Genomic DNA, 57877 nt, shown 5'->3' on the forward strand with positions numbered 1-57877 from the left:
CAAACCCTAAGAATAACCAAAGTAAAACAATTGAAATTTCCACATTCAAAATCGAGTAAACGGAATGTACAAGTGAGGCTCGACTACTAGTCGTATGCCTATACAAATGACTACAATTACAAAGAGATAAAGGTGTGGTTTCGGAATAAAATGATAGAGGTTGGTTCTACAACATGAACAACCCCCAAAACCCAATATTTCTATCAAATTTAACTTACACTTGAAGAAACCAAACGACTTAACAATTGGACAGCACCTCCCCTTAAATTCTTTATTTTTCCATCCTACAATCAACACCAATTCATCTCAAATCAAACACATACAAATCATAGGCTATAAAACACACCTTTCGGCATAATAACAACAACTGAAGCTACATTTATCGGGTTGAGACGATTCTTATGGCGTTTCGAAGCCAATACATATACCTATAGTTCTTATGAAGACGTCCACAGCCAAATCATGCATTTTCATAGTCAAAAATCGAAATCTCAGAGAGGACAGAAAACTGTCCGTGAAACAAGGCTTGTGGGCAGTCAAGGGTATTTCGGTCATTTCACAAGCTACAGTACTCAGATTGAGCTGTAATTTTACCAGTAGCTGGCTAACTCAATTACCAACAACTTTCATGTTTTGGACAAGGGCTGTTTTGGCCTCTCTCAAGGACGAACATTCAGTGCAAAAACAGGGCAGGTTTGAAACCGAAAAACTGAAATTTTGCTCTATACGTTGGAATTTTTCACAACAAACCACAATTAGCACATAAAAGTTCCATCTTACCCAATACAAGACTATCATTCCATGGCCAACAATAATTTACCATATGAAAACAGGAAAATCACCAATAAATCCAAAATTGGTTAAGCTTTACCCTAAACCATGAAATCATCCACAAAATAGCATATTTAACCTCTACAAATCACTAATTTATGATTATGAGGAACAAAGAGAGGATTTCTTGGCAACTTACCTTACAAACACAAGAAACAAGGTAGCTTAGTGCTTCCCCTTCACCAAAGACTCCACCAATACCCTTCACCTAACTTATCAAGTCACTTTTATGGAGGAATTTGGAATTTTAGTAGTTGAATCACAAGATTGAGTAAGAAATGAAGTAGAAGAAGAAGCTTTCTCTCTTTGTTTTCTCCTCTCTAATGGTCGGCCAACCAAGAAGAAAAATAAGGGGATTTTGGTCAAAATTTTGATTTAGTAAAGGTGAGAAGAAATTGGTCAATGTCCACCTTCAAATAGGAACACGACACGTGGCACCTCTAATGGTTATCTCATTCTATTAATACCCAATACTAATTAATCTAACTAACCTCTAATTAACTCATAACACCAAGTAATATAATCTCGGTACGCAAAACTTCACCCAACTGCCACGTCACAATTCGGCCGGATTCCTGACCGGATGGGAGGCAGTAGCACAACTCAAAATTTTTCAAATTCCCCTGTAAATCCGACCAGATATCCGGCCAAGAACTGGCCGGATATTCGGCCGGATTCGGTGAACAGTTCTCGGCAAAAATTTTCTTCTTTTTTCGTTTAATTTCCGCACTCGTCCAAAGCCCAACCAAATACAAATAAACTTTAACTAACATTAGAGAGTATACAATTCCACGTAAATGTACCATGTAAACAAGAGAAAATACTTTAATATATACACGTTAGGAAGTTTACAAATCAAAAGGGAACATTGGATTGATACATTTAGGTTTCCAATTGTCGAGGAGCTATACAAAAGAACAAAAGAATATCTAACTAGCTCAACTCGCTTCTCAAAAGCATGGTTCCAAAAGTTATTCCTCTAAGGAAAACAAAGATAACGAGGAGGGGTGAACTTACGCTCAATGAGGTACCAAACATATAGCAAAAAATCATGGCATTTCACGTTTAACCAATCAGATATACATGCCGGATATAAAGTAAAGCAGTTAGACACAGTGATTCAAATAGGAAGGATGCGGATGGCTCTCAGGAGCCAGATTTTCATTGTAGTACTTGATCCAAACCCGTTGACTCTCTGCCAGCGTATATAGAACCATCATGTCCGTAGACCCCACTTTACGCCAAATTCCGTACACCAAACATACCCCTTACCGGGCCCGAACACCTCAACAAAAGCAGAAGTGGTAATACTCAAGTATACCGGAATCAAGAGTCTCAATACCCAAAGATTCCCAGAAACAGATTACCGTAGTTCGTTATCTAATCGACCTGGCCCTTGCCCGCTCGACTCGAGTAACTAGCCAAAGGTTTTGAGCTCAAAGGTCATAGAAAGATCGTTGGATACAAATCTCCAACCGACGTCCGATTAAGCACAGATAACAGAGTCAAATGTACACAGTAAATCGGCAAACAGATAAGAGATCGAGTGTGATAAAGTACACTCTCGTCTCTGACAGAATAAACAGGTAGTACAGTCACTCAAATCACAGATTGTATGTACAAAAACCAAGTTAAGCAACAATGAGGGGAGTGGTACACTCACCAGTTCTAACAAACCACTTCAACGTTTTCACTCCCAAGTAGGGCTTTGATCCCCGTGAAACCCTAAGAATAACCAAAGTAAAACAATTGAAATTTCTACATCCAAAATCGAGTAAACGGAATGCACAAGTGAGACTCGACTACTAGTTGTATGCCTATACAAATGTCTACAATTACAAAGAGATAAAGGTGTGGTTTCGGAGTAAAATGTTAGAGGTTGGTTCTACAACATGAACAACCCCCAAAACCCTACATTTCTATCAAATTTAACTTACACTTGAAGAAACCAAACGACTTAACAATTGGACAGCACCTCCCCTTAAATTCTTTATTTTTCCATCCTACAATCAACACCAATTCATCTCAAATCAAACACATACAAATCATAGGCTATAAAACACACCTTTCGGCATAATAACAACAACTGAAACTACACTTATCGGGTTGAGACGATTCTTATGGCGTTTCGAAGCCAATACATATACCTATAGTTCTTATGAAGACGTCCACAGCCAAATCATGCATTTTCATAGTCAAAAATCGAAATCTCAGAGAGGACAGAAAACTGTCCGTGAAACAAGGCTTGTGGGCAGTCAAGGGTATTTCAGTCATTTCACAAGCTATAGTGCTCCGATTGAGCTAAAATTTTACCAGTAGCTAGCTAACTCAATTACCAACAACTTTCATGTTTTGGGAAAGGGCTGATTTGGCCTCCCTCAAGGACGAACATGCATTGTAAAAATAGGGCAGATTTGAAACCTAAAAACTGAAATTTTGCTCTATAGAAGCTGGAATTTTTCACAACAAACCACAATTAGCACATAAAAGCTCCATCTTACCCAATACAAGACTATCATTCCATGGCCAACCATAATTTACCATATCAAAACAGGAAAATCACCAATAAATCCAAAATTGGTTAAGCTTTACCATAAACCATGAAATCATCCACAAAATAGCCTATTTAACCTCTACAAACCACTAATTTATGATTATGAGGAACAAAGAGAGGATTTCTTGGAAACTTACCTTACAAACACAAGAAACAAGGTAGCTTAGTGCTTTCCCTTCACCAAAGACTCCACCAATACCCTTCACCTAACTTATCAAGTCACTTTTATGGAGGAATTTGGAATTTTAGTGGTTGAATCACAAGATTGAGTAAGAAATGAAGTAGAAGAAAAAGCTTTCTCTCTTTGTTTTCTCCTCTCTAATGGTCGGCCAACCAAGAAGAAAAATAAGTGGATTTTGGTCAAAATTTTGATTTAGTAAAGGTGAGAAGAAATTGGTCAGAGTCCACCTTCAAATAGGAACACGACACGTGGCACCTCTAATGGTAATCTCATTCTATTAATTCCCAATACTAATTAATCTAGCTAACATCTAATTAACTCATAACACCAAGTAATATAATCTCGGTACGTAAAACTTCACCCAACTGCCCACATCTACCGCACTTAACGCACTAGCGGGTCTCACGTCCAATACGCACTCCTAATGTCTCATGAACTAACTTATACTACGAAAATGATTTAAAAACTATACACACTTATAAAAATCTCTGGAAAATCAATATAATAAAGTATAATGAAGAAAATGCATGCAAAAAAATAAAATAAAATGAAGAAAATTTACGGGTCCTCATATATATACCAAGATCCAACTGTATCCAGTTAATGTACAAATTATAAGTTCTATTATTTACTTACATAAGTTGTTGTTCTCATATAATAAGTTTGATATAAAAAAAAGATAAGTAATTAAAAAAATATGCCAATTAAAAATAACCAAACAAGTGGGAATTTTGCAATTACTCCGATTTGACTTATAGATGAATATGCAAGCATACGTTTCATGCTTGTTTGAATATAGCAATGAGATTTCTTTGTATCATGCTAAGAGTAGATAGGATTTTCAAAAGAAGATGCCATCTGTTTGATGAGAAAAAAAAAAGAATATCAAAAAATTGAGTGGCTAAAGTTGAAGCAGCTATTTTCGAAGTAACAGAAAGAAAAGCAATGACCGGAGTGGGAGAGTTAGAGTCAAAATCATCACTTCTTTTTCTCATTCAAAACCGTGCATGAGGTTTTCAACTCACACAACTCCTAAGTAATAAAAGAAGAAGAACTCATCTTCTTTCTTTTTTGATTACCTTCCTCGCATATGTATAAGATCGAATCCATTTGATTTCTAAATTTCTAAACTGCACCACCTAATTTAGGTACTTTTTATGATAGATGTATGCACCAAGACAATAATGTACAGGAATAAAATTTTGTCACTCGTTATAAGTAATCCCTCGTAATCAATATTAAATTCAAATTAAACCTATATAAACTATCAATATTTTTGTACGATTTCGCCTATATGAGCCAGCCATAGCACGATGCAAATGCTCCTGCTGCCGGCAAAGCATAATTTCTAGTCCTTCATCTGCTATAAGTAGTCCAGCTTGCTTCATCATTTTAGTCATCTGCTACCGTATAGCTTCTTTCAGTTTTTAGTACCAAGGAGGAACCAATGGAGACCTTGGTCCAATACCTTTTGCCTCTTGTGCTGTTCCCTCTATCTATCGGTCTCGTCTTCTTCCTTCGCAAGCGCAGTTCTGGTAGGGTGAATCTTCCCCCTGGATCATCCGGATGGCCAATGTTGGGAGAAAATATACCGTTTGCCTTGTTAGGTAGTCAGAAATTCGTAAAAGACAGAATGGAGAAGCACTCACCAGAGGTATTTCAGACCTCTTTGATGGGAGAAAGAATGGCAATATTCTGTGGTGCACAAGGGAACAAATTTCTGTTCACCAGCGAGAACAAACTTATAACCTCATGGTGGCCTCAATCCATGAATAAATCTTTTCTCTTCCCTGAATTTGTTGAAAATTCCTTGAAGGAGGTATCAACTCTGAAGCGTAGTTTTATGCACGATATTCTCAAGCCTGAAGCTCTGAAACAGTACATTCCCGTCATGGATGCCATGGGTCGCGAACACATTGAAAAAGAATGGTCTCCAAATAGTGAAGTAAAAGTGTTCCCTCTATCAAAAAAATACACTTTCGACTTGGCTTGTCGATTGTTCATGAGTATTGAAGATCCAGACCACATTAAAAGGTTGGGTAATCCCTACCATCTTGTTACTAATGGGATGTTCTCTGTGCCAATTGATTTGCCTAGCATGGGTTATAATGGTGCAATCAAAGGTGGAAAGATGGTTCGCGAGGAGCTACTGAAGATCATCAGGAAAAGAAGAAATGAGCTAATGCAATGCAAAGAAATAGCAGGATGCGATCTTTTGTTGTGAATGCTTCTTGTTACCGATGAAGATGGCCAGTTCATTAGTGAAATGGAGATCTCAAACAACATTATTGGTTTACTTGTGGCTAGCTATGAGACCACCGGCACTGCAGTTACCTTTGTCTTGAAACACCTTGCTGAGCTTCCACATATTTACAAGGAAGTCTATAGAGGTATCGAGCAGAAATTTGTTCAAGTTAATTATTTGATCAATATATATGATTTTCTTAAACTATTTATTCACACGACTATTTTGCTTGATGATCACAGAGATGATGGCAATTGCAAAGACAAAAGGGCCAAGTGATTTGCTGAGTTGGGAGGACATTGAAAAGATGAAGTACTCCTGGAATGTTGCCCGTGAATCACTTCGTGTCACGCCACCTGCTCAGGGAGCCTTCAGAGAATCAGTCACGGATTTCACCTATGCAGGTTTTACTATTCCAAAGGGATGGAAGATATGTATATAGAGATTAAAGCAAAATCTTAAGTGACAAATTCACCGTTTTCTTAACGTGGTATTGCGTAATTGTCTATGGACAATGCTGAATTTGAGATTTCGATGCCTAAGAAGGACTGAATCATCAACACTTACTAATAAAAGCAAAAATTTGTTTGTGTTTCAATCACAACACACATATTTGTTCCTTTCCGTTAATCTTAACTATGTGTTATAAATGCACAAATTTGCAGACATTTTGGACTGTACACACAACACACAGGAATCCCAAGTATTTTCCCGACCCTGAAAAGTTTGATCCATCAAGGTTTGAGGGAAGTGGTCCAGCACCATATACTTTTGTGCCTTTTGGGGGAGGACCTCGAATGTGCCCCGGGAAGGAGTATGCTCGATTGGAGGTCCTGGTTTTCATGTACAATGTGGTGAGAAGCTTCAAGCTGGAAAAGTTGATGCCAAATGAAAAGATAGTTATCCATGCATATCCTGTGCCCATCAATGGCCTCCCGGTTAGCCTCTAGCCTCATGGAAATTAGCATAAACATTTTCTTATAATGGACTGAATTATGTATTGATGTTCTTATCGGCGCAGCAAAAAATAAAGGACACGGCCTTGACCACATGTGTAATTCTTTTCAAGAAGTTAATTTCATATTCCCAGTTTCTACAAGTTTGTACATTATGTACTTGTTAATTTGTCTAGTAACTTCTGAATAATAATCAACTCATGCTCTTTATATCCAGTACAATTTTTTGTAATGGTATTTGAGCTTAAGCCGGATAACAGTGCATACAATACAATCTTATGGTATGATAATTTTTTTGTAATGCTCTTATGGTACAATTTTTTGTAATACTATTTGTAGCTGGAGAAACTCCCAATGCATTTCATTTCTATTGAACTATAAAGTCTCTTGATAACCATGACAACCATTCTTGAGGCCTAAATAAATATACCATGATTGACCTATTGCAAGTCTTTTTGGACGATAATTGCCAACGGACGCATAATGTTGAAAATGAGGATAAAAGAAAGTGTATGATGAGGGCTATTATATATTTCACGGAGTTAGTCTGTTGTCTTGAACTGAAATTGTGGAAAGCTTTTCATTTCAAAATGCCATGTGCATTTGAATTGAATTGCTTCAGCACTTTTATTAATATATGTCTTAAATGCAGCCTAATTTGTTATTAAGATATTGAATCAGTATGACAGACTTGATTTGCCATGATCTCTTTCATTTAATTGCATGAGATTAGATGAAAGTTGTCGCGCGCCCATTTTTCTCGATGAAAAAAAAGTATTTAAAATCATATTTACAAAAGATGTGATTTTATTTAAAAATAAGTAAAAAAGGACCTAGAATGGGTCTTTAAAGAATGCGATAGTTTGGTTCCAAAATTTAGTCTAAAAGGGTTTTTAATAAAAATAGGAGTCGCCACTTGGTATTGAGTTTGGGTGTACCAAGTCACCCAAAAATGTTTTTGACAAAAATAAAATAAAACAAAACCCTTTTCGACAACTTCAGGTCTTTGAAAAAACAAGAGAAAATGAGTTCGGGAATCACGGTTGAGGAAAGGGAATGCAAAGGTTCAACTAACTCAAACCTAATACACCCTTTCAACCTAATGTAAGTTAGTTGCGAGATTTAGTTAAAATTTTCCTAATCTAACCCTTAAATTTATCATGTTTGAATGTTTCCTACATTGATGCAAATCTAAATTTATAAAAATGTCGAGAGGGACAAAATGTCCATTCAATGGTTTAATTGATATCAATCGCATTAATTACGAAAGCCAAAATGATTCCTTAAACGGGTCACGAGTATGTGAATGATGAAATTAAAAGAAAAGAAAAGAAAAGAAAATTATATATAGGTATAAGTGATCAAAGGAAAAGGAATGCAGCATAATGGGTACGAGAGGCAAAAAAAACTCGTGGCATAATTTTCTTATACAGGAATCGATGGAGTATTTAAACTAAAGAGTTATAATCACCCATATCCATGTTCAAAGAATAATTCTCCTAATATGAATAAGCAAATGAACTAACTTGTTTTACGATTTCTTAAATGAGATGCAATTCTAAACGATATGATTAACACATATAGAGAGTAGGGGGTAGAGGATAATATAATAGGAAATATCATACAAATGAGAAAAAATCCAAAAAAATGTGCATGAAAATATAATGAATATCATGCAAGGGATGAATCTAACGCATAAACGATTTAAGGGTCTAGCGGTGAACTAACCCATTTCTAAAGAACCTTTACTACCGTTGGACCAGCAAGTAGACGGAGGGAGAAGCCACAACTAGCGTTGGACTAATGTGATGACGCCATGCATTAATTATACATAGTAAAACAAATAAGGCATAAATTAAAACAAATAAACACATAAGAGCACGTAGCACGCAACACGTATGCATAATATCTAGATGGAAAAAAATCCTAAGGAAAGGGGGTAAAGCATCTAACACATAAGCCACATAAACACACAAAACTTACCTATTACAACAGGGAATCTAACTACAATCTAAAATTGGGAAATATAAAAGATAAAACCTATCTATTCTATCTATTACAATAGGGAACCTAATTACAATCTAAAGTGGAAAAATATGATAAAATAAATCTATTTATCTTATCTATTACATTGGTTTATCTAATTACAATTTTTCAAAAAAATATTACCTATCTATTACATCTTGAAGTATTTAAACAACTTTCAAATAATTATAAAATTAACTAAACAAATATAAGAAAATTTGAATGAACATTTGAATCAAATAAATAACAAAGCATATAAAAATATATAAACACGTAGGAGCACATAAGAGCACGTAATTGACATTTAAATAATAATAGAGGTACCTCCCTTTTGAAGTGGTGACTAAATGGAGTCAAATTGCCCTTAATGAAGGTTGTAGTTTTTTTATTAAAATTTTGGTGAAATCCCAAGGTTCAATCCAACCGATTGCTACCTCTTTTTTTTTTATGTTGTGTGTGAGTGTGTGGGAGAAGAGAGAGATGGCTGAGAGTGGAAATTAGGGAGTTAAGTTGGAATCCTCTTTTTTGTAGGTGTGGCTTTTTTTTTGGAAGAAAGGAAGAAGCCCCAGCCGAGAGCTCCTTTTCTTCTTGTGTTTTTGTATCTGTGATGGTATCTTGAGAGGTCCAAAAGTTGAGAGAGAGAGCCGACAGATTGTATTGGGAGAAAGAGTGGAGTTTGGTTCTTGTCAAATGATTGTTTTTTTACCAAATGAAAAGAAAGGTGCATGGAAATTGAGTGTACAAATGGGTTAATAGTGATTTTGGTAGGGGAGATGATTAAAATGTGTAAGTTTAGTCATAATTTGATTTTGATTTTTGCTTTTTTTTCATAATTTTCATTTCTTAAAATAAACCTACAAAAATGAGAAAAAATATACATTAAAATGTGAGAAAATAAATGACTCATCAAATAGAAAATATTCAAGAAAACATAAAAATTTGACAAAAATTTGGTGTCTACAACTTGCCCTTCTTTGTCTAGAGTTTCAGAGAAATTCAAGACAAAGACGTAGACACCAAAATGCTCACCTATTTTTTCTAACTGCGCCTGAGCTAAAACAACAAGCCAACATTTGGCTATAATTATTGGGCAAAAATGATGCAATAATGTTGGAAAAGACATGACCGAACTCGTGTAGAGTTGCCTACGTATCCCATCATGAGAATCAGGTCAAACGTAGTTCGAATACCAGTGAACTACAATGAAACAAGTGCATTGACCATCTGTGATCTTTGCAAAGTCAAAGAAGTCTGAGTTTTCAGAACTTCTAAACATGAAACACAAAATGAATGAGAAAGCACAATTGTTAATCAAAACAGTAAAAAAAAGTAAATTGTCATAATTAGAAAAAGATACGCGGAGAGACGCGGTTACGCTCCAAGGAGGGGGATAGAAGTGTGCGCGGCGGATGTTGAGACTCACCAATAGGAAATTAAATTTGATTTGTCAAGAAGAGGGTAGAAGGGTGCGTGGCAGATGCTGAAACTCACCAACTCATCAACAGAAAATTAAATTTGATTGTCAAGAAGGGGGTAGAAGGGTGCACGGCGGACACTGAGACTCATCAACAAGAAATTAAATTTGATTTGTCAAGAATCTAGATTGTTCAATGGCATTGAATCCAAACCCAAATGCCTATCAAGAGAATGAAAATATGCTCGAAACCTAGTTAATGGGTGGGATTAACCCGAGCCCAAATAACTAGCGAAAGAAATGAAAACACAAGTTCTGTACTATCAAACTGAAAGATCACAATGCATGTTGCTCAAAAGGTGATAAACCAAAACAAACTTACTTGATGGATTTACAACTTTCTTGATTTTTCGAACTTTAAAAGAAAGGGAATAATGATTTTTCTTTTCTTTCTTCAAAAATGTACAACGAAACTTGGAGCTCAAACCTTCTACCGTTTGCCCCAGTGTGAATCATGCTCAACTAAACCAGTATTGTGTCACATAACTTTTTTTGCAAAAGGAAAAAAGGAAAAGAAACAACTATAATGAAACACTGCCACCACCATGCAATCCCTTTGCCTTGAGAACCATGTAAACATGAGTTTCAATATCGACAGAGGTTCAGTCGACAACCCCTTCAAAATCTTTGCAACTTTCTAATGTCAATTATTCATATTTTATTTTTATAGGACCTTCAATTTCACGACTCCTTCGGGATAAATTATAGGAGATTGTCTTTTGAATGAGACCCAATAAATGTTAAGTATAAACTATTAAAAAAAAGTATTACACATCATGCAATGATGCTGATATGAAATAAACAATCATGCATAATAAACAAATAAAATAATACATAGAATAGCAAAATAAAATTGTTAAATTTATGAACGTGGGTCCAAAGATCAAAAGTTGGATACATATTTAGAGCACGGCCTTTGATGAAGAAAAATGCTCTATCTGACCCCTTGGACGTTCTCAATTTTGGAATTCATTGTCCACAAAAGAACAACAGTATGATGGAGACCCAAATTAACATAGTCACCATCTTTCAGACCTCAGCATCTTGTGTTCTGCGTTCATGATCCTCTTATATTCCAAAACCCTACCTTAGCGTCCTTTTGGGTTTTCACTAAGGTTACCCCTACCCCCTTGTTTCTTTTTTTTTTGTTTTTGTTTTTTTTTCCCTTTTTTCATTTTTTTCTTCTGTTTTTTTAAAGGTGCCCTTTTAGGTTTTCACCTTAAGACATAGACAAGGCAATTTTAACCCCAACTGTATCAATCCAGTCATATTTTAAGAATTTGTGGAATCAGTGAGAGAATTCTCTCTGACATGTTTCAGAAAAGTTGTATTTACATCATTTGCCAATTAATTAAGAAAAAATTTCCTCAAAGTACTGCAAAAGATGAAAGTCGGCAACTTTAGGATCGGATGGAATAGTGAAGGCAAGGTTAAGGCTTAAAAGTGGATCATATGATAGATTTACAATCATTTGAGATTCATTCTTTCGAAAAACTAGCTCCGGTCTAGAGTTGGAAAGAGATAAAATTTTGTCCCAGTTTAATTCTAATCAAATTTCTCTATTTTTTTCTTCTCTTTTTTTTCTTTTTTTTCTATCTTTTCTCTTTTTTTTTTTCAAAGAAACAAAATTGCCCCAACATGGGGTTAGTGATTTTAAGGGACTGCCAAGAGAAAAAGAAAGGTTGTTCTGAAAAGTCAAAAAGGAAAAATTAAGGATAGGATATCGAAATGGAAAAATGAGAGAAAGTCTGCCTTAAATCCATCTCTTGCAATAATTTTAAAGAAAAAAATTTTTATAATCAAATGAAAAACTTTTTGCACATGTCTGCATTGATTGGTTGTGGAAAAACTTATCCATCCATTTCCATAAGGATAAGCGCTCCTCCGGATAGCCTTTCTTAACAATGAATGGTCCTTGTCAATTGGAAGAAAACTTTCCTTTAGCCTCCTCTTGCACTGGAAGAATTCGTTTTAAAACTTTATCTTCGACTTCAAACAAATGAGGCTTAACTTTTTTGTTATAAACACGGGCCATTCTTCGCTGATAACATTGTCTATGACAGACGGCATTCAACCTCTTTTCATCAATTAGAGACAACTGCTCATAGCGTTCCCTGACCTATTCAGTTTCTTCTATCTGAGCTTCCATTAAAACGCGTAAGGAATTTCAACTTCTGCAGGCAACACTGCTTCCATTCCATTCATAAGACAGTAAGGAGTTGCACCGGTAGAAGGTCTGATCGTAGTTCTGTACGCCATCAATGCATAAGGCAGTTTCTCATGCCAATTCCGGTATGCTTCAGTCATCTTGCGAATAATCTTTTTCAAATTCTTATTTGCGGCTAAGACGGCTCCATTCATCTGAGGCTTGTAAATGGTAGAATTTCGATGCCTGATCTTAAATTGTTCACATAACCCATTCACCATGTCATTATTAAGGTTCTTGGCATTATCGGTGATCAATGTCTCCGGTACGCCAAAGCGACAGATGATATTATTTCTCAAAAAATTTGACACCACTTTCTTAGTCACATGCTTATAGGATGCAGCCTTAACCCATTTAGTGAAATATTCAATTGCCACTAGAATAAATCGATGCACATTTGAAGCAGGAGGATCAATAGTTCCAATCACATCCATTCCCCACATCGAACATGGCCACAGAGCAGTCATAATATGCAACTTTGTAGAAGGAGCGCGTATAACATCACCATGCATTTGACATTTGACACACTTTCTGACAAAATTTACACAGTCATGCTCTATAGTAAGCCAAAAATACCCTGATCTCATGATTTTCTTAGCTAGTAGATACCCATTCATGTGTGACCCACAAACCTCACTATGCACTTTGTTCATCATATAATCGGGTTCCTCTTTCATTGATGCATCTCAGAAGGCCCAAATCAGATGTTTTCTTGTATAGTACTTCTCCATTCAAGAAGAATCTTGATGACATTCTGCGTAAGAAACTTTTTGCAACAGAATCAACATTAGGGGGTAGGATCCCGTTTTCATGAATTCCTTAATATCATTGTACCAGGGACGAACATCAGAGACTCTTTCCATAACCAGACAATGCGCTGGCCTATCCTAAAGTTGAATATGTATAGGTTCAATCACCCGCTCATCTGGATGTTGAATCATCGAAGACAGAGTGGCTAAAGCATCAGCGAAAGCATTGCGAGTGCGGAGAATATGTCTAAGTTTCAAATTCCTGAATTTACTGGCCAAATTAAGCAAGCTACAATGATATAGCATAATTTTTGAATCCCAAATTATCCACTATTTAAGCGTCTGATGTACAAGTAAATCGAAATCACTGAATGCTATCAGGTTCTTGATCTCCATGTCCAATGCCATTTCAATCCAAAATACAAGTTTCATACTTGACCGTGTTGTTAGTACTAGAAAATAGTAATTTGGCAGTAACAGGATAGTGTTTCCCTTCAAGTGATACTAAAACTGCTCCAATTCTAGCTCCAAAAGAATTCGATGCGCCGTCGAAGAATAACCTCAATCCAAGATATTGCTTACTCATGTACTCAACTGCTCCAATGAACAAAATTTCTTTATCAGAAAAGTAGGTGTGCAATGACTGGTAATCATCCTCTCTTGGATTTTCTGCCAAATAATCTGTTATGGCTTGTCTCTTAACTGCCTTTTGTGTTCTGAGGACAATGTCGAACTTAGAAAGGACTATTTGCCACTTAGCCATATGTCCCGTGGGTATCGACTTTTCCAACAGGTATTTTAGAGAATCAGAACGAGAAATCAGATATGTGGTATAACCGAGTAAATAATATCTCAACTTCTGAGCTGCTCATGCCAAAGCACAATAATTTCTCTCAAGGAAAGAATAGTTGGCCTCATATGTTGTAAATTTCTTACTCAGATAGTAGATGGCTTGTCCCTTCCTCCTAGATTTGTCATGCTGCTCCAGAACGCATCCAACAGCCTCATCAAGAGCAGACAAATACATAATCCGAGGTCTTCCTGGCTGAGATAGCACTAAGACCGGAGGATTTAACAAATAATTCTTGATCTTATCAAAAGATTGCTGACAATCTTCATTCCAATCCATTTGTGCATTCTTTTTCAATAATTTGAACAAAGGCTCATAAGTGGAGGTTAACTATACAATGAATCGACCAATGAAATTGATCTTTCCAAGAAAACTCTTCACATCTTTCTGAGTTTTCAGAATGGGCATATCTTGAATTGCTCTAATTTTCACAGGATCTATCTCTATGCTCTTTTTGCTGACAATAAACCTCAATAACTTACCAACCGGAGCTCTAAAAGCACGTTTCGCAAGGTTCAACTTCAAATTATACCTTCTCAACCTTTCGAACAACTTCTTTAAATCAACCAAATGGTTCTCGACTTTCTTGGATTTAATTATAATATCATCCACATAAACCTCCATCTCTTTATGGATCAAGCCATGGAACAAGATAGTCATGATCTTCTGATAAGTAGTACTAACATTTTTCAACCCAAAAGGTATCACTCGATAACAAAAGATTCCCCATGGGGTGATAAAAGAAGTTTTCTCTTTGTCTTCTCTGCCATTAAGATTTGATAATACCCAACAAAACAATTACCAAAAGATTCAATTTCGTGTCCAACAGTATTGTCTAAAAGAATAAGAATATTTGGCAAAGAAAATCATCTTTCGGACTGGGCTTATTTAGATCTCTGTGATCAACACATACTCGCAGCTCCCCAGATTTCTTAAGCACTAGCACAACATACTCCTTTATCTTGAGACTCATTTCTAGTTTGAATTTACGTAGTTTCTGCTTTACAGGGGAAAAATTTGGATCAGTTGGCAACTTATGAACCACTATGTCCGTAGAGATGCCTGGCATATCATCGTATGACCATGCAAACACATCTTAAAATAGCATTAAAAATTCAATCATTTCCTCCTTTTGTTTCTTATTTAAATAAATGCTGACTTTAACTTCTTTAACCTCCGTCTTAGTGCCAATATTGATGATTTCTGTTTCTTCTAAGTTCGGTTTGAATTTCTCTTCATACTATTTTAAATCCCTTGAAATGGACTCAAATTCTTCCTCAGTATCGCTCTCATTTTGAATTTCAAATTACATGATTTCAAGTTCATGAGAGATATCGAGATTGCAGCCATTGAATTCTAGAATGGTGACATCTAAAGGGTCAAAGGATTTTATTTGTGGCCATCTGAAAATAAAATAGAACATATGTAATAAATAAATAGAAAATAGTTTAAAATGCAGGATAAGTCTTTCATTTCATTAAATTCAAAATGCATCTAAATTTCACAAAATGCCAAATATACGACATGATTGCTATTTAAGATACGAAATTTCACAAAATGCATCGAGATTTCACAAAATGACAAATATACAGACATGATTGCTATTTAAGACATATCTATCCCGAACCTTTATTTCCGTTTCAATAATTTTCTTGACTAAAATAAGCTATATTAACTGAAACGAGAATAAAGGTCTAAAAAATGAAAATAATTTCTTTTAACAAAAGATCCAGACTACCGCCCTATCTGGATATGAATCTAGACCAAAAGACAATTCCCTTAAATTTATTAAAATTCCCTTCGCTGTCGCGCCCCATTTTTTACAAGAAAAATAAATAGTTGGAAAATGAATTTTTGATTTGAAAAGTGATTTTTGATTTACAAAGAAAGTGGGTCTAAATGGGACTTGAAAATGCGACGTTTTGACCCAAAATAATGGTTTAAAAAGGGTTTTTTGAACAAAAATCGGAGTCGCCACTTGGTATTGAGTTAAGGTGTACCAAGTCACCTAAAATGAGTTTTCAAAGGAAATAAAGTAGAAAAACCCCTTTTAAACGACTCCTAGTCCACGAAAATCAAAGGAAAGATTCGGGAGTCACATTTGACGAAGAGGAAGGCAAGGATAAAAAATCCAAGGCACCCCTTCGACCTAGCCAAGGCTAGTTGCGTGATTTAGTCAAAGATTTTCTTGTTTTAACCAAAGAATTTATCACATTTGGATGTACTATATGAATGCAAACCCTAGACCTAGGGGGCATCGGGGGGTAAAATTTCTCTTCAAAGCTTAAGTGGTGCCAATCACATTAATAGTGATGCCCAATAATGACTCTTTGGAGAGGTCACGAATAATGCTAATGACGAAAAATGAGTGAAATGAATGTTCGCAATGTGAAAATGTGAGTTTGCGTGAAGTGAAAAAGTAGTAACAGTAATAAAAAAACAATAGTGTGTAAATGGAAGTGTGCAAAAGTAAGGTGAGTAAAGTGATAGTATGAAAGTGCGTGTGTGCACGTGATAGTATATAAAGTGTAAGTGGCAGAGTGAAAACGTGCAAAATAAAAGTTGTGTGCAGTGAAAATGTGGAAAAAGGGATAGAATATGAAGTAAAAATGCATGTGATAGTGGATAAATGAAATGCATGAACCCTAGAGGAATGCAAGCAAGACGGGTACGGGGGACTAATGTTCGTGACTTAATTTTCCTTTTGGTTAGAAAAAGAATGAGCGTGCTAAGGCTATGTATAGCCAAACTCGTCCATCCCCCTTACCAAAAGAGTGACTCCCTAACCTATACAAGCAAATGAGCTAATCTAAATGAAAATGTAATCCTAAATATGTAAGGGAAAGGGAGTGAAGGGTCATGCAAAATGTAAAACTAAAAGGAAAGAATGAATGAAGATGTAATGAAGGCATGCAAGTATGTGCTAGCGCGGGGACGGCCCTAATGGGTCTAGCATTGGACTAGCCCTTCACTAACGCTTTTTCACAAGCATTGGACTTGTGAGAGTTCGAGGGGGAAGACCATGACTAGCATTGGACTAGCCACGGTGACGTGCATTTGCATCCATCATACACATATATAAGTAATGTGCATAATTAAAGCAAGTAGACATGTGAGCACGTAATTCACATAACACATAAGCATGCATATCTAGATGCCAAAGCCTAAGAAAGCGGTAACACATAGCACATAGGCATGCAACACACATAAGGCAAGTAAAACAAATAAAACCCTAACTATTACATTCGGGGGGAGGCCTACTACAATCTAAGGGGGAGGAATTAAATGAAATGATATAATAGCCTAACTATTACAATTGTGGCATTCAAATGCCTTTCAAAAAATAAAATAAATATACTAAACTAAAACAAATAAAGCGAATAAATAAATAAAAACAATAATTCCAAAAAGCAAGCAATTAAGCATGCAAAGGCACATAAGGCACGTAGAAACAAATAAAGTAAGAAATGAGGAAAAGGGTGTACCTCCCTTGAATTTGGGACCCCAATGAAATAAAATCACTTATTTGCCCTCCAAAATAAAAGAAGAGGTCAAGGCATCACTTTAATTAACAAATAATCGCAAAAGATAAACATGAAAATTTGAAATTAAATCATATAAACAACCCACATTCAAAAAGTCAAAAGAATACAAGACTTGATTGCAAACATTAACAAAGTTTTGGGGTCAAAATTAAAGAGAAATAAAGTTTAGAGACCCAATTGCAATTGAATTAAGGACCTAATCGAAAGAAACTGAAAGATTTGGGGGCCATAGTAGAGTTAAGGAAAAACCCAGGGGCTGATTTGCAAATTCCAAGACCAGATTCTTAACCAAACCAGTCATTGGGCCATTTTATTTATTTCTTGGGCCAAAGCTACCCAAACCCAAACGAAAGTCCAAGGCAAGGAGAGCAGGCTAGCATAATTGTTCTTACCAATTGAATCCAATTAAATTAATCACAAACCCAATCCAAAAAACCCAACCAAAAGTGTTGGGCTCTATCTTCCTAAGCCCAAGTCAGAAACCCAACAAAAATAAAGTAAAACCATTTTTACAAACCCAAGCAAAAATTATTACCCAACCTAAACCAAAACTAAAACCCAACAAGATTAGCAAATCAACTAAAATCATCAAGCCACAATTATGATTTAAAACAAGAATTAATCTACCCACAAAGTCACATAAAATATGCAAACAGAGGATTAAACTTAAAAGCACAAAATTAGTTCAATTTTTTCCAGATTTTGGGCCACAGTGAAATTGGGCAGAAAATGAAGGGTTCAATTGCAATTTTTAGAACTTCACTCATTCATGAATCGTGCAAACTTTCTCCGATGCAAATGGGAGGGCGAAGTTTCTGCAGCTTCTGATGCTTCAGAAATCCAGTAAATTTACAAGGCAAAAATCACACTACCATCATCCAACACAAAACAACAGCCAAGACTTATTCTTTTGGTTCGGACTTCTCGTTCAGGCATTTTATCAAACAGGTGAAACGCATTGAAATTTCATCAGATTTTTGCTCAATTTGACATAAATCAGCACCCAAAATTGGTAAGAAACATAAAAACGTTCGGCCCCAATCAACACAGAAATCATGTATGTTCAGATTTGCGTACAATCAACATAACAATCACAATAAGCCATTTTCTTTTGAGAGTCTTATGGGCCTAAGCTTAAAGAGAAAACCAGGATTTAAAAAGGGGAAGAGGACTCACAGCATCTGCTCGGTGAGAATTGGCGACGATGGTGATGGATATCCGATGAGGTTGTGGCAGTTCGGTGAATTGGAAACCTCTGCTGCCGTCGCTGCTCAAATCATCCACGGAAGAGGAGCAGATGGAGAAGCAGTTGATGAGAGGCTCTGGTCGCGGCCTTTCCCCTCTTGCTTCTGGCCCGAAGCTCTTCTAGATGGCGGCCTGCTCCTCCTCCCTCTCTTCCCTTTTAATTCCCGTAGCTCCTTGTTACTTCTCCCCCCTTTTGTTTTCTGTCCGCCGTTGCCCTTCCTTGTTTTTTTTCGCTCTTTCCTTTTCTTTTCCAGCCGAAAACCTCCCCTTTTCTCCAAGCTCTCCGTCCCCTTTTTTTACTCTTGCTCTGTTTCTTCTTTTTCCCCCAGACGAAACTTCCTCTGTCTCCCCCTCTCTCGCTCTTGCCTCACCCGAAAACCCCCTCAATTTTTCCTCCTCCTTGTTGCGCCGCCCCCCAGACAAAGCTCCCCTGTTTTCTCCTCCGCCCTTCCTTTCCGTCTCCCTCTAGCTCTCTCGCGTTTTTCTTGCCCGTAGGTTCCTTGTCCGTCGCCCTTCTTCTTTGTTTTCTTGGCTTTATTTTTTTGCTGAAACCTCTCTCGGCCTCCTCTGTTTCTTTCTCTTTTTTTCAGTTTCTTTTCTCTTTTTTTTCTCTTCCTTATCCGACCCCCCGCAGCCGAAAGCCCCCCTCTCTGTTTTTCTTCGCCCTTTTGTTCCTCCCCCCTGTCTCTTACCCTTAGCCTCTCTCCCAATTTTCTCAAATCTTAGGCCTCCAGGTGTCTCAAACACCTACCTCTCCCTAAACACTTGTCCTACAATTCCTTAACCACTTGTCTAATGCTTATTTGCACACTTGTTCAACATGCAATTGACACACTCATTTAATATGCTAATTTTTAAAATTACCTTGCAAAATGCCTTAGTAAGAAAATCAAAATTTAAAAAAGAAAAAATGGATCTTTATTAAGGATTTTTCTAAAATTTAGTGTAAAATTGCTTTAAAAAGAAAATGATGAATTTTAATGTATTAAAAATAAGAATGAACACCAATTGCTATTTGCAACCTTAAAAAACTAAAATTGAATTAAAGAAAGTCAAAATTGAATGAATAAAACTAAATAAAGTTTAAAATTGAATCAATGAAATTTTTGGTGTCTACATTCGCGAGGGAAGATAATCCGCAATCTAATTTTGAATGGCTCCTTCGGTAATTGACAAAAATTTTGAACTCTCTGATGGCTCCTCCCCACAAATAGCCCCGACAAATAATTGAGATAAGTCCACTTTAACCTCTTCAACAGGATCCTCCTTTTCTGACAGAATCACCTCTGACGGGCGAGGAAAGGTGTGATATAGCGGTAGGACATATAAGACAGTTTGCTTACCCTCTTTTTCAGCTTGTTTTCGAGCTTGCATTTCTTTTCTATCCTTAGTAGTTGATGAAATCCCAGTCCAAATGTATCTTTTTACATCGGGATCTCTACTGGTTCCAAAATTCCTTACAATTCTCGCCCAAGACATTTTCCTATCTCATATCCACATTGGATTATTTCCTTAGCCATCATGATACTGGCCTCTGGCAAATCTGATTTGATCAGCGACTTATCTCTGGATACCCATCCCACGGAGACGATATCAGCAACATGATGAGATGAAATTGGAGTCCTTTTCCTGTCTTCACTTTTGAATTTTGCATCAACGACATGGTACAGTCATTCTCGGCAAATACAGTAACGAGCTAATCATTCACGATAAACCTCAACATTTGATGCAGAGAAGATGGCACTGAATTAGAAGCATGTATCCAAGATCTTCCAAGCAAAACATTGTAAACACTAGAGAAGTTCATGACTTGGCAAGTAATTTGAAACTGAGCAGGGTCTATTTCCAATACCAGATCTGTTTCACCCATAGATTCCCTTCTTGAACCATCGAATCCTCTAACCACGGTTGCAGACGGGCCAAGTTTGATGTCAAGAAATCCAAATTTAGTGGGAGTGTTCCATGGACAAATATTCAACGCTGACCCATTATCCACTAAAACCCTCGGCAACAGCTTTCCATTGCAACGTACTGATATATATAAGGCTCTGTTGTGCTCAATCCCTTCTACAGTCATATCATCATCGAAGAAGGTGATATGATTGGCAGCAAGTACATTCTCACAATGTTAGAAAATTTATCCACATGAATATCTTTAGGCACTTGACCCTCGTTCAAAATTTTGAGCAATGTTTCTCTATGTAATTCAAACGGGGAAAATCGCCAATTTAGTCCTCAAATTATTTTACTAAAGCTGATTTGGTCCCTCAACATTTTATCGCACGAATTAAGTCCCTTAACTAAAATTATTGTGCCAATTGAGGACCTATACGGTGTCGCCGCCCAAAACACATGTATCTGTACAGAAACCAACGGCGAGGCAGGGGTATTTTTGGAAGTACACATCCTAATTTCTGCGGGAACCAAGACAGATTCCATTTTGCACCAAAATTGGGGGAAACCTGCGAAATTAGGGATTTTCCAAGACATAACCCATTTTGCATCCAAATAGGGGAAGAAATTAGGGGCTTGAAACCGATTCAAGACTAAAACCTTCGTGGCTACAAAAATTTTTGACAAATACTACAGGTTTATAATTTTAGTTACATGGAGTAGATGTCCAGATCCCAATTAATTGACTGACATTCTCCAGATACAGTCTATGATTCCTGATCACTTGCACGGTGATCTGAGACAGTTCCCTCAGATGACATTTCACATCCATCAGGCTGCCTAGCTCGAGCAGGATCAGACTGAGTTTTGCTGGAATCGTGACTTTCAGATTGATCTTGTTTACCCTGACCCCACATGTTCTCATTCACTTTCTCGGCTGACTGTTCATCTTGGCCATCCAAGTGTTTTCCTTGGTCGGCAAAAGTTGAAGTTGCCATTCCCGATGGACCTGGTGCAGTGCATGACGCAACCAACTCAAGCACTGCAGGAGAAGGTGACAACTGGGTAGCCATTTTCTTCTCACCAGCTGTATTTGTTGATGAAGATAATTGATTCATCATGTCGAGGCTCAAATGTGGAGTTCTGATGTGGGGTTCAGCAAAAGGATGTCATGTAGTAGAAGCTACTGATACTGGAACCTGAGGAAATGGCAACTCTTGCAAAGCAGAAGTTGAAGCAACATTCTCACACAGGAAGCTGCTCTGGACATCATCGAGAGTTCCTGCAACATCCTGCTTGAATTGTTTCACTTTATGAGATCTTTGTTTCTTCTTTCTCTTTAAGCTGAATCGGTTTCAAGCCCATAATTTCTTCCGCTATTTGGATGCAAAATGGGTTATGTCTTGGAAAACCCCTAATTTCACAGGTTTCCCCAATTTTGGTGCAAAATGGGATCTGTCTTGGTTCCCGTAGAAATTAGGATGTGTACTTCCAAGAACGCCCATGCCTCGTCGTGGGTTTCTGTACAGATACATGTGTTTTGGGTGGCGACGCCGTATAGGTCCTCAATTGGCACAATAATTTTAGTTAAGGGACTTAATTCGTGCGATAAAATGTTGATGGACCAAATCGGCTTTAGTAAAATAGTTTGAGGACTAAATTGGCGATTTTCCCATTCAGAGGTCAAGAAAAGGTTTAGAAAAGAAATCTGAACAGGCATCCTATCCAACTGCTCTACTATTTTGTACTACTTCTTTTCAGCATCTTTAGAAAATTCACAGCTTCATTTTCAGATACAAGAGGTTTGGAATAACATTGGTTCTCGATTGAACATCGATTTCGGGGTTTTCCACAATTCTCCTAGACCTGGTAACAGTAGATACCTCTTTCTTCAAGCACTTTTTATTTCCAATCAACAGAATAGGCTTCTCGTAGTTCCATGGCATCTTTTGCAAGTTATTGACAGGTATTTGTTCCGAAAATTCAAGAATAACAGGCTCTGATATATCCTATTTAAAAGATGGTAGATCCAGAATAAAATGAGATTTAGAATTGTCAACTTCGGAAGGCCCTCCTTCTACTATAAATGGCTCATTTTTTTTAAACGCAAAAGATTTCAACTTTTTCTCAACATTATCATTAGTCATGGACTTTTTAGCAAACAACAGTTTTCTCATTCTTGCATGGTCAGTCTCCATTACACCAAACACCTCAGTTTCATCTACAATGTACTGAGTGGAATTGATAAAATCTTCATCAGCGATGATAACCCCCACAGTACTCCCATGATCAGGTAAAGGATTCTTACTGACATTCGGTCCCTATTCTCCCTTTCTTCTAAGAAGGATGTCTCCAAAGTCAATCATATCCTGAATTTTGTACTTTAGAGCCCAACAATTGCTGGTGGTATGACCTGAACTTCCAGAATTATAAGCACAAATTGCTTGCAGATTATAACCGGCAGAAGGACCTCTAGGATAGAGTTTGGAAGGAACGGTGCCAATTTTTTCAGCTGCTTTTATTTGCTCATACAATTGATTAATGGGTCGGTCCAAGTCGATGAAGGTTCGAAATTACTTTTGAGTTTGGACTCCGTTGGTTTGAAAAAGATTTTGAGTAGGGTTATTGTTTTGCAGGGTTGGTATGGAATGGTAAATGGAACGGGGGTGATTTTGAAAGATAGGTTATGAGGTTTGAGGTAATGGTGAGGTATTCAAGTGATTTGATCGAGAATGATGGAATTGGGTAGTATTGTGGTAGACCGGTTGAGGGTTAGAGTAATGTGGGTAAGGAACAGAATAAGTGGGATGATTTCGGATTTTGGGTCTAAAAGACGGGTTTTGATCCCATATAAAAGCAATTTCTCCTTCTTTTCTCTTGAACGAGGGCTTTTTTCCATTGTTGTTTTGATTCTGCAGAACATTCAATTGTAATTTTAATGCCGATACATTAACAATCTTCCCTACTTTGACAAATTCATCGTATTTCTCCAACTTGTTAATAATAGCCGCAAACAAACTTCCAGTCATGCGAAAGATCTCTTCAAAGTAGGGTGGATCGTAAGTCTTGATGAAATTACAAGCAATCTCCTCCTCAATCATAGGAGGTTCCATTTTGGCTGCTAACTTTTTCCATTGCTTTGCGTAGGTCTTGTGATCTTCCGACGACTTTCTTTTCGTACCCTCTAGTGTTGTACGTGACGGTGCCAACTCACAGTTAAATTCATATTGCTTCACAAAAGCTGTTGACAGATCCAACCAGGTTTTGACCTCTTCAGACTTTAAATTTGAATACCAATCTAGAGCATCTCCCTCCAAACTTTCCGGAAATAGAAGCATAGGCAAATTTTCATCATCCACCGATTTACCTAACTTGTTGGCAAATATCTTGAAATGCGTTTTAGGATTTTCAGTTCCATCATACTTGCTAAATTTGGGGGTTTTGAATCCCAACGGTAGCTGAATATCTAGAAAAAAATACAATTCATTGTAGTTCAACCCAGCATGTCTACTCAATCTTTGATTCTTTTTCATAAATTCATCAAATAGATCCAACCTTCTCAATAGGTGCGGGTTGTTCTTCCATCACTTCTTTCCCTTGAGATGCAGTGTCCAGTATGAAAGGCTCTGTAATGTGGTGGTGGAGTCCCTAAGGGTTGGGGGAAATGTTCAGATTGATTTGTAGATGAGTTTGAAGGATTTGACTACTGGTTGGGTTCATCAATGTGTAATTCGGATACACATACGAAAATTCTGAATTCAGTTGGGGAAAAGTATTTTCAAGAGGATTAGTGAAAGGTGGAAGGAAAATTGTTTAGATATTAGATGTATGGGGCGGTTGATGGTCTTGTGTAGGTGGGTGATTATCGACAGGTTCCTAATCATTCGGGACACCACTACCACTGTTGTTTGAAACCAACTGATCAATTACGGGCCTTTGTGCGGCCATTTTAGCACCTAATTCATTAAACTTGCCAAGTACCTCACTCAACTGAGCTCCCAAAGCAGTCAAATTCGATGACACAACTAGGGCTGATCTCTCCGAAGTTTCGGACATTGAACTCATGCTTACAAGTTGTCTCAAGACTCTACTTTGGGACCTGATGATGATGGAGCTCTTTCGTGAAGCTATTTTTAAAAATACCTGAGAGAGTAAAGGAGAAACTGGTTCAGAAATTTATTCTCGACTAGACCTGCCGGACTTTTATTTCGAAAGAAAAAAAGAAAAAAAGAAAAGAATTAGAAAATATTTAAATAATTCGGATGCATATCTTATGGGGAGCCCTTTTCTGCCAAGGGTCGGCCTAGTATGATGCAACACTTTCGAAGTGAGACCTATTCACCAAACCTGTGTTTCATAAATAACTTTGCAAAAGATAAGGATCATTTCATTGACGAACTTCAAAATCTTATACATCATCTACATCATTTCTTGAAGTTGATTTCATACAAGATCATTAAACTTTTTCAATCTATCTATCATAGCGTCTTTCGACTCTCTGGAATAGGGATTCTGCATGTATTCAGTTTGATCATATAACTTGCCACACTTTCTTTTCAACTCAAGGTGTTTTTCCTGTATTTCTTCGCACAGTCTCTTATTCTTCTCTGCCAGACCCTTGTTCACTTCCACAGATTGCCTTAATTGTGTATTTTCTCTGTCCTTTGCCTCAATGATAGCCATTAATTTCCTGATTTTCTCGGACTGTTCCATCGATGATCGCTTAACATTAAAGTCTCTGAGCCACTTCTCGTATTGAGGGGTGACTAAAGCCATCTGCTTAAGTTGTAGAACATAAGCGATATCCTCATCATCGGACAATGTAGGGGTGAGCAAATTCGGTTCATACCGAATTCATAACCGAATTCAAATTCAATTCGGTAATTTGAAATCGGATATTTGGTAATTTGGTACAAATTCGGTACATACCGAATTCACCGAATTCTAATATGGTATGAAATAGGTAATGAGATTATGAATTTAGTAATAACCGATTTCGCATTCAAATTCGGTAATTGAAATAGGGTACCGCATTATCGCATTCGAATACCAAATTGGTATATAAAATTATATAATATATAGATAAATGCTATTTAGTATTAGTATATACTACTAATATATTATTATATTATATAGGTAAATGCTATTAATAATAATTAGTATATGGTATTATCATCATATCATGTACTTATAATAATAATAATATATAATAATGTACAATATATTATTTTAATATTTGTTAATTGTTATATGACTATAATAATACAAATATATAGTAATACATAACAATATAAGATAACTATAATACTTATTATTTTATACATGAGTAACATGACTAGAATTAGATAATAATTAATACATATATGTATAATATTAAAAATATTAAACAATAAACATAATTAGTAATTAGAATTTAGATATTGGTAATTTGATACATCATTCATGTTTGAATTATTGAATATTTGAATGCGTAATCTGTAACTTGCAAGTATTAGTGTGCTCTAAATTTACATTACATATTTAACATAAAAATTCATATTATCTATTCACTAATCTTAAGGCTTTAAGTATAGATAAGACAACTAAGCAGTGTAAGTGAATGCATATGAATTGCAAATCAATGTATTAGTGTATTGACTTTCACAATAACATATGTAAGTAAAAAAGTTTTATTTTGATTTGAAATAAATTATAAGTTTGTAACTAATATAACTTATTACTAATCATTGTAATTTGTAAGTTTGTAACTAATATTACTTATTATTAATCATTGTAAATTATAAATTCATAAATTATCACTAATCATTGTATAATCTAAGGTTTATTTTAGTTTAAATTAATCACTTTTTATGTGTTCCTTAAATCATAGACTAAGGATTCTAGGTATAAGTGATCAAATAAGTTTAAAATTCATATTATCTATTCACTAATCTTAAGGCTTTAAGTATAGATAAGACAACTAAGCAGTGTAAGTGAATGCATATGAATTGCAAATCAATGTATTAGTGTATTGACTTTCACAATAACATATGTAAGTAAAAAAGTTTTATTTTGATTTGAAATAAATTATAAGTTTGTAACTAATATAACTTATCACTAATCATTGTAATTTGTAAGTTTGTAACTAATATTACTTATTATTAATCATTGTAAATTATAAATTCATAAATTATCACTAATCATTGTATAATCTAAGGTTTATTTTAGTTTAAATTAATCACTTTTTATGTGTTTCATAAATCATAGACTAAGGATTCTAGGTATAAGTGATCAAATAAGTTAAAATTCATATTATCTATTTACTAATCTTAAGGCTTTAAATATAGACAAGACAACTAAGCAGTATAAGTGAATGCATGTGAATTGCAAATCAATGTATTAGTGTATTGACTTTCACAACAACATATGTAAGTAAATAAGTTTTATTTTGATTTGAAATAAATTATGAGTTTGTAACTAATATAACTTATCACTAATCATTGTAATTTGTAAGTTTGTAACTAATATTACTTATTATTAATTATTGTAAATTATAAATTCATTGTAACTACTACCTAATATTACTTATTATTAATCATTGTAAATTATAAATTCATAAATTATCACTAATCATTGTACAGTCTAAGGTTTATTCTAGTTTAAATTAATCACTTTTTATATGTTCCTTAAATCATAGACTAATTCTAGGTATAAGTGATAAAATAAATGCCAATTAAACCACAAAATGATTAGAACATAAGTAATGTGTTAAATTATGACCGAATTTCATAAAATATTTTTTAATAAATGAATTCGGTTAGACCGAATTCATTACTGTTTTGGAATTTGAAATCGGTTGTGGAATGAATTCGGTTATGACCAATTCGAAATTGAAAATGGTTTAGATTTCTATAGATCAAATAACCGAATTCACCGAATTCATTGTACCGAATTACCGATTTTACACCGAATGCACACCCCTAGGACAATGTTTCCCAAACTTCAACAATTGGTATTTTCATATGAATTTTATCTAGACAGATCCCCTTTGTCAAAACTGATGGTGAAATTGATCAAATTGGGTGTGAGTGGTACTCCTTGAATGCATCCTAACTGTCTGAGAAATCTTTTCGGAGTGTATGCCATGATGCCTTGAGTTCTCAATAGCGATATAAAATCTGATGACTTGACGCGCAGAGCGGGGTTGAAACAGTCGGTCCAGTCTAGTACCCATCTAATCTTTTGATCTGGCAATACCCTCAGAAAGTCCTACCATTCTGATGCATTTTTTGGCAAATTACTTTTATCAACTCTCTTATGATGGGTAACTATCCAATTATACCCAATCAACGGTGAACCATCAGGAGCAGGCAACTGTCTCCGAAAATGTTCCATGGCCCATATATGTAAGATCCGATTTCACTCATAAAAGAACTTTGACTCCTTTTGGCAGTCGGTACAGGCAACAAAAATGTCAGCCAACACAGTTGGTACTATAGAGGTTTTTTCGATCCTTAATTCCAAAAAACAAGTCAGACAGGAGTTTAGTGATTTTGAAACTAATTTTCTTATCTTTTTTAGGAAACAAATAAATCTCTGCCATCACAAGTCCATATACCAGTTGCCTCTTACGTTCTCATGTTATCTTAGATGTAAATGAAAAATCTTTCGAATGCTTATCAAACCCGTCTTTCGTTGCGAATCTGTCAAACAAAAATTTTACATCTATACTCTAATCTGATCCTCGCACTACAGACTCTTTTAACCCAGTAAAATGGCAAAACTCGGTCTTGCCAGAAACAACCAGAAATATCACTGCTGTACCATTTACTGGTAAATTCAGAAGCCTGGCTATCTCTTCAATTATCAGATTCAGCTCCTTGTTTCCTATCCTAAATGTTGAACTGTTGGGATCTCACTGTTGAACTAAAGCCTCTACCAAATTGTGGGGATTGAAAACAACCTAAGAGGGGGGGTGAATTAGGTTATTTTAAAAATTAATCAAGTTATGGGCACTTTTTTAATCAATATGAAATTTACCTTCTTTTCTAAGTAATCACACAATGAATCAATCAATGAAGGAACAATATTACTTGAGAGAAGTAGAAGAGATATGCAATTTAAGAATCATAAGATAATAATCAATAAATAAGAAGAGAAAAATTACAAATCAATTGACTACCAAACTCCTCTTGATTTTGAAGATCAATTCACAAAGCAAATTTCTTCAAGTTAATTAAATACAACCAATCTTGTGTACAAAAGAAGACTCACTTCCTTCTTGCCCCAAGATTCACTCGGTCAAATTAGGAAATTTTACTATCTCTCAGGACAATCCTCACAGAATTATACTATTGAAGTATTCACTCACAAATGAAAAGTTTACAATAAACTTCACACCACCAAGACTACAAATCTTTTTTGGAGAGTGTTTTCTCACTAAAACTACTCTATATCTTTTGTATTTTCAGTGTGCAAAAGTTATTTGAAATTTCTGACAATGCTCTATTTATATGAGATCAAGAAAGTGCTTCATTAATGCTTCCAACGAATAGAAAGTAGCTAAAAAGTCAACTAGCCATTGGGAGTATCGAACGTCTTGTACTACCGTTGCTTGCGTCCGATAGCAGATAGAGAGTTTGAAAAATTCTATCAGACGTTCGGTACTTCCGATACTTGCGTCCGATAGCAGATAGAGAGTTTGAAGGATTATCTCAATTATATCGGACGTTCGATACTTCCGATGCTTGCATCCGATAGTAGACAGAGAGTTTCTATCAGACGTCCGGTGTTGTCTTTGTGAGCGTCCGACAGCTTTCGTCTTCCTTTTTCTTCTTTCAAATGCTCTTGTTCTTTGAATCAAATTGTTTCATGGCTAAAAGGATTTCTTAGAAAAGCTATTAGTACTATCCATTTGTTTTGTAAACATCAAAAGATAGGGAGCAAGATCAACATTCTCCCCCTTTTTGATGATGACAAAACAATTGATGAAAAGAAGAAAAATGAGTAGAAGCTCCCCCTTACTCATAGCATCTCAGAACAAAACAAATCTCCAATAACTCCCCCTTACAATAACTCTCCCTTACATACAACATCTAATCCATTATCCATTCTCCCCCTTTTTGTCATCATAGTTAAAAATCATTAAGAACACCAAAATCCAGCAAGTATCATCAGCCAAGATCCAGCATCATTAGATCAGCATTATTCTTTTCTCTCCATTTTTTTATCATAAAAATCCAGTAATATCAACTAAAATTCACTAATCATTCAAAAAATATCAAAGGAAACTCAATTCAGAGCATCATAAACATCAAAAGAAAATTACAAAAGAACATTGAAAATGCATCCTAATATGAAGTGCAAATGACCCTAGAGTGCCTAAAATGCAATCATAAAATTTTGAAAAGTCACAACATTTAAATTTCGAACCATTGTCACTTCTAATTTTAACAATATTCAAACCAAGCAGATTTTGAACTTTTACAAATAGGAAAACGAATTTTTTTTGAAAGTATCATCTTTGTGAGTAAGAAAAATCACCCAAGTGTATCTAGAATAATCATCAATGATGACTAAACAATATCTCTCACCACTCAATTTAGCAATTTGTGTAGGACCAAACAAATCAACATGTAAAAGCTCCAATAGTCTTGAGGTAGAAACACGTCATCTCCAAATGTCACTATGCCACTAGACTTTGGTTTGAGTTTGATGAATTGTAATGGATCACCGGTCATGTGTGTTGAACATTCACTGTCTATGAACCACTTTGATTCCTTAATAATGTTCACCATATTCACCTACTCAAGAGTTCAAGAACTAATATTTGGTACCCATTAATTTTTGGGTCCTTGAGAGTTAGTATCATATCTAACTATCCACATGCATTTCATACTCTTCTCATGTTCTTCCTCACATAACAATTGCTTTTCATGTGACTTTTTGACAACAAAAATTACAAATAACCAACGAGTTATTTGTATAAACAGATTTAATAAATTTTACTTGTCTTCTCTTATAAACAACAAAATCATTTGTATCAGAATTTATTTTCTTCTCATAAGTGCCAAGATGAGACTTTGTTTTATTTTCTTGAAAGCAGTTTTATTTTTTATGTTGGAGCAATTCATTTAAATTATCCATTCTTCTTTTCAAATCACCTTGTTCCTTTTTGAATATTTCGCAAAGCCTTATTTTTTTATCAAACTCATTTTGTTGATCAATCTCACCCTTTTTCAAGTAATCATTTTCAATTTTCAGCTTTTTATTTTCTTGAAAAGACGTGCATTGTCTTGAAGAAGAAAACTAATTTTGTGTTTTAATTCCTTGTTTCTAACATAAGATTCTTTCAAACTATCATGCAATTTTTCAATGAAGGATTCAAGATCGTCATCAGTTTCATCATTACTTTCAAATTGAGGGTTAGAAATTGTTATCTCATTATCTCCAATGGCCATAAAGGCCAATTGAGTAGATTCTTCTTTCTCTTCAACTTCATCATCGGAGTTGCACTCATTCCATGTGAATTAAAAGTTGTTGAATCTTGATTTTCTTTTAACTTTCCCTTCTTTTTTCTCCTTCATTGGATACTCACTCATGTAGTGTCCAAATTGGCAGCATTCATAGCATTTGTCACCTTGTCTTTTGTTGGCCTCTTACTTTCCTTTGTTTCTTGCATTGTTGAATTGATTGGAATTCGAATTGTTAGATCCTCCTTTTCTAAATCTCCTTTTGTTGAGGATTCTCTTGAAAATTTTTGTGATGAGAGCAAGATCATTGTCATCAACATCCAAATCTTCTTCATCCAAGGAAGCCGAGTCATCTTCATCTTAAGATGCTTTTAGAGCAATACTCCTTCTTACTTTTGCATTCTCTTCCTCTTGTACCTTGGTCTTAAGATTCACCTCATAAGAGGTTAGAGAATTAATAAGAGATTCAATAGACATAGAATTCAAAATTTTAACCTCTTTAATGGTAGTCATCTTACTTTTTCCACTGCTTGGACAAGGTATTCAAGATTTTTCTATTTTTCTCTCCTAATGAGTATTCTTTTCTATCACCTCTAAATCCTTAATGAGATCATTGAATCTACAATATATTTTATCAATATTTTCATGAGATTCCATCTTAAATGATTCATATTTGGTAACTAAGATAGATTTCTTTTGTTCTTTCACATTTTCACTCCCTTCATGGATTTCTCTCAATTTATTCCAGATCTCTTTAGCAGATCTATAACCTTTGATCCTAATGGATTCATTTGAATCTAAAAGCACTGTACAACACATTCATAGTCTTGGCATTCAAAGTGAGATGGGTTCTATCATCACCAGTCAACTCATTTCTGATTTTTAGTCTTGGTCTATAAGTGACTTTATCTATTATAAAGGCATCATATGGACTTTCATTAATAATAAACTACAGTTCAATATCAATAGATTGCAAGAAGATAATCATTCTTTCATTCCAATTCACATAATTTGATCCGTTAAACATTGGAGGTCTAGTGACAGATTATTCTTAAAAAAATATGACATTGTTGGTCGTCATTTTACTCCAAAGCCGTTTGAACTTAATCTCTAGGAGACCAAATTCTAATATCAATTAATAGGGATCGAAGACAACCTAAGAGAGGGTGAATTAGGTTATTTTAAAAACTAATCAAATTATGGGCACTTTTTTGCTCAATATGAAATTTACCCTCTTTTCTAAGTGATCACACAATGAATCAATCAATGAAGGAATAATATCACTTGAGAGAAGTAGAAAAGATATGCAATTTAAGAATCATAAGATAATAATCAATAAATAAGAAGAGAAAAATTGCAAATCAATTGACTACCAAACTCCTCTTGAGCTTGAAAATCAATTCATAAAGCAAGCTTCTTCAAGTTGATGAAATACAACCAATCTTGTGTACAAAGGAAGGCTCACTTCCTCATTACCCCAAGATTCACTCGGTCAAGTTAGAAAGTTTTACTATCCCTCAAGACAACCCTCACAGAATTATACTATTGAAGTATTCACTCACAAATGAAAAACTTACAATGAACTTCACACCACCAAGACTACAAATCTTCTTTGGAGAGTGTTTTTTCACTAAAACTACTCTATATCTTTTGTATCTTCAGTGTGCAAAAGTTATTTGAAATTTCTGACAATGCTCTATTTATATGAGACCAAAAAAGTGCTTCATTAATGCTTCCAACGGATAGAAAGTAGCTGAAAAGTCAACTAGCCGTTGGGAGTATCGGACGTCCTGTACTACCGTTGCTTGCGTCTGATAGCAGATAGAGAGTTTGAAGAATTCTATCAGACGTTCGGTACTTCCGATACTTGCGTCCGATAGCAGACAGAGAGTTTGAAGGATTATCTCAATTATATCGGACGTTCGATACTTCCGATGCTTGCGTCCGATAGTAGACAGAGAGTTTCTATCGGACGTCCGGTGTTGTTTTTGTGAGCGTCCGACAGCTTTCGTCTTCCTTTTTCTTCTTTCAAATGCTCTTGTTCTTTGAATCAAATTGTTTCATGGCTGAAAGAATTTCTTAGAAAAGATATTAGTACTATCCATTTGTTTTGTAAATATCAAAAGACAGGGATCAAGATCAACCCAAATACCCATCTGATTCAATATCTTTGAAATCTCCAATTGGCCCGAGATAGGAGGCAACATGATTGATTTCACTAAATGAGAGAAGCCTTGGCCATTTTCGAACCTCCATTGGAACCGCTAATAGCTGACTGATTCGTTCAGATCTGTCCATCTGAAGCATGTAATCTCGATTAAATACCTTACCTACAGGCCTCACTTCTCCAGTTTTACAAAAATTTAAACATGAATATCCCATAGAGGATTAGCTACTACCTAGGGAAAATAAGGTTGGTACATTCCTAAAATGGGATTCCCTAAATGACATTCCCTCTAGAGTTAATGCATGATGCCAGTTTATTAAACGAATAAATATGCAATACGATAACTGAAACATGATCTAAAGGTGCCCTATTTAGATGTCGGGTAAGTCTAAAATGACATGCATATATATATATATATATACACATAGTATTAATGTGATAAACTGATTAAACGTGCTATTTACAAAAGGCGGTCTGCCTTCACTAAGTACCACGCCAAGACTCTTATTTCTAAGACTTATGAATTCAATATAAGAAAATAAAACAATAGTTAGTTTAATAAACAACACATAACAGATTGGAGCAACAAAATAATACAAAAATATAAGATAAAGAAAGAGAAAGAGGGGTAGAATCCCTCCCCTCGTGTCTAGTGCTCTTAATAGGGTAGATAAAGGCTCTATCCTAGGTGATTTCTAAATGAATGTATGAGGTTGGTCTCACTAATGCATCTAGACTCGGTAAGATTTCAGATTCCCAAACCTTCAAACAAAAGGACGAAGGGTCATCAATCCCAAAACCCATAGTCATTGGCTCGAGTGATCCCCCAGACATTGCTACGTGCACGTTGTGCCACGGCCACATGTTCAGGTGTGTGACTCCCCCACTTCTCCCAAGGGCGAACCCAAGGGTATCCGCGGGATGCCATCCCAACTCTCGCCAGGATTCGGTACAAATTTAAGTCAAACTTAAAATAACCAGTCGATACTAGAAGTCGAAAATATAGAGAAAGGTCAATTCCTTACTAAACGTTCAAGTCTTACATCAAAACTACCAAAAATACCTTACATTCCCAAAATATACAGATCCCAAAAGTTGTCTAAACAAATACATTCAAAATTCTAATCAAATGAGCCATCAAGTAAGTTTCTCCAAATTCCTCCCATTTCAATTCCTGTTAAGGAAAAAACAAATCTAACGGGGTGAGCGAATGCTCGTGAGGCCAAGAAAATCATGCAAGCAGGTAAGTCAAGTAGCAATAAAGCTGGTACGAGAGGTAAAGCTATAACATTCAAGTAATTCCTGAATATTCACAAAACACATTCAGGAAGGATACTGGAGCTCTTAGGAGCTCATTTCCACTTGCTTTGCCAAATTTCAATCTAATAGTCCGCAGAACTTTACTTATTCCATTTATGAGTCTGAGTCGAATGAGAGGTACCTCCCACCCGAATCGGTGTGGTACATACTATCGCTCAGTAGTCGATAAGACATCGCTCCAATCGACTTATGTTTTGCTTATAGTTCTGAGTCGAATGAGAGGTACCTCCCACCCAAATTGGTGTGGTACATACTATCGCCCAATAGTCGATGAGACATCGCTCCAATCGACTTATGCTTTGCTTATAGTTCTGAGTCGAATGAGAGGTACCTCCCACCCAAATTGGTGTGGTACATACTATCGCCCAATAGTCGATGAGACATCACACCAATCGATTTAGAAAGGTTTATGGTTCTGAGACGACATGAGAGGTACCTCCCACGCGGATCGGCGTGGTACATACTATTCGCTCAGAACTCACGAGTTAAACATATTCATGTACAATTACCAATCATTGTTTATGGTTCTGAGTCGACATGAGAGGTACCTCCCACCCGAATCGGTATGGTACATGCTATCGCTCAGGGAACCGATTTTAGCACTGAGACGGTAGGAGAGGAACCTCCCACCCGAACCGGTGTGGTACATGCTTCCGCTCAGAACTTACGAGTTAAACGTGTTCATGTTATTCAAGCATTTGATACATCCAAACATTTAATATATTTCAGCATTTCAAGCATGAGTTATTCATTTCAAATGAGAACGAGTACGATAAAGTACACACTCGGTTCGGCATGTTTACGTATCATGTATAACACTTGTATAACTAATATCTCAATCACATAAGCATTTAACACATATTTGACACTCACCAAGTAGCAAGAACAAGTAGGTTCAATTTGAAGTTCAAGCGTCCACCGTGGGATCCTCTTGAAGGTTCTCGTGTGTGCCTGAGCAAATAATAATAGACTATCATTCAAATATCCCCACTATTGAGGAAGATCGTATCATAGTACAATCTTAGAAAAATCTCGTGAAACGAGCCTTAATTTTCCTAAATCGAGGCTCTCGAGCGGGATTTCAAAGTACAAGAGAAATTAAGTTTACATTTTGGAAATCAATGATACAACGTTCGAATAATATCGAAGCAATAAGGAGTACTTGAAAAACTCCATCTCCTTGGAATTCGGAAAATTTCTGTTTTGATACGAACCCTAGAAAAATCGTATCTCACTCTACACAAGTCCAAAATTGGGAAACTTGACACCATTGGAAATCTCTTTGAAAGTACTAAAAGTTCTTAGAAGATACTTTTCCATGAATTTAAGTGGAAGGTATTCAAAAATGGGCTTAAAGTTACTGTTTCAGGGTGCTCAGAATTGTGCTGGGGTTGGTTTTTCGCTAACTTTGGAAATTCGGTAAACTTCATACGTTGCAAACCAGCCTCCGAAATTTATAACTCAATTAGAGTTACAAGCAAAGTTTAGGACAGAACAAGCGGATCAAGAATCGGAGTTTTGAGCACCGAGATACAGTCGCTCAAAGTTGGAGGAAAAACGAAACTGTTAAGCTAGTTTCCAGATTTGAGTTCCAAACTTTGGGACTTTAGTTTGGTAGCAAAATAGACTCGGAACAGTACCAAATTTGGTATCAATGTACTACCATATAAGGGCCACTCCCTTGCCAAATTTCATAGAAAAATATGAACGGGAAGTCGGTTAACAAAACCGTTGAAATCGCAAGAAGTTCTAAGGCTAAGCTGCCTTTGAGCTTCCGGTTTGCCGTTTTCCAAACATTTGGCCAAGAAACGACTCAAACATGATTCATTCCAGTAGGTAATGTCTAAAATATACCCAATGTACATTTGATAGTGTAGACACCAAATTTTAAATAATTTTATTTTTATCCTAATTTTATTTTTATTTTTAGCAATAATTCTCTCAATTCCATGATTTTAAGTTCTTAGACTTTTAGCTTTTGTATAAGCATTTTAGTATTTTCGATAAGACTTTTTAGCATAAAATTTTGCCAAAAAAAGAGAAAATTAGGGAAAAATATGTTTTATTTCTTTTTATTAAAAAAATCGAAAATAAGAGAAAAAAAAGGAGGAAAAATCTTAGTTTTTAGTTTTATCTTTTGTTGCTAGTTTCTACATTTTATTTAAATTTAAGCTGTCATTTTGTATTTTTGTTTAATTAATTAATTGAAAAAAAAAGAGGTCCATGCATGTGGCATCAGTACGAAAGGGATTGCAGCTCCATTTGGTTTCCATTCATTTTTAATCTTTCTAGGACAACATCCATCGGATGGCCCTAGATGCCCAGAAAACCTCCACTCTCATCCTCACCTTTGAGGTGAGGGTTTGAGAGTGGTGTCTTTGGTATAAATAGAACAGAAAACACAGTCGACAGGGGAGTTTTTTGGTGACGGCTAAGGGAGGTTGAGGGAATAGAGTAAACAGCGGCCGAGAGAGAGGGGAGACAAGAAGAAAAGGAGCGGCAAAACAAAAAGGAAAAGACTAGGTCTTTGGGGGCTGGGAGAAAAACAGAAAAAAAAAGAAAGCTTCGGGCCAGGAGAGGAAGAAACCGAGAGAAGAGAGGGATGGTAAGGAGGAGCTAACGGCTGGAACAAGGAAGTTTTCTGGGCAGAAGAAAAAGGGAAAGCCAGACGGGCTGAACTGGGAGAGAAAACCACCGAAAGGAAAAAAGAAAGAAACCCGCGAGCGGGTTTTGGGCTGTGAAAGCAGGAGAGGCTAGTTGGCGGCTGGGCTGGAGAATCTGAGGGAGAGACCAAGAGAGCCGAGGGTTTTGGGGGTAGAAAAGGAAGGATAAAGAAGTGACGGCTGGACAGGAAAACAGAAGGAGCAGGAAGGGAGGCCGTGAGCTGCAAAACAAGAAGGAAAAGCAGCAGAAAATAGGAAGGTTCGGCGGAAACGAAAAGCTGAGGAGGAAAGGAACTGCAGCCGCCATTACCCCGTCAGGATCTGCCATGACCGCCCGCAAAGCTTCGCTGAGAAGGCCCTCTTACAACATCATCTCAACTTCCTAAAGCGTTCAAGGTGATGTAGTCCAATTTACTCTTGCCATTTCAGTCTGAATCTTGGCCAAGCTTGTCCGAATCTAGCTTGCATTATTTTTCTTCTTTCGCTGTACTTTTTCTGCTCATGCGATGATAGTTTAGGTTATGGCACAAATCTGATATTAAACGAACCAAGACTGAATCTTGATGCTTAGATTCCATAATCTTGTTGCTTTGGTGTGAAAACCTGATATTTTGCTTTGATTTTATTGCCTGGGCTCTGATGGTGTTTGACTGAGAGTCATAAGAACAAAACTGCTGCAACAAGATGTTTGGTTTGGTTTATCGCTGTGATATCGATAAAACTGGGTCCAGAGGATGGCTGAGGTTCTGGTTTGGGATTGGTTTTAAAACTGGCCGCATGAAGTTGCTAGGATTTCGAAACCATTTGAAAATTGCAGACGTTCCTTCGTTAGTTGTATATCCACATTACTGTCTTCGTCTTCCTTGTTTGTGATCTTCTTGTGGTAGCCAATCTGTCCCTTGTGCCTTAAAGTCTTCCCTCTTGTTTCCATGTTTGCCGGAACCTTTCTCCTGTCAAATGTTGTGCGTTCCAGTTCGTGGGGTTTGTATTTACCAAAGCTGTTACATAGCAGATCATAAACTCCACACTCATTTACATTTGTTGGCATTAAAGTTTATCATTTGGATTGTGATTGTCTCATCATAATAGCTTCCTTCTCTTCAAGCGTAGGAAGAAAACATTGCTGTTTTGATTTCCTTTTGTTTACTGGTTACTCTATGCTGGTTCAATAAGTCGTTAGGAAGATTGCATCCCTGTGACTGAATTTTGTTATCTGTTTGGATGCTAAAACTCTGTGTCTAGTCCCTTGAATCAAAGTTTGATGTTTGGTTGAGGTTTTATGCAAAAAGAAATTTATATCATGAAATTAAGAACAAGATTGCAAAAGCTTTCGGTTGCAGAGACCTGGAAACTTTAGTTGCAGAAGAGTTTTCTTCGTTGCATGCATGAAATACTTTCTGAATATCGCACTTTGACCCCTTGGCTTGTCCGTAATGCTACTAGGACCCAATCAATCGAATAATTTCATCAATCTGGTCCTTGGCAGTTTTAATTTTTGCAATTTCATTGTTTGTTTGCTTCAATTAACTACCATGCTTTGTTTAGATTGCACTAATGCATGAGTTTAAGAACTTTGAGTCCAAGTGAGCTTGCGTTTACCTATTCTCTTTAATTTTCCCAAATAAATTGGTACCTTGACCTTTTCTTTTATTTTGGAGGATAAATAAGTGATTTCACTCCATTTAGGGCATCAACTCAAGGGAGGTATAACTTCTTTTATCTTTTTTGTCTCTCCCCTATGTGATCCAACGTGCTAAGTGAGAATTGCATGTCTACTTTGCTTTCCTTGCTTTTCCTTAATTCCTTTTATTTATTTCATTTACTTTTGCTTTTATTAAGCTATTTTTTTATGGGGTATGTGTACACCTCTTGGCTTGTAATAGATAGGGCTTGGAGAGCATTTTTATTCACTTTTTCCCTTCCCCATTTGTTTTAGTTAGCCAATGTAATAGGTTCATTAGCTTGATTGCTTGCTTTTGTTGCTACGTGTTAATTTGCTTTATTAGGCTCTTGCATTTAGTCGAGCATGCTAAGTGTTATGTGCTACGTGTTTATAGGTGATTGGCATGTCTACTTGCTTTCTATAGTCATAGATGAATGTGATGGATGAATGCGTCACCGTGGCTAGTCCAACGCTGGCCATGGTCTTTCCCCTCGAGCTCTCGCAAGTCCAATGCTTGTGAGAGAATTTTAGAAAAGGGCTAGTCCAATGTTAGACCCAATAGGCCGTCCCCTCTCGTTAGTGCATACTTGCATGTTTCACTACATTTCATACATTTTTCTTAGTTTTTCTAGCATTTGGTATGCTCCTCCAATCCTTTCCCCTTCATTTTAGGTTTTTGCATCCTCATTCTAGTTATAGGGTACATTTGCTTGAGAGTCCCCTTTCGGTAAGGGAAACGAGCGAGTGTGGCTACAAAATAGCCTTAGCACGCTAGTTCTTCCTTCTAATCAAAGGGAAAATTAAAATCATGAAGTTAGAAGTCATTCCCGTATCCGACTTGATGCACTCCTCTAGGTTCATGCACCTCCATTTTACCATATCACTTTTTCATTTTTTATCTACATTTTCTCACTACTTATATTTTTCTCACTCCACATGCCATGTTCACACATTTTTCTTCTTCCCCTATCACTTATTTATTTCCTACCTCACAAATTGCACCCAATTGTACTTAGATGCATTTACTACTATTATACCATATTTTCATCCACTTGCACACATACACCTTCATTTTCTCAATTGGCACACATGCACTTTTCTTACATTTGCATACTTGCACTTACATTTGTTTTTATTTTGTTTTGCATTCTTCTCACATTTTCACACTTGCACTCATATTTGGGTTCATTTGCATCACCTGTGACCTCTATGAAAGTTTACCTTATTGGTTATCACAACTCATGTGATTGGGACCAAAAATCCTCATAAGAGACATTTTAGGTTTAGGATTGCATTTTTTTCATATCCATTAGTCATATACAACATGCAACACATACTTTGGGTAGAAAAATTGGAAAAAGAAGGGCTAAGTCACGCAACTAGTTTTGGCTAGGGTAAGGGAGTGCCTTAGGTTTTGCCTTTGCCTTCTCCCTTATCAAACGTGACCCCCGATCCCTTTCTTTGGTTACGTAGACCTAAAAATTTCTTTAAAAAGGGTTTGTTTGCTTTTCTTTCCAAAAATCACTCTTTTTTGGGTGACTTGGTACACCCTAACTCTATACCAAGTGGCGACTCCATTTCCATTCAAAAAACCCTTTTTGAAACTTTGTTTGGCCAAACCGTCGCATTTCACAATCCCACGGCCTTTTATTTTCATTTTCACACACGTTCACATACATATCCCACACACTACTTTCACACATCAAAAAGTGGGGCGCGACAGTTGGCGACTCCACTGGGGACTTCCTAAGTGGGTCCAAGCATTTGATTTAGCTATCTTTTCCTTTTTCTACCCTTTTTATGCATAGCATTTGGATATTAGGGTTGCATTTTTCATTTTAGGACTTTTTGCCTCGCGCTCGTATCAAACTATTCCCTCACTCACGTATGTATGATTGGTTGTTTGGATGTATGTTGTACTTGTTTTATCTCGCGCTTTGCATTGCATTTGGGGAGGGTGTGTGTCACCTTTAGAGTCTCGCGTTGGTTCTCAACCCCTTCCCTCAAAATAGGGAACACTTCATACGTGCATGTTTATTTACTGTTATCCCATTTTATTTTATTTTCATGGGCTCTTTCCCACACCGCCTTGTAGGACTAGGAATGGTTTCTCTAGGTATGTGGATGGTGTGCTCTGTGCCCATAGCAGTACCTAGGGGATCGCTCGAGCCACCGACCGAGGGTCTTGGGATTGATGACCCATTCCCTTAGGTCTGAAGGCTTGGGGACTTTTTTAAACCTTATCGAGTCTAGTTGCATTAGTGAACCCCAGCCTCATGCATCCATATTAGAGTTTTCCTAGGTTAGAGTCAGCCTCACCCTTTTTTAAGCACATTAGGCACGAGGGAAGGGGTTCCACCCCTTTTACTTGTTTTTATTGTATCTCTTTTCTTAATTGCTCCCAATATGTTATGTGTACTATCAATTGCACTAACCATTTCTTTGTCTTCTTGGCTTGCATTCATCTGCCTTAGCAATAAGAGGCCTCTTTGGCACTCTTTTAGTAACTTACCCACTAGATAACTCACATGTTTAAATTTCAGTCATTACACCTAATTTTCAATAAGTACATTTCATTCTTAGACCTTTTTCCCCCCGATGCATTATTTATGTCCTTTAGGCCATATTTGTCACATATTTACATCGCTTTAATAAATGGCATCATGCATAAACCCTAGAAGGGAATGCCATTTAGGGGATCCCGTGTTAGGAATAAGACACCTTGTGTCTCGGATACTTAATCCAAGGAGACTTGCACGTTTACATTTTGTACCATCCAAAGAGGTAGTGCACAAGGTAAGGTAGGATCCGATCATTTTCATAGGGCGATATTTGGAATATAAGCGTCTAATAATCACCTTTTGGCCACTTTATCAAAATTGGTAAAAATCCCTGACGTAAAGGACATTAATTGGAACAAATTCACCAATATTTCCTCACTGTTGAGACGATAAATAAACTGAGGCCAAAATATGATTTTAGAAGGCTCATAGACTAATGCATCGCAATAAGCCGTCAATTCCATTCAATCCACTGGACTATTTTCTTCACCAATTACATCCAGTCCATTTTATCAAGCTAGTCGGTTTTAAATTCATTTGACCAGTTTACCCTTTTTTAGGGTGATCTAATCAATTTTGAATAAATCATCCGATCCATTTGACCAGTTTACCTATTTTTAGGGCAATTCGGTCGATTTCGAATAAATCATCTTTTCACTCGATCTGTTTGATCAATTGATTTCATTCAATTCATTTGATTCATTTTTAGGGTTATCCATTCATTTTTGAATAAATAATCAAATTTCATTCAATGCATTTGACCATTTTACCCTTTTTAGGTAATCTAGTTAATTTTGAATAATTTATCAATTTCATCCTATCCTCTTGATCCGCTTATTCCTTTTTAGGATTTAAGTCTAAAATTCACTGAATAAATTAGTCGAGGCATTGCAATCCTTTCAAGAGTAAGCTCTCTTTCACATATCATGTATTGTCCTCATTTTTTTAGGACGAATGTTTCTTCTCACTCCAAATTGGCCAAATTTTTCAAATCATTCTTTACTCAATAAGTTGATTGGATCCATCAGGTATTGTATAGTGCCTATCCTAGAGGATTGCATTTTCATTCTAGGCCTACCTTTGGCACAAAAAGGGCTCCCCCATAGGACATGCATCCGAATTTTTTGGATATTTACTAACTCGTGTCTTTTTCTTTTCCTTTTCTTTATTTTTATTGGAATAGCTAAGCGAGGGCTAAATCTAAAGGCAATTCCTTTCAAAATTCTCAGGTAATATTTAAACATAGCTTCTCGCCGAAACCCCATCATAACGCGATCCCGTAGTCGAGCCCAGAGGAGTCGTGTAAACATGAGTTCATAACCGGAACCATCAGATAGGTCTGCTACTACTGCCCAGCCTGAGACCAAAAGTTTGGGGGTTCAGCTAACCGAAATGTTTACTAAGTTTGGTGAGATGGCTACCGAGATGGCGGCCCAAAGGAAATTGATTGACGAGCTAATCAGTAGCGGAGTTCAACCCGAACCTGTACCCGTCAGGCAGCCTGAACGAGGGCCATTTGTCATCCCTCCGACTCAAACCACCGTTACTCCATCCTTCCCTATTCCACCCGAAGAAACTTTCACCTATCCCACCATAAATTTGCCATACACTTACCCTCCTAATCCTTCATTTTTTCCTACTCATATGCAAGGTCCACAACCCCAAACTACTTCAAACATACCACCTGAGCCACATACCTTTTATCATACTGCTGCTGAGCCATTCCTACCAGACCATACTGTTCAAACCAAGCCAGAAATGGGGGAATCTTCCGCTCCCGTTGATATAAAGCTGCTCAAACGCCTCGACCGTTTTGATGAGTTTATGAGAAAGAGTCAGGGGTTGAACAAGCAAGGAGTCCTGGATTACGATGAGCTTTGTCTCTTTCCAAATGTGCAATTGCCTGAGGGGTTCAAAACCCCTAAGTTTAACAAGTACGATGGGACGGGTAATCCCAAGACACACCTCCGACTATTTGCTAACAAGTTGGGAAAGCCTGTAGACGACGAGAACCTGCCTCTAAGGTTGTTCCCAGAAAGTCTGGAGGGGGATGCCCTCGACTGGTACTCAAATTTGAAGCCCGAAGAAGTAAAAACCTGGATTGACTTGTCCAATGCTTTTGTAAGGCAATACGAGTATAACTGCGAGCTGGCTCCGACACGAACTACGTTGGAAGGGACAAAAAGAAAACCCTCTGAGGATCACAAGACTTATGCCAAGAGGTGGAGGAAAATAGCTGCAAAAGTCGAGCCACCAATGACTGAAGATGAAATCATTCGCACCTTTATTAAGGCACATGATCCCCCGTACTTTGAGGAAATCTTTCGCATGACTGGATGCTCATTTGCTGCTATTGTCAATAACCTTGAAGAATATGATGATTTTGTGAAGGTTGGAAAGATTGTTAATGTGTCTGCTCTGAAAACTCAAGTGGAAGCTTTGCAAGGCCAAAGTAATGGTGGGAAGAAACAACAACTCCAGAAGAAAGAGGGGGAAATCGCTTTCGTCTGGGATCAAAACCCTATCCCAAGGCCCAGACCTCGACGATACCCTACCTACTCAAACCCTTACCCTCACTATCCAAATCCTCACCCAGTCTACAACACCAATATCAGCCATCCTCGATCTCGCCCAAATTACACCAACCCGCCTAGAGCCCCCTTTCAAGTCTCTCAACCTAATTTCCAACAAGTTCGACCCCGACCTCCCTACAATCAACAATTTTCTCCACCAAATAGACCCACCTATGATTATCCCCAACCCACTGGAACCTACAACCAAAGCCGTACCCGAACATTCACCAATCTAGGCAGGCCGTTGGACCAGTTGTATGAGCAATTAAAGGCTGCTGGTAAGATAGGTGTGATTCCCCCTCCAACTTACCCTTATGGCATGCCTGCCGGATACAATCCACAGTCCGCTTGTGCCTATCATTCGGGAGCACCTGGTCACTCAACCGCTGATTGTAAAGCCCTTAAGCACAAAGTCCAAGACATGATCGAGGCTGGGGAAATAGTGCTAAGGGGAAAGGGTGAACAAGGACCAAGTGTAAGTACAAACCCCTTTCCCAAACACAAGGACACCTTGGAGGCATCCACCTCCAATGACGAAATTTGAAAATCTTGAAGGAACCTTGCACAATTTGGATGGCCGAGTATCTTCCCTCTCGAAGGGAATTTCGGTAAATCTAGGGGTTGTTATTTACTAAAGTTCACAAAAACTACTTCTTACATATGTGAATAGTTTAATGAAAGTATCTTTTGCAATTAAGTTTTTGTTTTGTTTCCGCTTTGATTTGGAGTTTCATGAAATGCACAGTTTGTTTTATTTATTTGATTATTGTCCTGATTTTTAATTCTTTTAAGATGGCCAAAGGTGAAGTTATTTGACCCTTTGAATATCACTGTTCTGGAATTCGATGAAGCCGCACATTGAAAAATCCCTTCATTGAAAAATCCCTGCGTTGAAAACCCCCTCCTTGAAAAAGCCTTCATTAAGAAACTCATACATTGAAAAATCCCTTCATTGAGAAATCACTTCATTGAGAAACCCCTTCATGAAGAAAACCCTTCATTGAGAAATCCCTTCATTGAGAAAATCCCTTCCTTGCCAAGTTCGAAGCTGATTGGTTAAAGCAGCGTCACCGACGATTGATTTTGATTGATGAAAAGCAGCTGAATGCCATGTGCCATGGCCAATGTTACCAAAACGCATGGCCTGTGTTCATAACAAAAAGGTCCGCCACCGGTCCTTTAGAGAAGGAGGACAAAGAGTTAAAGCGAGTTTTGCCAATGCAAGATGAAGTCAAAGACGAATTTGGCCTAAACTGGTAAGGCCATTTGTCATTCAAAAAGGTGCTACCGAGTGGAGCACTTATCCTTGAAGAGATGAATGGACAGACATTCCCTCGACCTATCAACTCAGACATGTGTAAGAATTTTTTATTTTTGATTATGCAAATTCCTTTTCGAAATCATGCAAGGGGGCGAAACAAAAGTCAGGCCATCTTCCTTTCCATTCAAAACATTTCATCCCTAGTTATCCCCTTTGAGCTATCAGAACAATGATTTTCGTTTGGCAGCCCCTGAGAATTGCAAACCCCACACTGGGGCAAATTTATGTTGAGGAGAGATGATCAAAAGAAAAAGGGAGAAAGAAAACCCCACACTAGGGCAAATTTATTTTTGAAAGAGAGATGCTCAAAAGGGAAAAGAAAAGAGAAAAAGAAAACCCCACACTGGGGCAAATTTATTTTTGAAAAAGAGATGCTCAAAAGGGAAAAGAAAAGAGAGAAAGAAAACCCAACACTGGGGCAAATTTATTTTTGAAAGAGAAAAGAAAAGAGAGAAATGAAAACCTCACACCGGGGCAAATCTAGTTTTAAAAAAAAAAGAAGAATGCAAAAGTGAGGAAATGCAATGAAAAATGCAAAAGAGAAATCCAATCAAACTGGGGTAAATTTTCCTCGGTTTCGTTCAAAATTGGAAATAATTTCCAAAATGATGCAATCTCAGGTTATTTCACACCCCTCTCATTAAAATTTGCTTTCAAGCCTTAACTTTTCTTCAAAACACCCCACCTGACCTCATTTTAAAAGCCCAAAGTCCTGGCTTTCGTCGCTTGCTGTATTTCTATTGGGAAGTTTGCTAATCAACTGGCGAGTGATGTCCATAATGCCTTCGCTTAAGTTTATATGGGAAGCGCATTTTACTGATGCCAGCAATCTTCAACTTACATTCCTGAGTCGATTATGGTCGAGCTCTTCCATTGCTTCCTTAGGTGAAAACCCGAAAGGGCACCTCAAAGGAAAAGGAGAAAAAGAAGAAAAGAAAAGGGAAAACAAAACAAAACAAAAAAGGGTGGGGGCAATCTCGGTGAAAACCCGAAAGGGCGCCAAGGTAGTTTTCTGCAATGAACGAGCACGAGGAGGAACAACTGGTGGTTTGGTTCATTTTGGATTTCTCTTCGTAACACTTCTACCAGTGTCGAATTCCAGAACAAAGATATCCAGGGATTCGAATATGACATCCGTTGGCCGGAAAACTGTGTCACTTTGTAATAAATATTCTTTTGCAAATACATGCTTATGAAACTCATTTTTCCTCAATTGCTTGTATTCATGGCATTTTGTAGGATTAAGCACAGTTAGTTGTGTTTTACATTCTTTTTCATGTTCATTCCTGCATGACATGTGAAGTTACCTTGCGTACATCATTCTTGGTCATTGAAGTTTGGTGAATAACAACCCCCGTGGTTTATTCGAAGCATACTTGGATGCAATCATCTCTTGAAAAGGGTTAAGGGCCAGCAAAGCCAGTTACGCATGCTCCACAATATGGCAAAAGGCGTACCCGGTCAGTTTGGGAAAAGCAGAGACGTTTGGAAGCGAAAAATCCAACTAAGTCAGATGCTACAGCAAAAGTTGGCGAAGGCATCAAAAGACTCATGTTTACGCGATTCTCAAGGGCAAACGACTCAAATGATGGTGGCACTTTTCTTTGATTCGTTCTCTTTTGCAGAAAATTTCGTGCATGGATGAAAGCAATCACACTTTGCACTGGAACCGGTATCGGAAAGGATTTTCCAGTGAACAAAGACGGATCGAAAATGTTACAAACGAATTTGCTCAAAAGGTGTAACAACATGGCAATGCGGAATCAACTATAGGCGCAAATGCAAAGACTTAACCTCTACTGGGGCAAAACTTTGAGATCCTTTTTCAGGTAAGTATATTAGAATGTCATGATTTTAAATTTTATTCGGGTCAGTCCCATGATTTTAAACTTTGTTCGGGTCAGTCCCATGATTTTAAATTGCATTCGGGTCAGTCCCGGTCAGTCCCATGATTTTAAATTGCATTCGGGTCAGTCCTATGATTTAAATTTTATTCGGGTCAGTCCCATGATTTTAAATTGCATTCGGGTCAGTCCTATGATTTAAATTTTATTCGGGTCAGTCCCATGATTTTAATTTTGTTCGGGTCAGTCCCATGATTTTAAATTGCATTCGGGTCAGTCCCATGATTTTAAATTTTGTTCGGGTCAGTCCTATGATTTTAAATTGCATTCGGGTCAGTCCCATGATTTAAATTTTGTTCGGGTCAGTCCCATGATTTTAAATTTTATTCGGGTCAGTCCCATGATTTTAATTTTATTCGGGTCAGTCCCATGATTTTATTTTGTTCGGGTCAACCCCATGATTTAAGGTTTGTTTGTGTCAGTCCCATGATTTAAATTCGTTCAGGTCAGCCCCGCTTTAAATTTTTATTCGGGCCAGTCCCATGTTTAAATTTCTTGTCTGGGTCATTCCTCATTTCAAGAACGGCGGTCGTTTGACTAGTTTGCAGGTAAGTATTTGGTGTCTACTTCTTTATCTCAAGTTTTTCCAAAACTCAGACAAAAAGGGGCAAACTGTAGACACCAAATTTTAAATAATTTTATTTTTATCCTAATTTTATTTTTATTTTTAGTAATAATTCTCTCAATTCCATGATTTTAAGTTCTTAGACTTTTAGCTTTTGTATAAGCATTTTAGTATTTTTGATAAGACTTTTTAGCATAAATTTTTGCCAAAAAAAGAGAAAATTAGGGAAAAATATGTTTTATTTCTTTTTATTAAAAAAAATCGAAAATAAGAGAAAAAAAAGGAGGAAAAATCTTAGTTTTTTAGTTTTATCTTTTGTTGCTAGTTTCTACATTTTATTTAAGTTTAAGCTGTCATTTTGTATTTTTGTTTAATTAATTAATTGAAAAAAAAAAGAGGTCCATGCATGTGGCATCAGTACGAAAGGGATTGCAGCTCCATTTGGTTTCCATTCATTTTTAATCTTTCTAGGACAACATCCATCGGATGGCCCTAGATGCCCAGCAAACCTCCACTCTCATCCTCACCTTTGAGGTGAGGGTTTGAGAGTGGTGTCTTTGGTATAAATAGAACAGAAAACACAGCCGACAGGGGAGTTTTTTGGTGACGGCTAAGGGAGGTTGAGGGAATAGAGTAAATAGCGGCCGAGAGAGAGGGGAGACAAGAAGAAAAGGAGCGGCAAAACAAAAAGGAAAAGACTAGGTCTTTGGGGGCTGGGAGAAAAATAGAAAAAAAAAGAAAGCTTCGGGCCAGGAGAGGAAGAAATCGAGAGAAGAGAGGGATGGTAAGGAGGAGCTAACGGCTGGAACAAGGAAGTTTTCTGGGCAGAAGAAAAAGGAAAAGCCAGACGGGCTGAACTGGGAGAGAAAACCACCGAAAGGAAAAAAGAAGGAAACCCGCGAGCGGGTTTTGGGCTGTGAAAGCAGGAGAGGCTAGTTGGCGGCTGGGCTAGAGAATCTGAGGGAGAGACCAAGAGAGCCGAGGGTTTTGGGGGTAGAAAAGGAAGGATAAAGAAGTGACGGCTGGACAGGAAAACAGAAGGAGCAGGAAGGGAGGCCGTGAGCTGCAAAACAAGAAGGAAAAGCAACAGAAAATAGGAAGGTTCGGCGGAAACGAAAAGCTGAGGAGGAAAGGAACTGCAGCCGCTATTACGCCGTCAGGATCTGCCATGACCGCCCGCAAAGCTTCGCTGAGAAGGCCCTCTTACAACATCATCTCAACTTCCTAAAGCGTTCAAGGTGATGTAGTCTGTGACGACCCCACTTCTCCCAAGGGCGAACCCAAGGGTATCGGCGGGCCGCCTGCCTAGCTCGCGCCAGGACTCAAAACTTAAAGCAATCAAACGAGATAGCTCGAAAGAGCACTATATACAATATATACAATCCCAAAAGTTATATTTACATCTTCAAAAGTCTCGAGTCAAACCACTCTAATACACTATAACCACAACCAGCAGAAGATAGACCCTAAGAAGGGTCCTTATACAAACCACCAAAACAAAAACAACCATCCTAACTGTTCAACTATTACAAGCCAATCTAACTATACTAGTATACGAGTCAAAAGTCCCCGCGTCGGCCCCTGCTAAGGAAAACAAATGGAAAGGGGTAAGCTATATGCTTAGTAAGTAAACAGGGGCGAAAGCATAAATTTCACGTAACAGTTACACAGTAAGAGTAAAGCAAAAGCAGAAAAGTAACATCACATAATAAGGATACAGGTGGCTCCAAAGCCAATTCATATGCCATGCGTGATCTCCTGACGACACTCCGTCGACCATACTCAATGGTCCGTAGACTTCACTTGTACACCCACCGACGCCTTATCACCCTCACTGGCCAGTCACCTCACAAACTTGTCCGGGCGAACGAAATCACAAACTTGAGCTTGAGTCACAAGCTCGGGTCACAAACTTGGTCACCTTCTCGGTGAACCGGATTCACAAAATTGGTTCATAACATGAACCTACAAACTTGGTGACCTCAGACTAGGTTGGACTGACTTCGACCAAGCCCTAACCGGCTCGAATAGTCCAAACAGGTCTTAGATCGGGCCCACGAACTCACAAACTTTGCAAACTTCACAAACTTTACTCGAAAGTCGCCCCGAGCCACAAGCTCAAGGGTTTTGGTTCCAAAAGGTTCATATACATATGCCAAGTACAATTATACATTCAAATTAGGGTTTAGGTCGAGTGCGATAAAGTACACCCTCGCCTAAGTACCCTTTTCACATATCTCAAACACATAGCCAAGAAAACATATCAAACTGGCCTGAATACTTACTCAAAATACCAAAAGTAGTACGAAAGCAAAATCGCTTCGCGCGTTCGCTAGTAGTGGGCCCCACCGGCTCCGCCTAGCTCACCGCTGTCTGAAATAGAAGATTTTATCACGAACGGCCACTAACATGCCCAAAACAAGCAAAACGGAAAAACGACACGCGCGCACGTAAATATGACGGACGGAAACGGAAACGGCAGATTTGATACTCATTTCTAGTTTACCCATAAGTTGAGCTACGAATATCGGATTAAGGCGTATGAGACGCCATATCGAAGCTTAAAGGATGAACAACAACTGTTATGAAGACATCCAGAACTGAAACTGGAGGCTTCAGTCCCAAATGAACCAAACACAATCGCTTACGAAATCTGGCCAATGCACAAATGGTCAGTTTTGAGTGCAAACTGTTTTCTATGCTACACATGGTCAAAAGAGCTGAAAATTGGTAGTTAGATAGTTCATTCCAAATGGAACAACTTTCATGAAGGTCGGCAATCCAAATTCGGAACGGAAATTGGTCATCAAGACCAAAACAGATCTGACCAGAAAATGGTCATCTTCACGGCCAGGCCTTATTTGCTCGGCTATATCTCAGGTTTTATAAATCCGATTCATGAAATTCCAAGGGAGTTAGAAAGCTCTGATATAAGGCTATAAGTTTGGTGTTTTGGTCGCAAGCCCAAACAGCTTGTAACCCAGTCAAATGTGAAGCCAAAGTTCCAGTCATAAACTGTCCAAAAACGTAACAGAATTTGACGGTCAAAACAGGTCTGAGTATTTCGTTTATAGCTCAGGATATACTAATCCGTTTAACCTGAAAATTTATAGGGATATCCGGGACTTAAGGGGATACAATGTTGAAGAAGGAAACTTTGTCCAATTTTGAATGTAACAAGGTCAAAAATGCAAGACACTATACCAGAATTGCAAAACAGGATCACAAACCGTATTTGACCTTAATATGCGGTAATGGCACCAAATTCACTACGGTTATCGGATGGGGGTGTAAGACCCACCGTTTCGAAGCTAAGAAACAGGGTTACAATATTGGAGAAGGCCACTCAATCCAGTTCCTAGCACAACTAGGTCAAATGTGCCAAATACTAAACCAGATTCACCAAAACAGGTTTGCAAAACGCAGAAAACTGTAATCGATATAACTCAGTCCATACAAGTCCAAATGCCGAAATTCCAAAGGCATATATTAGCTAAGACATCCAGTTACATTTCATCAGAAGACACTAACTTCAAAAACCAAACCAATTCCAGTCAAAACAGCCAAATACCAACGCAGTTTTCGCATTCTGATCAAAGCAGAACATCTACAGTAATTTCGTCATAACTCACTCTACACTAATCCAAATGCCCTGAAATTTTACAGGCACTTCAAACTCATCAATACCTACAACTTTCATGTTTTGAGCAAAGTCCAATTCGGTCTCTAGCTATGACCTAAAATTTCGGACAGAATGTTCAACCAAGAACCCTAATTTTCCAGAAATTCTTCCAAATTCAAAATTGATTGCATTTATCAACAATTCACACCTACTAGAGTTATTATAGTCCATTGCCAATCATCATACAAGGCCACAACATCCCATTCATTTTAAACCAGAAAATTCATCATAAAATGGAAAACTTCACCAAAACTCTTCAAATCAAGAAATAAATCATATATTCTAACACTTATGCCACCATTAAGCACAAAATAACCATCATTAAGTATAAGGAAGTAATAAAACCTCACTTACCTAAGAACAAGAGATGTAGAGAGGTGTTGGACACTTAGCTCTTCAAACAAACTTCACTACAACCCTTACTAGCACTAGAAGATAGGATTTTATGGAGTGAAATCTAGTCTAAGCTTTTGTTTATGGAAGATTGAAGCTTATGGAAGCTTGAAAGTTGGTGGAATTTCCTTCTTCTTTGCAAGGAGAGAGCCGGCCACAAGGAAGAGAAAAATGGTGAATTTTGGGCATTTTTTTGATATTTAATCCTTTGGTCAAAAAAGTCAAGAAAGTAAATAGTAATTCTTAAAGTCCAACCAATAGGAAAGTGACACTTGTCACCTCCATTAATGCCTTCTTATCTTTCTTTTCTCTCTCACATCAATCACTTCACACACACTACTTATCTCTTAACACCCGATAAATTTTATACAGTATCCGAAACTTAACCTTATTGGCCGAATTTTTCCGAACTTTTCGCACTAGTGGGTCCCACATCCGATATACGTTCTTAATTTCTCAAAAACTAACTAATACTAGAAAAATCATCTAAAAACTCTATTTACTCAATAAAAATTATCTGGGGAATTTTCTAATAAAGAAAATGTAGAAAAAACGGGTTTTCAATCTTAACCGGAACTTAGGGTTTAAATCTTAATCCCTACTTAGGATTTTCGAAATACTCCCAAACCAAACGTTACCGCCCAAAATAATGAATATCTCAACGTAGAACGAACTGGGGCCTCACATAGTCCAATTTACTCTTGCCATTTCAGTCTGAATCTTGGCCAAGCTTGTCCGAATCTAGCTTGCATTATTTTTTTTCTTTCGCTGTACTTTTTCTGCTCATGCGATGATAGTTTAGGTTATGGCACAAATCTGATATTAAACGAACCAAGACTGAATCTTGATGCTTAGATTCCATAATCTTGTTGCTTTGGTGTGAAAACCTGATATTTTGCTTTGATTTTGTTGCCTGGGCTCTGATGGTGTTTGACTGAGAGTCATAAGAACAAAACTGCTGCAACAAGATGTTTGGTTTGGTTTATCGCTGTGATATCGATAAAACTGGGTACAGAGGATGGCTGAGGTTCTGGTTTGGGATTGGTTTTAAAACTGGCCGCATGAAGTTGCTAGGATTTCGAAACCATTTGAAAATTGCAGACGTTCCTTCGTTAGTTGTATATCCACATTACTGTCTTCGTCTTCCTTGTTTGTGATCTTCTTGTGGTAGCCAATCTGTCCCTTGTGCCTTAAAGTCTTCCCTCTTGTTTCCATGTTTGCCGGAACCTTTCTCCTGTCAAATGTTGTGCGTTCCAGTTCGTGGGGTTTGTATTTACCAAAGCTGTTACATAGCAGATCATAAACTCCACACTCATTTACATTTGTTGGCATTAAAGTTTATCATTTGGATTGTGATTATCTCATCATAATAGCTTCCTTCTCTTCAAGCGTAGGAAGAAAACATTGCTGTTTTGATTTCCTTTTGTTTACTGGTTACTCTATGCTGGTTCAATAAGCCGTTAGGAAGATTGCATCCCTGTGACTGAATTTTGTTATCTGTTTGGATGCTAAAACTCTGTGTCTAGTCCCTTGAATCAAAGTTTGATGTTTGGTTGAGGTTTTATGCAAAAAGAAATTTATATCATGAAATTAAGAACAAGATTGCAAAAGCTTTCGGTTGCAGAGACCTGGAAACTTTAGTTGCAGAAGAGTTTTCTTCGTTGCATGCATGAAATACTTTCTGAATATCGCACTTTGACCCCTTGGCTTGTCCGTAATGCTACTAGGACCCAATTAATCGAATAATTTCATCAATCTGGTCCTTGGCAGTTTTAATTTTTGCAATTTCATTGTTTGTTTGCTTCAATTAACTACCATGCTTTGTTTAGATTGCACTAATGCATGAGTTTAAGAACTTTGCGTCCAAGTGAGCTTGCGTTTACCTATTCTCTTTAATTTTCCCAAATAAATTGGTACCTTGACCTTTTCTTTTATTTTGGAGGATAAATAAGTGATTTCACTCCATTTAGGGCATCAACTCAAGGGAGGTATAAATTCTTTTATCTTTTTTGTCTCTCCCCTATGTGATCCAACGTGCTAAGTGAGAATTGCATGTCTACTTTGCTTTCCTTGCTTTTCCTTAATTCCTTTTATTTATTTCATTTACTTTTACTTTTATTAAGTTATTTTTTTTATGGGGTATGTGTACACCTCTTGGCTTGTAATAGATAGGGCTTGGAGAGCATTTTTATTCATTTTTTCCCTTCCCCATTTGTTTTAGTTAGCCAATGTAATAGGTTCATTAGCTTGATTGCTTGCTTTTGTTGTTACGTGTTAATTTGCTTTATTAGGCTCTTGCATTTAGTCGAGCATGCTAAGTGTTATGTGCTACGTGTTTATAGGTGATTGGCATGTCTACTTGCTTTCTATAGTCATAGATGAATGTGATGGATGAATGCGTCACCGTGGCTAGTCCAACGCTGGCCATGGTCTTTCCCCTCGAGCTCTCGCAAGTCCAATGCTTGTGAGAGAATTTTAGAAAAGGGCTAGTCCAATGCTAGACCCAATAGGCCGTCCCCTCTCGTTAGTGCATACTTGCATGTTTCACTACATTTCATACATTTTTCTTAGTTTTTCTAGCATTTGGCATGATCCTCCAATCCTTTCCCCTTCATTTTAGGTTTTTGCATTCTCATGCTAGTTATAGGGTACATTTGCTTGAGAGTCCCCTTTTGGTAAGGGAAACGAGCGAGTGTGGCTACAAAATAGCCTTAGCACGCTAGTTCTTCCTTCTAATCAAAGGAAAAATTAAAATCATGAAGTTAGAAGTCATTCCCGTACCCGACTTGATGCATTCCTCTAGGTTCATACACTCTCATTTTTATCATATCATTTCCTCACCTTTTTATCTACATTTTCTCACTACTTATATTTTTCTCACTCCACATGCCATGTTCACACATTTTTCTTCTTCCCCTATCACTTATTTATTTCCTACCTCACAAATTGCACCCAATTGTACTTAGATGCATTTACTACTATTATACCATGTTTTCATCCACTTGCACACATACACCTTCATTTTCTCAATTGGCACACATGCACTTTTCTTACATTTGCACACTTGCACTTACATTTGTTTTTATTTTGTTTTGCATTCTTCTCACATTTTCACACTTGCACTCATATTTGGGTTCATTTGCATCACCTGTGACCTCTATGAGAGTTTACCTTATTGGCCATCACAACTCATGTGATTGGGACAAAAAATCCTCATAAGAGACATTTTAGATTTAGGATTGCATTTTTTTCATATCCATTAGTCATATCCAACATGCAACACATACTTTGGGTAGAAAAATTGGGAAAAGAAGGGCTAAGTCACGCAACTAGCTTTGGCTAGGGTAAGGGAGTGCCTTAGGTTTTGCCTTTGCCTTCTCCCTTATCAAACGTGACCCCCGATCCCTTTTTTTGGTTACGTAGACCTAAAAATTTCTTTAAAAAGGGTTTGTTTGCTTTTCTTTCCAAAAATCACTCTTTTTTGGGTGACTTGGTACACCCTAACTCTATACCAAGTGGCGACTCCATTTTCCATTCAAAAAACCCTTTTTGAAACTTTGTTTGGCCAAACTTTCGCATTTCACAATCCCACGGCCTTTTATTTTCATTTTCACACACGTTCACATACATATCCCACACACTACTTTCATACATCAAAAAGTGGGGCGCGACAGATAGGTGATTTACACCAAGAAATTTCGGATAACAAGCCCCAAGTCATTGCTAGTTCAAATCTGTCCAACTGTAAGGTATTCCTTCACCAGACCAGATTCGCGTTTTGATCATAAATCACTCAATTCAGCTCGGAATTGAGCGTGGTTAGTGGAGTTGGAAAATAGACTCATAAGGCTACATTTTCTCAGAAGAAACCATTTTTAGAATCTGTCCATAACCAGCTCGTTCGTGAGCATTAAGTTGCAGCTGATGAGCTGCCTTCCAGCAAGCAACGAAACAGGACAGTGGATTTCAAATGAATGGTTTGGCTAGCTCAAGTAGAACCAGGACATGAATTTTATACCAACGGAAAGCTAGGAATGTCTAGTTTCCAGTGCCGCAAACAGTACTCGATTCCGACATTGGAGCAACAAGTTATGGCCGAAACAAGAAGACTGCCTGGGCAGTGACGGGATTCAAATTCCAGATTTTCAAGCTTTCGAATTTCCGACATTTGGGTGATCAAATCATGTTATTTTTCAATGAAACTTTTCACACAACCAATATAACATGTAAACAACATAAACAAGCCATTAGAACCTCAAAATTTGGCATTAAAGTGCTTGAACAAGGCAGGGGCAAAATGGTCACATTTGGTCATTGCACCATCTTGGAGTTTCTAACAATAACCCAACATTATACCACTAATTTAAGCACTAAACCAACATAATTATCATCATCAACCACCAAATCAGTTCATCAACCAAAGTGGGAGTTCATAGAGCCCACACACCAAAATCCAACATAAATAAAGCTACCCACTTACATGCATGAGTTTATATGTGCAATAGAACTTCCATAAATCAAGATTTTAAGGCTGGATCGTCACTTACTTCACTAGATGTTCAAGGCAGAAATTTTCGGCCTTCTTGAGCCAAAGAAAAACCTTGAGAGCAGCCTCCTTTCCTAGCTCAAAGTGCTCTCTAAGTGATTAGTTAAGTGTAGTTAAATTTTGGTGTGATTTGGATAAGATTTGGTGAAGAAATGATGAAGGAAAATTGATGAAGCAAGTTTGGTTCTTGCTCTTTGAGATGCACGGCTGAAATGGAGGGAAAAGAAAAGATGTTGCATACCACTTTAGTTGAGGAATTGAAGGGTTTTGATCTAGTGTGATGCACCCATGAGGGGCTCAATAATGTGTGGCCCAAAATGCTCCAAAAGTCAATTAAGGATAGTGCGCGTATACGCGCGCTTCGTGCTCAATTCCTTTCGAGTTTGTTTCACTAGTACCCTAAACCTCTAATGTACTTTCATTTACACTAATATTATTCATTCTTAATAGTCTAAACTATTAGTCTAAAATTCCTTAATTAATCGCGCGCGTAAAAATGCGCATTTCCAAATTAAGCGCGATAACGCGAGACCTCCAAGAAATTTTTATAACGATAGTACTAATGACTATCACTTGAGTATTTAAACATAAAATTACCTATTTTAAGACCATTGTATAAGTCTCCAATTTTTCAAACTTATTGTACCCTCGATCGATTAAAATTTCCAAACACCTTTTCACTATTTTCACTAAACGAGCTTCCAAAAATTAATTTTTGAAACAAGTTACTTTAAAAATATAATGAAACTATAATTCCATGTATTTAGGTCTAATAAGGATGGAAAATAATATTCGGGGCCATTGGCCAAATAAATAATTAAATAATCTCGTAACAGGAGTTTAAAATAGGTAAATTTGTGAGTTCTTACATGAGTCGGGTATTAATTTCTCAATTAACTTTTCTTAATCTACTATTAATCATTCTTAATTCTCCAATATTAATACACTCCAATATTAATACACTCTCGATTCAAGTATAGCCTCGAAAAACGTGCACTCGTTGTTTCAAACTAAACGATTTTTTTTGAAAAGTGAATTTTCCAACAAAACGCTTTAAAAATATAAAAGAGATGTTGTTCCATCTAAATGGATTTAAAATGGTCGAAATAAATAATTCGGAGAAAATGAGTGAATAATTATTTAAATAACCCGGTAATATTCTATAAAAATAAGAAAATTTTCGGATCCTCACAAGGTGGATCGATTCTAATCCTAACAGGGAGGAGTGGTGTGACAACCACTAAAAGAAAATAAGATAAAGGGTTAAAAGGAATAATGTTTGCATGTATAAAGTGCTCCTTTGAGGGGAGGGAG

At 37.1% G+C, this 57877-nt stretch overlaps 1 protein-coding gene and 1 pseudogene across 1 annotated transcript; one reads left to right on the forward strand and one right to left on the reverse strand.

Moving 5' to 3' along the window:
- Positions 1-5013: 5013 nt before the first annotated feature.
- On the forward strand, positions 5014-6776 carry LOC113712246 (beta-amyrin 6-beta-monooxygenase-like; annotated as a pseudogene).
- A 13781-nt stretch (positions 6777-20557) lies between these two features.
- LOC140015145 (uncharacterized) lies at positions 20558-20938 on the reverse strand. Its single transcript, XM_072067042.1, has one exon. It carries the CDS (start codon positions 20936-20938, stop codon positions 20558-20560), a length of 381 nt encoding a protein of 126 aa, XP_071923143.1.
- Between the last annotated feature and the right edge of the window lie 36939 nt (positions 20939-57877).

Source organism: Coffea arabica, chromosome 10e, assembly GCF_036785885.1.
Source record: "Coffea arabica cultivar ET-39 chromosome 10e, Coffea Arabica ET-39 HiFi, whole genome shotgun sequence".
NCBI classification, from domain to species: Eukaryota; Viridiplantae; Streptophyta; class Magnoliopsida; order Gentianales; family Rubiaceae; genus Coffea; species Coffea arabica.

What these genes read in the sequence shown, in the direction of transcription:
- LOC140015145 (XM_072067042.1), bottom strand. Translation starts at nt 20,938, where the DNA reads ATGACTGTAGAAGGGATTGAGCACAACAGAGCCTTATATATATCAGTA.